Genomic DNA, 72,089 nt, shown 5'->3' on the forward strand with positions numbered 1-72,089 from the left:
TTCACTCAGCACCCACCACGAGCCTGGAGATGGCTGATTTTGTGGGACAAATTGAAAGGGAACCCAAAAACCCAAATTCTTTTCTCAACCCTCTGCCTGCCTCCCCCAGGGCAGAGACTGAACAGGGCATAGCAGCCGTGGGCTGTGGGCAGGGGCTGACCGAGCTCTCCCTGTGCTGCTGCAGCACTCGCACAAAGAGCTGTCGATGGCAGCGTGTCCCTTCCATGCACTACCTTGTACTCACATCCCTGGTTTGCTCATGGGAGGGGGCAGAATCCCTACTTGCCACTTGAAATCTCACTTGAAACGTGAAGGGATGAGTGGGAGAGAGAGAGAGAGAGAGAGAGACAGTAAAACAAGTTGGCATTTAAATTTGTCAATTAAATCTGCAAAGATTCACTACCTTGGATTTTTGCTGCATCACTCCCTAGTTATCCTTTTTGAATGCTTCTGCCCTCTTTCCTTCTGCAGGTTTTGCAACAGCCTTCTGTGCACATGCTGCCTTACAGAGCACCACAGATCATTTTCTGGTTTTTATTAGCTTTCCAAAAGCACATGTAGCTGGGCTCCTTCACTTCAGCCCCCCTAATAGGGTGTCTATTGTAAAGCTAACTTCTTCATTCATTTGCTCGTATGGGGAATATTTCCTTTGAACAGCAGGCATGTTCTGCTAGAAAAGTCCCTCTGGGAAAATATGAAGCTTTGAGAAATGTTCTGTCCTCCCTCAAAGAGGTCCCATCTGAACACAGACAACTTCTGCTGCAATTTAACTATCAATAACCACCCCCTGCTGTACCAGTGTCTGCTGAATCTCCGAGCTCTGCAGCCATCCATAACTTCCAGTGAAATGTAAGCAATTAACCTGATTTTAATGTTACGCAGGTATGTTACCAACAGTCATCTGTAATCCTTTAACATTCTTGTCAGTGCAAATCACCTCGGAGGCAGGGCAGCCCCTTTCCTAAGGAATTTCAACAAATGCTGAGTTACTAGCTGAGGAGCAGAGAAATGACTTTGAAAAGGAAAACATACCTCAAAATTTTTCACTAAAAAACCCAAACAAACTAACCACAAACAAGCCAAGACAAAAGCCTTCATTTAAAATGAATTCAAAATGTAAAAAGGCTTGGTAATACGGCTGCCCAAGAGAATTATTCCAAAGAAAACCTTATGGGAATTTTTTTAAGGTAACTAAATTTCATATGATTGCACATGATTAACCAAATATTTCTGGAGATTTGGAGTCTGAAACACATTTCTACATTTGAACCCAAATATTTCAGTTGCTCAGAGACCACATAGGTGCATGGGATCCAAGTAGGTGCTGGATGAGGGAAGGACAAAAGCTTTTCTTTCATTTACTTTACAAATCTAAAATTCAGACTTCTGCATTTAGGATTGAAACCCCAAAAAGCATTGTCCTACATGTTTGGGCTCTCCCACTTGATGCCACCAGTGCACAAGAGTGCACCACCAGCACACGAATTCCTGGTGCATGCACAGTTCCTCTCCCACTGAACCCATCCCGGGGAGCTGCTCCTGCACAGGGAAGGGATCAGGCCCAGCTCTGTTTTCAGTATCACCCTGGCAACTGCTTTCCCCTCCATCTGCATGTCACATCAAAGAGATCCTGCCACCTCTCAGGTTTAACACAAGCCTTACAACTTCTGGGGAGGTCTCACAGCCCCAGCCCCAGAAACTGAAGAATATCTTCCTGCACACCTCCCTTCTGAAACTTTGGAGTATTTAGCTTTCACACAAAGAAAACCAAGAAAATAGGGCATAGTTATACTTTAAAAATTGGAAATCAGGAGGATTAATTCAGGGGGGTTTGTGATTCTAAGTTTCCTCTGGATAGTGGAATACCTGAGGTTAGTAGTACTGTCCCAATTTAGCCCAGAAATTTGAATTTGTATTTATGCAGCTAATAAGAGAAATGGATTTTTTGTATGTTTTACTGGAGTTCCTAAGAGGGAGCCATATTATTTAGCCAGCACAAATATCCAGGTTTGTGGGGTGGTAGTTTAACCTTTCTGGCTGGACAAGTCCCCCAGAGCAGTGTCTGCTCACTCCCTTTGCCCAGCCAGCCCCAGCACTTCTGCTCCTGCAGCCCAGCCACACCAGAGCCTGGTGCTGACCACCCTCAGCCCTCCCTTCTCCTGCTCCAGTGGCAGTGGCAGCAACAATGCCTCTGCAGGCAGGTGAGAAGAGAAGGATTTCCCCTGGCATTTTATTCTACATTTATTTTTGCTTTATTGCTGTGTTGCTGATGCTCCGTAAGTCCCAGTCCTTCAGAGCATCCCTTGCTTTTAGAGTCACATAGGCTGCAACACCTCATGAGGCCATTCAAGATACAAGGACTGATCCTGAGGCAATCAAAATCAGAAAAAAAGATCTTCACTTGTAATTATTTTCCATGGCCAGAGCTGCACAGTGCAGAGCAGAGAGGACAACATATGGCCTCTTTCTGAGGCAAATGTTGCAGCTGTCCATTGCACAGCCTTAAAGTGCTTTCCACCCAAGCTACTCAGGGTGTTTTGGCCTTGTTAAGTATTATGATGTCTATTTTAGAAACAGGCAACCTGTGGCCCATGGGGCCACACAAATTGTCTAAGATACACTTCAAACTGCAGGAAAATACCATATGCCTTCAGTTCTGTCTTTTCCTCCCATTGGCTGTTCTTTCGTGCATATCTGAAAGAAAAAAAAATAGAAAAAAAAATTTACAAAAACAACCATAACTCCGTAACTTTGGGAAAGCAATTATTCTCCCACGATATCAATGAAACACTCCCACAGTCCATCACTGGGTCCACAGCCTCCCATCTGCCACTGCTGGCAGAGGAAATCAGTAATTACTGGAAACTCTAAGGAACTGTGCAATACCAGAGGTGAGAAAGCAGCATGTGTGTCTCTTGCTGCCTGTTAAGGATGGGGACAGGAGAAAAAAGTTCTTTGCTTTTAATCCACCATGATCTCTGGCTGAGTTGCCAGTGGCCAGGAAAGGAAAACTGACATTCAACTTCCACAAAATCACCACAGTCACTCCAGGTCTCTGGAGCTGCTTTTGCCCATCCTCAGAGACACAGGGAAGTGGCACAAAAGCAGGGTGAGTGGGAGGAGGATGTCTCAGACACCTGAGTGTAGCTGGGAGGTGCCCAGCTGGCAGTGACTGGTGCTAACAGCAGGTGAAGGAGCCTGTGCTGTGAAGTTCTACTTCTGTGTCACCTGTCAGGGGCAATATTTTGGGCCAATGTAACAAATAAACCTCATTATAGGTGGATCTAGAAGCCTGATCCACATCTAAGCTTTCCATGACCATGGAGGAGTCTCATCTCCCATTCAATCCTTTTGTTTGAATGTGGGTAGCCACTGGATCAGATACAAGTGCTGTTCTAGACCAAAACTTTACCTCTATCTCACATCTTGGAAAAAAAAAAGGAGAAGAAAAAAAGACAAAATCACCTTTTAGAGAATTAACTTACAGACAGATTATTACTAGTGAAGCCAATAGAATCTGAGTGGAATAGGAGATTAAAAAAACCCAGAATTCTCTTGGAAGTATTGAAAAAACATCCTAAATATAGAAAGAAATTTCCATTTAAGATGACATTTGAGATTCACAGGAAGAAAGAAAACAAAGCCAAATCAATCTTCCCTGTAAGATCATCAATACAGTTGCTCCAGATTAATGCTGATAGAACTGAAATCTGCCTTCCACCCATGTAAGAAATCTGTGATTAGCAGGTGGGAGATCACACACAGTTCTGCAGAAAATTTATGTATTTAGAAAAGAAAAAAAAAAAAAATCAGGAATGGAACAGAGCTGGTTGGTTTCCCATTCTGGGTTTGTTCCCAGTAGCACTTATGCAAAGTTGTGGGTTTTTTCCTCCTTCAGGCAGATTTTGAAGCATCACAACTTGCCCTGGAGTGTGCAGCAGCTGCCTGCCACGAGCTGCTCTTCTGCAGGTCCCTGCTCCCTGTGAGCATTGCCACAGCCAGGTCAGGAGTGAGCAGCATTCAGAGGGAGATGTGCCACCCCTTTTCATGGCTCTGGTGCTGAAGGTGGAGAACATGTGGAGGAACATTTTCTTTCCAGCAGAGGCAGATGGAAGCAGGCACTGAACGGAGAGAACGTTTCTGATGTGTTGTGCTCCCACCAAACACACTGAATGTCTCAATGCCAGGACTGCACTGAATTTAAAGGAGAGGAAAATAAGTGGAAAAGCAGAATGCCTGAAGGGTCTATCAGATCTGACACTCCAAAAATATGGGAGACAAGTGGGAGAAATGTAAGCCACACTTCACTCCATGTCTGTAAGCAATGAGTGCTGGTGAAAAAGGACACAGATCTTGCTCCTGACAGTAACTGGGTCTGATACATTTGATGTATTCAAGTTTCCAGTTTCTCAAGCAGAGCAGAATAGTATAAATTTAACAATCCCATACTCCCAACACAATGAAATATGTAAGACATTTCTAACAGGTTTATAACTTGAAGGTAGAAAAATGAAGGAGTAAAGGCTACTGATGTAATGATTAATCTTGTCACATGAGATGTCACATGGGATGGAGAGGGGATTGTGATTTAAACACGAGGTAAAAACCCAAATTTGGGGATGGCCAGGAGAGTCAAAATCATCTTCAGGAAAGGAAGTGCAAATGGGAGAGCACAGTGCTTTGCTGCCAGGTGTCTGCTCAAGGAGCCACACCACCAGCATGGCTGTGTAGCTCACAGGCACTCAGGTGATCCCCAGCACAGCACAGGGGCTGTGACACCTTTCAGCAGGTGTAGGAACTGGGCTGGTCAGAAGGGCCTCTAACTGCCTGAATCAAAATAAATTTTATATATTGTTATTGTTGTTGTTGCTACTGCTGTTGTTGCTATGTGTTTGGTTTTAGATAGAGGATGAAAATGAATGGTTTGGAATTTTTCCTGTGAGGGCCTTGATTTCAGAGACAGGGAGCCTGAATTAGGTTGCAAAATGAATGAGTCAAGTACTCACAGACTTCTTGGGTCTCTCATTCTCTCTCTGGGCTCTGCTCCCCCATCCTCTCCTGGAGGGGGTGCATCTTACAGTTTGGGAAACAAAATTATGCCACCAGTGCACAGGAGTGCACCAGCACTTTAATGCTGTAGGATAGAACCTGGAAGATAGGCGAGGAGCTGGAGGCTATTACAGGGAGTGTTTGACAAGGTAGGAAAATAATGGAGCAATCTGCAGTAATGGCAAGACAAAGTTTTGTTTTGTTTTGTTTGTTTAGTGTTCTACTCTCTGCAACTCTTTTGCTATTTCAATGAATTCCCAACCTCTCCCTCTCTGGTATTGCTCCATCCCTCCTCAGCCATCCCCTTAAGCCTCCCACTCACACGTTCATTAAGGATTAATTATTTCCTTTGCACTCATCCTTGCCAGCTTTGGCCTTCCCCACAGGTTCAGAGCTTTACCAAGCTCCTTCAGCTCTGCACCATCCAGCTTCTGTTCTCTTAGAAATCCCCTCTTTGAGAGACAAAAAATCTATCCAGCTAGCCAGGACCATTCCTTCTTTCCTTCCCCCAGGGCAATTCCCCACTCCAGCCTCAAAGCGAGGCCTTGCCTTGACACTGAGGATGTACTGCCCCATCACCCAGGAAGCCTCTCATCCCTGCCATCTGTTCCATAATAGGGCTCAGAAACCCCTTTATTCTTGTTCTGGTACTAGAAAACTGAAGGAGGCAGCAGGAAATCCTACAAATGGCCTTTATCAGGTCACTCTGGTCTAGGCAGAAGCTGATGCACTCTGCTTGGGCAGCCCAAGGGCTCACAGGGATGCTCATCCTGAGGGGATGCAGCCAAACTGCTCCAAGGCACTGTGGCCACCCTGGCTGGCATTCATGTATTCACCAGCATTGACCACGTTGCATATTTCAGGATAAACACCCCCTTAGCCTCCATAAACCCAACCCAGCCCACCCCAACAGCCAGAGTTTGAATAGCTGCAGTTCTGGCTTAGTTGATGGGGCTTGGTCCATCACCTGTATGACCAAAGTGCAATATAACTACATAAAATAAAGCTTGTGTCTAGGGGAAGGCTGGAGGCAGGAGAGAGGAAGGCACAAATCACCCAGGCACAGAGAGGAAGAGATAATGAGGAAAGCAGGTATTTATAATTTTTTTTCCCCTGCAAGGACACCTACACCTTACCCACAATGGGAATGTGTCAAACACTCAGATCAGTTAGAATTGGAGGGTTGGGAGGTGGAATTTTTGCCTGGATCTTTCCCTTTTAACGGAGGTGTTACTCCATCTCACCAGCTGAACCTCAAGGAGCCTCCTGAGAAAGAGGTAGCCCCTGCACTGCCACTCAGGATGAATACATTCATTTAAAGACAAAACAAATGTGTTTGTCCTTGAAACAACTGTGACGCTGCTGGCTGGAAGAGCTGTTTGCATTTAAAACGGTATGAGAGTGTGAAGTGTGAAAGTTATATATACAACATAGACTAGAGAAGAGCAGCCTTTCCTCCTTGTTAGGAGGATTTTTTTCCCTTTTTTTTTTTTTTTTTTCCCCATTTGGATCCACGCATCACCAGGATAGCAGGTACTGATCATGTTCTTCCTTTGTGTCCTGAAACGCAGGAGGGTGTTTGCCTAAACATGCAAGCACAGAGGCAAGACTTGTGTATTTTATATAGGAAACTGCTTTTGTTTGCTGCCAGTAGGATACACAATGTGCTCTCTACAGGGGATCAAGATGTAGGGTTGTACAAACACCAAGCAGCAATACCTTACATAACCAGCCCTAGGGGAGAGCTATGTGTCATGAGGAGAAACAGTTTTGCCAGGAAAGGTAAAACATAAGAGGCGATGTAGAATTCATGGAAGAAAACAGGAGGCTGGTGGAAAACACAAACCCAAAGAAAACAAGCTCTCTGTGCAGATTATCAGCAGGGAGAGGCTCAGTCGGAGCAGGTTCACAGTCAATTCACTGCTTATTGCAGCCGCTGCATCCGTAACTCTGCCCTCCTGGGATTTGCCTTGTTTGCCAGCAGCAGGCAGGTGGGGAGGCACTGGGCACCAGCCTCTCCCACATGGGATTAAAGGATAGGGATGCTGCAGTGGTGCTGGAGATGGGACCAGCTCTGGGGTGGGAGTAAAGGTCCACTGGCTGCGTGGTTTGGGGAAAAGGGTTGCTCCTAGGCTGGTGGGGAACCCAGGGAAGGACAGAGTCCCCTGAGTAAAGTGCTGGGCTTGGAAGGATCAGGGATCTTGGGGACCTGTTAATCCACCTTTGCTCCCCATCAGGGGACTGCCTGGGTGTAGGATGAGAACAAAGCACGTTGGGCTTCCCCTAAGAGGGCTGTTCAGAAACTCTCTGTTCCCATAAAAACCACTGTGGACCTACACGATGAAAATAACCCGGTAATGGCATGACATGGTGGAAGTTTTGCTCATGAATGGATAGAGAGGCTCCCCCATGGGTGAATTGGAAAGACCCTCTGGGAAGAGAGGGAGACTGGACTGAAAGAGTGAAATGGGCTTGGAATTTATTGACAGCCTGAAACTCTGCATGCAAGAAGGTCACTCACGGCTGGGACTGGCAAGAAATACGGCCAGCTGTGACCAGCAGGAGTTTTTACAAACCTGAGTCAAGGGAGCACAGTGAGAATATCACTGACCCTCCCAGGGAGTACCCTGAAACTGCAGATGCTCCCTGATGCACCAACAACAGCTTCTTGCATTTTAAGCCACCCCATTAACACTTATTTGTCTTTGGGACACTCCAGGACATCAAGTGACCTCTTGAAAGCCTTGCAGGCCACATGGAGAACAGGTACAGGAAATCAGCCTCACCAGTACTGTCCATCCAAAAGGAAGAAATTAGGGCCTAGGAAATGAAGAGCATTCCTTCTCCAGCTTCCCACTAGCACTGCCTTCAAGGATGATCTCTCTGTATACAGACGTCTTGGAAATGCAGGACACTGTAAGGAGCTGAATGTCTTAACCAAGACATGAGCAAACATCCAAGCCAAGCTCAGTGCTCTCTCTGATGATGTGCATTATTCCTGCCACTTCACTGAGGGTCCTTCACCTGACAGCAAGCGTTTGACCATGATCACTGCAGAATTCTGAAGAAAAGATGGAAAACCTAACGTAAGCTGGAAGCAGCAGCGAGCTGCTGCACTGTGTCTGATGCAAAGCAGGGAAATGGGTTTCATTTTTATAGATGTCTTTTGCACTTCAGAAAAGTACTGTAATTGCAGATACCAGACTGAGTAAGAAATAGCAGTTCTGCTGCCAGTGCAGATGAAACACTCCCCAAAGCCTGTTATTAATAGAAAGGCAGGGGCATTGCCAGCAAGATAAAAAGGTCAGGGAGAACTTTTAGCCATTTTCCAATTAAAAAGGGAAAAAAAAAAAAAAAAAAAGGAAAGGAAAGTCACTCCAGACATATTCTGAGGTGAAGCAGAAGTCAGACGTGCAGGCAGTGAATCAAAATGTCCTGAACACCAAATCTGCAGAGAGCAGGGACACCCTGGCTGGCTCCCACCCGCTCCCATCCCAAGCCCTGCAGCTGGGAACAGGGAGTGCCACTTTCCTGAGCAGGAGGTCTGTGACCTGGGCTGAAAGCACTGAAAGAGCAGGGGAATTTTGGTGGTGCTGCTGTTGAAAGCAGAAGAGCTTTGCTGAGGGCTTGAGAACAAGTTAGGAGATACTCCAGATCTGCTCCTACGCCTTCTCTGTCTGTGAAAAATGTTCACAAGACTCAAAGCCTCAGAGCTGGCAGAATTTTTCTGGTAAAAAAGTCAACAATTGTGTTCTAAAGTTCCCAACCCAAAAATCTGAAGGAGTTTTGGGGAAATAAAAGAACATCCTTGCTCAAGAGATGCATAACAAACTGTATTTAAAATATCAAAATCACAGAGAAGGATCATACAACAAGCCCTGTGGAGAACAGATGCCTAAAGAGAATTTCAGGAAGAATTTCTATAAGAGGATGGTTTTGTAAGAAGTGATTTTGTTATTCCCTTACAGTATTTTTTCTTATGTATAGGGTTCCTAAAAAATGAAAATATGGAACCAACATACCCTCCACCTTTTTCCCAAAACTGCTTTCTTTTTATAATAGCATTAGCTGAACCAAATAACACTGCTTAATAAACAAGTAACACATACTTTTAATGAACTCTATGGAATCTGAATTCAATTTGCAATCACAGAAATATTTGATCCTGGATTTGGCAACTTCAATTTATGCTTGCAGGTCAGACACAACCATTAAATCTTTTCCAGAAGTATTTCAAGCACCGAGTTTTGTGGTATTGGTTTAAGTGCTTGCAGAAATGGATCATAATATACTTTTTAAAAAGGATTAATTGTTAATCTGTTAGAAAAAGTTGTTTGAACTACAATTGCAGAATAATTTTCAAGTGTGTAACAAGTGTGTGTGGCCAACAAGAGAAAATTCTGAAAATATTTTTCAGAATTTTATCTCAAAACCTTGACACTTTGATATTTTGTCAGGACCTTGATAAAAGAGAAGTTAATGATTTTAAATATTTTAGAATGAAACCTTAAGAAATTATAACTTCAGCTATATTCCTTGATTCTTTACTAGCTTGTAAAACTCAAATTGAACCCATGCAAACTGAAATAGTGACTGAGAAAACTGCAAAATGTAAAATACACTTTAACCTCCCAATAAAAATCTATAATTATTCATCCATTTTTAAAGCACTGCAAGTGGATTAATAACTTTTCAGAATTACAGCTTTATTTCTATCTCCATCAAAGCAGTAGAGTATGACTGATAAGATGAAAAAAGTGTTTCCTACATTGGAAAACTTTGCTCTTAACATAAAAATGTGATAAGATGGAAAGATAATTTATGTAGTTCTATGATTTAGTTAAATAATTTATCTCTTTCAAGATATATTTTGATATATAATATCATATGAATATGATATTTTAAGAGGCTTTATTCCAGTCTAAACAATTTTTGATGACATATTACATGAGATGCCAACATATCGTTAATGGTCAGTTTTCCTTTTGATATAAATCACTACAATTCTATCATGGAGACCACTGAGTGTGAGATATAAAAAGTATTTGTATAGTTCTTTGAAAAAGAAGTGTTTAATGAGTATGTTTTAATCTGGCACAATTGAGAAAGTATAAACATAATCATTTAAAAAAGAAGTAAAATGTCAGATGCTCAGTAAATGCTTTTTAATTTATAATAATGTACTTCATAATATACATTATACAGCATAATATTTCATCATGGAATAATTTTCTCAAAGGATATTTTATATTCAAATTCAAAACAACTAAACAAAATGAAATTTAAAATCCTACTTTGGGGGGAAAAACCCAATCAAATTCTGTAACAATAAACATGGATGTTTTTTCATACTTTTTCCTTTCAAAATTAACACTGTATTTGTTTGGGCTTTTTTTGTTTTTGTTTTTGTTTTTGTTTTTTTTTTTGTTCCTCCCCTCCATGCTCAATAACAGCCTCTTTTTAATTCATAGAATCTCAGATCATCAGATGAAAAAAAGCTAACATAAAGACAGGCAAATTTCCAACAATCTTAGCTGGTTTTCACTGTTAAAAATCCTGAATTGTGAACACTCTTAAAACCCATAAATTACTGGTTTGGGAAATGTTCCATGTAGGCTGTAAAGAAGAGACATGCAAGGGAAATGTAAGGCTTTTTTTCCCTAGAGTGAATGGATGTCCATTTTCAGATCTGTTCTTTGATCTGCTCTTTCCTTTATGTCTTATACAGTACAAAAACAAAAAAAAAAAAAAATCCAAATGTGATCTGAAATTGGTTGAAATCCAAACAGGTCACCTGTGCAAAGTTGCTTGCACCTTGACAAGGTCCTCCCCCTGTCTCAGCTATGTGGGAGCAGTTCCCAGCCTCTCATGCAAGTCAGGGCAATTCTGCATTCCCTGAGCTAAACAAATACTGCACGAGGTACGGCTTGATGGGGACTTAGGGATGGTTTAAAAACGACAGGAAATCCCATTCTACCAGTACACCAGGCTAAGCAAAGCATTACCTGCCTACGTGCACGGTGCTGCTGTGTGAAAGCTGGGGACAGGCTGCTCTGTTAGCTTTGTGTTCACACACAGGAGGGAGAGGCTAATGGAAAGGATTTCCTATGCACATATCAGGCACAAAAAAAAAAAAAAAAAAAAAAAAAAAAAAGTCTTCAGCTAGTAATCTGATTTTGGAGTACAATTAAAGAAAAAATTACACAAGGTATAGGGAATTAGCAGGTTCCATATCTTCGTATCAGTCCTAACATTAATTTTAGGTACCATATGTCTATGCCATAACAAAGGGCAAACGCTGCAGCTCAGGTAACCAAACACCTCCATGTGTTGCAGGAAAGTCTGTTCCTATTAGCTGAGGAGCATAGATAAATTCCTCATAGCTCATGTGCTCCCTGAGGCAGTATTAATTCATACAAATGATTATTATGGAATGACTATAATAAAAAATGACTAATCATTCATTAATGATTATATTGAGTGTTTTATTTTGCATGGATGACAGCCTTGTGCCAGGCAGTGGGAAATATCTGCTTCCCCTAGCGTTGCCTAATTGTCAGTGTATCAATCTTCATCATGCTCAAGGAAGTGGCCAACATGAACAATTTACTACGACAGATAATACCAGCAGCTATTCCTTTATTTCAATGAAAGGTGCTCATCCCTTAGCCCTGAAGGTATTGGTTTAAAATCCCATTAATCCTGGTTGGGAAATACTATATAATGGACCAACACTTTCCACATAGATTTTGTTAGAATGTCCAGTTAAAATACAGAAAAAGAAGCCCCCTGGTTTCCACATGCTCTTAAAAGATTTTAAGCAAATTATTTTAACATAAGTATTTCTGTCTTCTTTGACTTATTAATTTTAAATTTCAGCCAATTATCAACCACAATAAAGATGGAGAAAGGTACAAAAAATGTCCTTTTTTCTCTATACAGAAATCAAATATTTTTTTTTTTTTTACTGTATAAAAATTTCCAAGCAGCAAATCCCATTCTCCAGTAGCTCTGCCATTATAGATTTTTCTGGTCCCCTCACATCTGCACTACTCCTGTCCAGCATCAGTTTTTGCAAGCCATGCTTCCTCTGGTTCAGGGGGTAGCTGATGAGAAAATGACATTGATTTCCTTCACCCCTCCATGTTCTTGGCTCACCTTCTCCCTCCACATCCAGCTTCCTTCAATTACTTCAGCAAGGCTTTGCTGTCCAGCTCTGACTGTGTTACCCAGACAGGACCCCAGCAGCAGGGTAATTCCTCCCTCCCCTCCCACCCCTGAGCCTGATCCCAGCACTTGTGCAATTCCCTCTGCTGATCCTTGCAAACTGGGAAGGCAAGGCTGCCAAAGTCTGTGAAAGCATCAGCTCTTCCTCCCCTGAGCCACCTGCCAGGGTGCTCTTCACCTGGGGCTGGGCTGTTATGTGGCTTCCTCTGCTCAGATGCCTCTGGGTCTCATCCATCCACATATTTCTGCCTCCAAGTATTTCTCCTGTGGATTTCACCACGTTGTGCCTGGCAGACAGACTGTCACCAAAAGGAAGGGCCAAATTAGGGAGCTGAATGCTCAGAAATGGCCACTCACAAGAGCAGCAGCAAGAGCTGCCTAAAAAATGTATCAGCCTGGAGATCTCCAGCTTCCTTACTTTGGTTTGTCTTTTTCCTGATGCTCTTTGCCACAAAATGGAAATGAGGAAGGAGTCATAGGCACTTTTACTTTCCAGATTAACCAAAGTACTTAAGGATACTTTGTTTGTTTCTTTTTTTGTGGGGAGGGTTTCTTTTGTTTTTGTGGGGAGTTTTTGATTGTTTGTTGTTGTCGTTATGTTTGTTTGAGGTAGTTTTTGGCTGGTTGGTTGCTTGGGTTTTTTTTGGTTTTTGTTTTTTTTTTTTTTTTTTTTTTTTTGTTATCAGTTTTGGGTAGTGTCTCTCAGTTTCTGTGAAGATTTGGTGTGTGGCATAAGATATGTGTGTCTCACACACAGTGGTGTTGCCTTTCCTTTGCTACTATCCCTGGGATCAAAGCTGCCCCTGAGCATGGGATTGGTGGCAGGAATGGCTTTGCTCTCTTTCTTTGCTGTTGAGAAGCAGGTTTGGGTTTGCACTTTCCTCTTGCTTCTTTTTTGGCATCTGGTGCTACTGCACAGAAAGCCTCAGCAGCATAGAAATCAGGCAGTTTCTCCCAAATTTACATTTCTCATGAAGCTTTATTCCAACAAGATCCCTTATTGATGCAGAAGAAGGATGCTCCTGTAGTTAGGGCTGCAGTCCAGGCTTTCAGAGATGTGCTCTGGGCTTCTCATGTGGCTGGGGGATTGTGGTTTCCTAATGTTGCACATGAGCATTGTGGCTGGATGCACTTTAAATGACCTGGAGAACAGATTTTTGACAAAAATGTGCCTTTTGAATAGTTCTGTAGCATGGGTACCATGCTTTACATCCTCACACTATTTCTTTCCTGTGGAGGACAGCAGGGATCCCACAACACTTGCTCTCCAACTCAAAGACTGCATGAATATAATACATATTCCAAACTCCCCAACTGTGGTCATACAACCAGAGTCTAAATCATTGGTAGACATGAATTGAAAAGCTGCATTCCTGTCATAAATGCTTACATTTATACAAATATACCTATATATGTGCCCATATATATGTAAGCACCTTTAGGAACTGAGTTATGAAAATATATTTTAATCATCATCCTATAAGACTTGACAGTCAGCAGCTGCCTGGGTGCAAGAACCTTTTTGTAAAGCTTCAGCAGGAGGAAACAATTCAAACACATCTCAGCTTATGGGAAATAAATATAATTTTGATTCAACATAGCAAAAAGCTTGACAAAGCTGAAATCTTTATCTCCCAAACTCCAAATGCAAGTGAGTCTTCCAAAAGTTTACTGAAGGAATGCCTGACCACTGCTTTACCTCCCAATCCTCAGTTTTCTACTCCTTTCAGATAATAAACTGACTTTCTTGTTCAGGTTAGAAACTGTAAAGCTGGTCTTTCAACATCACCAGCCTGTATGCTGAATCCTAAGCTTATACTTACTGACCTGGAAAAAAAAAAATCCCTGTTGCCTTCTGAATCAGCAGTCATTTCAATGCTGTGCAGAACTCACAGAAGTAGACATACAAAATTTAACACCAGTGCAAAGCAAATGAGGAGCAATCAGAGCGATGGAGGGCTGGAACAAACAGTGTGATGAACCTGAAAGCTTATTTGGAAGAATACTGATAGTCCATTTGAAAGTGAGAATACTGCTTGAAACTACAGAGATTTCTTTTTGGAGGGAGTGGGGGTTTATGTGGAGGCTTTTGTTTGTTTTGGACTTTGCTGCAGAAAAATATTGTGTTGGTTTATGTGTTTGAGAGTCACTTGTGCAAAAATAAGGAATATAAAGCAGTAAACAAAAAGCAGTAAATGCAGCTCTCCATAAGAGTGTAAGTGCCTTGAGACAGTGAATATGGAAAGAAAACTGGCAAACTCTAAACATCTCATATTTTGAGCCAAAGCACTGTGCAGTGCCCAGCATGTGCTCTAGAAGTACCTGTATTCCTCACTGGAGGGAGAAGCCCATTCCCACGCAGAAATTTTATGCTTGAAACGAGGTGATCTGTGGGGTATAAATGAGTCTGGGTATAGAAGCTGCTCTCAGTAAGATCCAGAGCAGGGACTTCAGCTCCAGGACACCGAGGGTAAACAAATCAATAAGGTGAAAAGTGAATGCAGACTTAATAACATTCAAACCCTAAATTTTGTAAACCTTGTAGACTCTGATTAGAACATCCTGTCTCTGAAGTTTTGCTGAGATTGTGTCTTAGAAGGAATTCGCTCTAACTTTCTATTTTGTGAACATCCTCAGGGAAAAAGGGTGAACAGCTGAGAACTGTGGAAGTCAGTAAGGTACCACATTAAGACACAGCAGGTCAGAAAGATGCAATTTTGTGCTAGGCTGCTACAGCATGTAATCATCCTTGAAATGTCTCATTTCTGTCAGGAACAAGTCTACTGTATGAGTGAGTAAAAGAAAGAAGAAACACATCATTCTGAAAATTCAATGTGGTTGATGAGGCACCATAAAAACCCCTCATGTTTGGTATAAACAAACAGACATGACATTATGCCAACAGAAGGATGAGGAAATGCTCCATCAGGAGAAAAGGACATGGAAAGTCCACCTGAAAGAAACAGATTAAAGGAATGGAAACACCAAGAAATGGGGAACAGAGGCAAATGGACCTGAATGTTCTGTTAGAGGGCTGGTAAGGGGCAGCCAGACTCTGGCAATTCTGTCACCCAGAAAAACTGAATAGAATTGATTCCAGTTTTGCATCCCATGAAAAATGGACCTCCAATTTCCTTCTGAAAGGAGCTTATAGTGAGGTGGGTATGAGCCTCTTCTCCCAGCTAACAAGTGATAGTACAAGAGGAAACTGTCTCATGTTGTACCAGGGGTGTTTAGATTGGATATTAGGAAAAATTTAGTCACTAGAAGGTTTGTCAAGCGTTAGAACAGGCTGCCCAGGGAAGTGGTGAAATTGCCATCCCTGAAGAGACGTGCAGATGTGGTGCTTGAGGACATGGTTTGGTGGTGAACTTGGCAGTGCTGGGTTAATGGTTGAACTCAATGATCTCCAATCTAGATGATTCTATAAGAAAAATTCAGCATGGGATAATGAAAATGGGGGACCAAGTCCACCCTGGCTGCCTTTTCTTTTACCTCCTCCCCATGCCCTTCTCTTTGCCTTTTTTTATCAAAACCTTTGGATTACCTTCTGAGATATCATGTAACAAGTGAATTTGAACATGGGGATAAAAGCAACCCATGCTTTGGAAACAGCAGTGTAGGCATGCTGTAAAAATCAGGTTTTTCCTCCAAAATGAGAGCCTAGGTAGACCCTGCCCATTCCTCTGAGGGGCTCAGAAGCCTGGCTGAGCACCCTGGTTGGTGGCTGACAGGGGTGGGTGGCAGATCTGGGGTGACCCTGGTCACAGCCCTCCCTCCCTGTCACACTACCCTGGCCTTATCCATGCTCAGGGCTGCTGTCCTGGTGTTCTCTTCCTGCTGCTGTGGGATCAAACAGGGCCAGTGAGTCAGCCCTCAGAGCCAGGGGAGCTCCATCTCCTGCCAGCCCCACATGGGCACTCACTGAAGTGGGTCAGTCCAGGCCTGCCTGCTTCCCTGGGTGGCTTCTTGGCTTCTGGAGGATGGCTCCCTCTTCCGTGCTGCAATGCTCCAACTGTTAGAAGCATCTGTCCTTTGCTGGCACTCAACACTGGGACCTTGGGGATGTGAACTCATTTTTGAGAGTTAACATATTCTGGCCTCTTCCCCTCCACAGCTCTCCATTTTTCCCTTCAGCCCACCTCCCCCAAAAAAACCCCACCCCAAACCACAATTTTCAAACCTCCCTTCTCTGAAAGAATTGCTATTACTGAACTGTGAAAAGGAGGGGAAAGGAAAAAAAAAATTGTTTCCATGGCAAATTTGCAGGATTTAATCTCAACACAAAAAGAAGAATTTTAACATTCTTTCCCTGTTTTAGAACAGGCTGGATAGCAAATGAAATTGTCTGTTGTGTGTTGGCTTTCAAGTGTATCGCACTGATTTATGTCCACAGAGACTTTGTCCCAGTATTTTCTTATTTTGTTCTTGTAATCAGAAAGTTGCTTATCCCTGCCCTGTGAAGAAGATTAACATAATTTAAACCAAGAGCTTTGTCCAAAAGCTAGTCAGAAGCCTGCAGAGCTTGCTAGGAAATAACCAGGTTTCTAGAAGTTTCTCCCTTCTGAAACCCCCTGTTGCAAGCGCTGATAGCAATGATATTATTTCCTCTTTGGTTCTTCCACATGGTATTGGATGCCATGGTGGAAATCACCCTTTCTTGAAATGCTCCAAAGACTGGCTGCAAATATCTGATTTGTTTGCCTTGTGACCCAAGACATGTTCACTGTATGGCTATAGAGGAGCCTTCAGCTCCCCCTGGCACATCAGAGGTGTCACACTGATTTTGGCTCCAAACACTTATTTTTCCCCTCATGTGAATTCAATCAAATTGATCTTGGAGGAGAGTGCCTTTCTGATTGGCATCATCTGCACACTCTTCATTTTTCCAAGATACAAACACATCCAAACAAAGCCTGCAAATGATCAAAGATGATTAAATTAATGGATCTTTTGTCTTCTGTTTCTTTCACAGTGGTAACCATTCTCAAATGTTCCTGATAAATAATTTCTCTTCCACCCCTCAGCTCCACTTTCTTCTGCAAATCACACAAGTTCTGAGCAGAATATTTACCAGGAAGTGAATCTTCTAGATATGTTTCCAAAAAAGCAGCATGCACACTGTTGATAACTGTGCTTTGCTGACACATTTTCTAGCTTGGCACCCTTTTTATTGAGAAATAATAAAAAAATTGAAATTGTAGGAAAAATATCAGTCTATGTTTAGTTTATGTAAGTGAAACAAGATTCTTGACTTCTGGTTTTCAGCTGGATTGCTCCTCTTACCTGGAGGGATTTTAATGTAAAAGCAAAATCAGTATATGTTTATTTGTAGATAACTCATTGCACAAAAACTTATACATTGAAAAATGTTTAAATGTACAGGTAAAATTGAGTTATATGAGACCAGATTTGTTCTCCAGCTGAAAGACTCTTACTTGGTCTTTCCTTGTATAAGAATATACATGTTTATATATTATGCTAACTTCAAATGTTTTCCTTGAGACCTCTACCATGTTTAGTTAATTATTAGGTCTTAGTACATAGGTATGTCTAAATATCAGCTTTAGGGATTTTTGAGGATCCCAGCCCAGCTTGTCCCCACAGAACAACTACTACTGCAGGCATTATGATCTTTGTAAAAATGCATAGAAATTTGGATTATTTTTTCTCTCCATCAAAATTTCTACACACTGTTCCAAGAAGAAGTAGACCCAACATTCAAACTCAGACCAAAGTTATTGAACCACCTTGCATTTATTAAAAAAAAAAAAAAACAAAAAAACCACACACACACAAAACCAAAACTATTTGTTTGGGCTCTCCTATTTATCCTAAGACACACTGTGCAGGAAGTAAAAGGATCTGTCAATCTTTATTCTGAGATCAGTGTCTGCACTCCAGGGCTGTTTGTTATTTGTGCAGCTCCTATAGATTTTGGTGGAGGTCTGAGTGCTTTATACCTGTGGAAATTCTGTGCCATTATAGGATTTCAAAGACCAAAACATAAGAATCTTCTTGGCATCACCAGAACATAAATAGTGACAGAAATGGCAGTTTCTGCTCTAAAGTACTCACAGTTAAAGTTTGGGGGTTGTTACCATTTTTATTTTTCAAAAAGAAACAATACAACAATCCTAGATATCTAGGTATTACCCTGTTTTACACATAAAAATAGGATTTGCTGCTTCTTATGAATAGTGAATACAAATAAGTATAGCATAAGCACATGCTTGTTTTATTGTATAGACTTCTAAAATGCTTGTGAAATTATATATACATATACTTTTAACTTCTCTGTTGTATTTTTTCTGAAGTTTTAATAAAAGGCTTAATCAACAGGATATAAACATTCAATAGTGTTAAAATATCAGATGCACAGGTAAAGTTCATGTTAAGATAAAATTTTTCAATGACAGTTTATAACAGAGGCACCTCAATTCCGTTGGGTTGGCTCAAGAGCTGCTCAGTCTTTTGAAGAGTTTATTCCAAATCTAACAAGTTATACCTAAACAGAACAGATTCTGAGAAAGATCTTAGGCTAAGAAAGTGAAGTGTTTACAACCCATCTTAATGGGAATATAGTGAAAATGGAATCCATCTGTAAATCATTTGTCATTACACTTCTACCACTGAACTCTTTTTCCTCACTAGCGGCTGGTGAAAAGAAAAAGAAAATAATTTCATATCAACAAAACATGTTGTTACAACCGTTTTGGGCTTTTTCAATACATTCCCAATATAAAGAAGCTTTTCTTTGGCTCTGCTGCTTGCAAGTCACAGAGGATGAAGTGGAAGATGTAAAACTCCATCAGACACAGTTCTCTGGGGATCCCTCATGTTCATCGGCACATCAGCTAATTGTTTTTGCAGATTAATCAAATCTGTATTTGTCCTGAGCTCAATGCAAAGCCAAGTCCTTCTTACAGAGATCTTGATGATTTCATTTCTTTCAGCACACCCAAATTCACACGGTAGCTCTAGAAGGAATTTTTAATTGATGGTAATTGCATATAAACCTCCTAATGAGTCAGATGAGCTCTTGCTTTCCTACTGCATTCCAATGAATTCATCTGGGTGTGGGAGCTGGGGAAAGCTTGTTAAATATAGAGCCCTGGCACTGAGAGACAAATGCAATGCTGCAGGACTGCTGCTATTTCTTAAGAGTTTGGGCTTGGTGAGGGCTGTCCTCGTTAGCACTTCATAGTCTTTCATAACTTTTTTTCTAAATCAAATAGCAGAACTAGAGAGTGCTAAATATACACTAACATGATTTACTTGCTGCCTTCATTGTCATATTTAGAAATACAAACACTTGTGTATTTGTAAGTCTCTTTCTCAGACAGATGTCACTAGCTGTGTTCTAGGCATGTCCATTAAAGGTTAATCTCATTTAAAAGTCTATGAAATACAAAAATTACAAGAAAATCTGGGAAAAATCCCACCAAATAATTACTGAGCTGGCTTTGATTAATTTTTTGCAACAGAGTGCTTCAGAGCAATTGCAATGCTTTTTCTTGGTGCATTAAATACAGTCAATATTAACTGAGTAAACAAAAAATCAGACCTTGAAAGTCTTCTCAGGAAGTATCATTGTCTGTCATCTTTGCCAAAAATACAGCTGCACAGCATATATGGATCTTTACTTTACATGTACTGCTCATCTACAAACGCTGCTCAGTGCACATATTTCTGGAGGTGATATACACTGATTTAATTCAAAGATTTTCTGGCCAATCTCTGTCCACACACACACACACAGAGTACAGTCCATACCTCAGTGTAGCTGTGCTTAATTCATTATAAAAATGCAAGTAGGGCTAATTCAAAAAAACAGAATATTTTCACCTCTATCTGAAAGCTCTGTAGGAGCTCTCTGGGCGACCTGGGATCACACCCAAGTCACTGGACTTCCATTCTGACATCCACCCAGCTGGAAGGCTGCTTTTGCAAGTGCCATTTGCTGACAACACTTTCTATTATGTAGCAGTGAATAAAGTCTGGAGATTGCTTTTTTTTTTTTTAGAAAGAAATTTCAAAGAGCAGAGAGCACTGCAACAAAGGAACAGCCACTCAGGAGTGAGGTCCATGTTCTATACTTCAGAAATCTCTTTATGATAGGAAATCTATCAATTTGATGTGAAAAATACGTCAAAGTCACAAAGTCATGTTCTGTACTCCAGCAGTAAGGCCTGGCTGCAGAATACCCTCAGTCACGCTATGATAAAGAACATTTCTAGTTCTCTTCAAACAACATGCTCTGGGTAAATTGTCAGGATATAGATAAAATTTACCCAAAGATTAATACATGCTGTACAGTTTGGCAATATTTCAGACCACTCTGTACTAAATAACAAATCCTTTAGACTTCTTTGCAACAATTAAAAAGGGGCCACAGAAATTTAATTATGGCCACCATCAGATTATTACTGGTTAAACAGGCTAGATTCCTGGGCTAAATTTTGTTACTTGCCCAAAAAACACTGAAGAAAGTAGTACAGGATGTAAATGGAGAGGGCAAGAAGGCATTTGAAAGGAAAAAGAGTTCAGAATATTTCCTGAGTTTTCAGCTGTAATCCTTTCTTTTCCATAGCACAGCTGAGGTGGCAGGTGATCTATAATGGCTTCTCAGAGGTGTATGGGTATTTGCTGACAGCAGAGGAGTAGGATGATGTGAGCATCCTTCAGGCTCTGTCAGGCAGCACCTTCTTTCCACTCTCCTCAAGCTTGGGTTTATCTTCACCAAATTGTCCCTGTCTCCTCTCCTTGTTCGTGTCACTTTCTTCCCACACGCATTGGTGCTGACTGTTCAGTCAATCCTACAGTTCAGGATTTCCAGACCCAGTCTCCTCATTCAGCCCCTTCTTTCTCTCTTCCTTTTCCTTCTTCCATCCCTGCTCTCATGCACAATTCACTCAAACACACACTCTACACCCACGGTCCATCTCTCTGGTTCCCCATCTGACCTGCCTCTTTCCTTCCCCATCATATCCTGACTTCTTCTCTTTTCATCTGGTCAGGCAAGATGTGATCTGTCCATCTCCACTGGGCTATTCTCTCCTCTGACAGAAAATGGAATTTGGGATTCATGCCCCATAAAGCAGTTGTATAAACTACACTCTTGCAACAGCATTTCTTGGGATCAGGCCCTGCAGTAGTAGAAGTTCTTGAACCTTGCTCATGATTATCCATTTTTCTTCCCCCATCTCTTGAAATAATGTGCCTTTCAACTTGATGTAGCTTTACATTCTCCTGAATGCTTATTATTTGGCTATATTTTAAGTGCTCTTCCAGTTTTCCCTCTGCATGTGACCACCCACTTCTCCACCTACAGTCTCTATAATGTGATTTCTATCTGCTGTAGCTTATAACAGTTTAAATTATGCTAATTGTATTCAGAGATTAAAGTAAAAATCAGTTTGACTATTATTCTGCCCATATACTGTACCAGGGCTGGTAGTTATTCACTTCAGAAATGAACATGGCTAATAAGATAAGAAAATTACACTTGCATACCGTTAGTCAGTTTCATATTTAATTAGCAAGAAAAAAAAATTATTTCCATGTCTTCTTCTTGAAGGAAAATTAACCCTTTTTCTTCTGGCTATGCTCACTGTTGACACTCCATATCATGCTAAGTGCCCTCTCTAACACCTTGAGATTTGATTTCCTAAATCTCTTAGGCCAGTTCAGTAAATAGTTTTCCTTGAAATGCCATGGGCAAACACATCCACACACATCACTGTGGGCCATGGAGGCCATGCCTTGGCAGCACACACAGCAGGGAGCACACTCCCAACAACCTCACTCCTTATAAAAGCACGAGAGTTCGTTCAGCAAAACATTTCCTGGTCTAATTTTGTTAATGTGTCATGAACAGACTGGTCTCCAAATCACTCACAAATTCAAGATTAAACTTCTTAAACATTTACTGTGGCAACAACAACAGAAAAAAAAGTGCTTTCAGGATTTAAGATGGCCATGATATGCTGTCAGAAGGGGCCAACACACTCCCACACTTGCTATAAATAACGAACCCGAACACAAGTACAGGCTGGATTTAACTGAATTTCTTCAATCGCTGCAAAGTACACTTTGCTACATGGTGAAGAGATAATGTGTCACAACACATTTTGCGTAAAGTGAAGAATCTATCCTTGAGAAACGCTTCTGCTTTGGATTTCCCTCCAGCCAGCACCACGGCAGGGTCCCTCTCGCTAAAATTGTCTAAATCTCCATCTGAAGGAAGTGGACACCACCTTACAAAGGGAAACAGAGGCTCAACATCCATATGCAGGTGGGGTTTGCCATGTGGAGCTTCACTCCTGTTGTGAGCAGATGGGCAGAGTGCTCCAAGAGCTCTTGAACTCATCTCATTTCTCTGACACAAGTTCAAAATATGTTTTAAACCCCCTGGTTAGTTTTTGATAAAACCACAGATGAGGGCAGAGAACCAATTCTGCTGAAGGGGATTAATTTGGTTTGTGCATCACCTTTCAGACTATTATGCCCAGGTCCTCGAAAAGCACTTGTCAGCAGTGGTGAAAGCCCTGCTGCCAAGCCAGCCTCCTGTCCTGTGAAAGACAGTTCAGGTGCAGACTGTGAATAAATATAAAATTCTGGACATCATGTGTCCTATGATGTGTTTGGGATGTTGGTAATAAAAGTCAATTTGCTCGTGTTGATTCACTAAAATCTGAATGCTCTCGGTTGCAAATTGCAAATTTATCCCTCTGTGACTGCAGAGCTTAATCCACCATGAGCAGCTCAAACGTTCAGCCAAGTCAGTGCAGACCAGCTATTCCATTTAGTCTTTTAACAGCTTTTTATGGCCACACCTAATTGCTACCAAGGATGTAGGGCAATGGAAAATCAGTCATAACTAATACAGATGCTCTGCCTTTCCTGTTATTGGACTTTCTTTATTTTGTTTGTCTCTGATCCTGCAAAATTAATTTCTTGATCTAATACTTCACACGTGAATACAGTCCCCATACTTTGATGAGCCACAAGCTACATGTCCATATTCATACTAAATACTACAGTTTAAGTTACTTAAAGATTAGGTATATTTTTTATGGCAATTCAGTATATTTGTCTCAAAAAAAAAAAATCTGGAGAAGTCATACCCTTTTACACTCCCTTTTCCAGCAGATTTTAATTTTTAAAATTTTTAAGCACACACATACATACATACATACACACACACACACACACACACACACACAAAGGTAGATTGTTATCCTCCCTGTCAAAAAAAAAGACTTAGAGATGAAGTTTGTATTTTATCACCATTGGAAAAGCTACAGTGCCCTTGTGTAGAACATCAGGAACATTTAATCCCTTAGCACATGCAGGAGAACCATTTTTCGCAATAGCAAAACCTGGCTCTCTGCCTGGGAGGTTGAATGTCTTTCAAGTTAGCATGGTTGTGGAGATTTAAACACCTGTTTTTGAGTTTTTATGATTCTTCTAGTGCATTGAAAGTGTTTCTGGGCACATGACCGACAAAACCAGCAAGAATTTGGAATGGTGTGCGTTTAAGAGATGCAGATGCAATACAGATTAATATTAGTTTTACAATAGCTGCAATTTATTATTCTGGACCATTGCAATTATTGGGAAAATTTTGGGGAAGAATGTGTAGTTGTGGTTATGTAGCACACTCAAGGATGCATGGCTGGGGAAGTACCTTGGCATGGAACTACTCAGGTGAAGGGAAATCTGCTGCAACGCCTTCATCTGCTTAAGTGAGTATTTGTCCCACCCTTTTTTCCCTTGGATCTTCCCATTTCTGTGACTTCCTGTGCTTCCAGGACTGCTCAGCACCACCTTGCCTGTCACACTGTACCACACCTGCCTTCCCACAGGGGTTCTTTTCTCTACCCCCTCTCCTGCCTGCTTTAGTGGGAGGTGTCCATGCCCATGGCAGGGATTCAGATCTTTAGGGTCCCTTCCAATCCAAACCTTCCTGTGACTCTATGAATGGCACTAAAGCAACCACATTTAAAAACAGTAATCTCACAGCAGTGACACTGTATCTCCTTTCTGACATGACCTGTTCAATGCTGCTCTTCAGGAAAGAAGATTTGTTCTCTCCTGGTTCATCAATTAGCAGCTTTGTATAAACCATTCCCATTAATGATTATATCTTCCTGATTCAGGAACCTTAAAATTAAGCATATGACTATTTTTCTGTTGTGTAGCAGCATCAATGGAAGCCTAAATAAGTGTCAGCCCAGCCACTATTCAGTAAGAAGGTGAGTGGGATTAGGCAGAAGGTGTAGGATCCCAATCCAGTTTGATCCCATGGGCACTGTGGCAGTGGCCATATTCTAAATTGGCTTTACCTACTAAAAATCAGCCAGTCTCTTTAAGTCCTGGACTGCATTTTTAAATTTATCCATTTAAGCTTCCTTGGATCTCTGACACTCAATAAACCATCTGCACTCACTTTGAAGAAAAGCATTAAACCCTTCACTCTGGAGGGAAAGTCAAATTCTGCATCAAAATTAGCAATGATCTGCTGTGGTCCAGACATGAATAACACTCAGCTTTACAAGAAATCAAGACTGGGGTTCTGAAATGAAAAAAAAAACTATTTATTGCTTTGCAAAACGAAACACCTCAGAAGATCATTTAATGTTACAGTGGAATGGACTGTCCCTGGGCTCCAGCCCACCACAAAAACCTCAGCTGGGCACTGGGATCTCTGCTCTTCTGTCACCTTCATTCTGGTCTCTTCCACAGTGCTGCCACAGACCCTCCATATGCACAGAAGGAAAGAGAAGGCTCGGGCTTGGCAGAAGATGGAGCTGGATTGGGCTTTTTTTCTGCCGATGAAGCAACAAAATGATTTGTTTTTGCCTGAAGTAATGATTGCAGTGTGACAGAAAAGCAACTGGTGCCAGAAAGTTAATCATCAGACCCTTTGCACACTTGCTTCCCACACCCTGAAAATTCAGCTCTGTGTGTTAGTGCAACCTCCTCATATTGCCATTGCAACCGTGAAACCAATTAACCTGATGTGACCATTCTGGATTTTACCATCATTTTTTTCTGGGATATGTCTTAACTGCAGTCAAGGTATTGCCAGGAAAATGAAATCCATGTTGCTGGATTGCCACTGAACTGCTCAAATTAAAATACACTTCAATATTTTATTTTGTTATCACACCAAAGTATTGATTACCAAATTTATCTACAGATGCTCAAATGGAGATCAACACGGCCACTTAGACATAAAAAAATTACTTGTAAGGATTATATAGTTTAATGGTACAGAAATCCTGTCTACCACTTATTAAAGGTGTATCTGGAAAGGACTGGAACACAGGAGAACCTACAAATCTTGTATGTTGAAAGTTCAAATCCTAATTATTCTTACTTAAAGATATCTCATAGCATGACTCCATGCAGCTGAGGAAATAAATTCCTTACCTCCTTATGAGTCCAATAATAGCTCTTCCTGCACAGAGCAATTGATGAGAGCCTTGCCCAGAGTGCTTTCTAGAGCCCTCTGCTTGGAGGATCTCATCTTTTCAGTATTTGTTATGCTTATCTGAACTTTTGTTTAACTCCTTTGCTCTTCTGCATTTCCCTCTGAAATATTGATTTTGATCAGAGGCCAGAAAGAGGGTGGGGTTTTCCAAAACTTGAGCCATGGCAGCTGGGACTGCAATCATTAAAGACATCAAGGAAGAGGGCGTCCACTTCTCTAGGATCAGCACTCCACTGCCACTGCTGGGAGATTTCATAAATATTCACAGCCATTAGCTAATTACAGACACTTGGATCAGCTCCCATTTTGCTCCTCTTTCGAAAGCTCTTTCTTCACTCATTTCCCTTATCACCATTTGGATTTCTTATTAGAAAACATCAATAGTAAAGAAGTTAAGGAAGAAGTTATAAGCCACATCGATCCCCATCACTTTGTCTTTTGAGATAATTTGGGGAGCCCTGTGTGGTCTGTGCAGTCAGAGCCCATGGGGCTAACAAGAACACTCATGGGGTTAAGGTTCAAGCCCAACCTCCACCCCTCCTACCCCTCGCAGGCTTCAGGTTTATTTCAGAGCACGTCTACACCAAATAAAACAAATTTGGAAAAAAACCTCCAGATACGTTCCTCCTACACAGCTTTAGATGACATTTGCAGCAAGGCAAATATACAAATTAACAATAAAAGAGTATCTCATATCCCTTGAGACCACAGGCTTAGTTTTCCTTAGCAAAACTACGGTTCTCTCTTTTGGAGATCGAGAAGAGCTGGATTCAATTTCAAGGGGCTATTTCACATCCAGTAGTGGATGCTGAGTTCATCTGTAATGCTGGTCCCACAGAATTACACTCCTTCCTCCCACAGGACTTCCCAGCAGGAGATCTGCCATGCAGCAGGACCAGAAGCTCTCCCTCATCTGCCCTCGAGGACATACACATTCTTACAGGCTGGACCCAGAATATAACTTGAAGTAGGTCTGAAAGCTCATCTGGGATGGTCTCAGGACATTTGGATAGGAACAGCTTGTACTTCAAAGTAGGTCAACCAGTATCACCAGAAAAATAAACATCTGGGTGGAGCAATCTTCTTCAGGTGTATGGAATCACTTTCAGTGACATGACTGGGCAAAATGTAGAGATTCAGCAGTACTTGCAGCCTAGGACACATGTGGTGTCAGTCATGATTAATCATTTTCATTGTTGTACAAACTTCTCCCTTGCTTGAGGCTAAGATAGGTCTGGAAATCCAGAAATGCAATGTTGTTTCTGGGTAAGATTTGCCATTCTATTGTGTTTTCTTTACCTGAGATACACAAAGCATGCATTAAACATGAAACAGTTGATCTTGGCAAGGTCTTTTTGAAATAGCTGAATACACTCATGATTTTATGCTGGAAGCTGGGGCATGGATAATGTGTAGGGTCTGGATATTGTCATATATTAGTACAATCAGGCCATCTGTCTGTTTCATTATAGTTATTTAGCAGCAAGTTTTGAAGTTTTTCTTTACTATTTTATCCATAGGCTTATCTGGTTTCTATGAGGAGTTTCCATGGTTCTCCTTGAGTTAGCTTTAAACTAAGTAACTTAGAAGCAAGATAGCTCTGTTGGGTTTGCATCTGGGTTTCTGCCCTTTCCCAAATACCATAGAACCACAGAATGGCCTGGGTTGGAAGGGACCTTAAATATCATCTTCTTCCAAACCTCCTACCTTATGAAAATCCAACACTGAGATGATGGATTTTCCAGTGGCTGCTCATTTTTCACTTTCCCAGGTATCTTATTTAAAGTCTCACTGTCAGTTGCAATATACATCTGAGAGCTTCCTGTTTACCCAAAGCACCTCCAATGGAGATGCAGCTCTTTTTTTGCTGCATGAAAAATGAATTATATTTTGTATTCATCCCAGTGAACCCAAAAATAATGAGAAACTTGCCCAGTACAAGCCAACTTCAGCTCAGAGGTGAAACCTCACAGAAGCTGGCTGGCTTCATAGCATCTAAATTTCACAGCTGTGATTCTCCATCTCCAATAGCAAGAAAGAAGACACAGGTGAGAGCTTTTACCACTTCATCTTCCTTAGTTATGGTTTTACCTAGGATTTTCAGGTCCAGATCCCAGACATTTTAGAAACCAAGGAATGTCAAGCCTGTGTGAGCTCACTATGCCACTCCTTTCTATTCACAACTTCTATTGAATTAATTTTCCTCCTGCAGACTTCACACTTGGGCCTCCCATGGACCTTTTCAAACATTCCTTTTTGTCTCCTTCCCCTCTGTGAGTATGGGGTCACTAAAGCTGGTGAAGCAACAGTAATCAGGGGCGAGCAGTGCATGTTGTTAGCGAGGAAAACCCACCAGGCTAAAGCTGACTAGCTGTGGTGCCCATGTTTTGAAAGCCCATGGCCTGCTCCCCATCTATGTAGTTATCTGCTGAGGCCCCAGGGGAGACTCTTAGGTGGTGAATGAGGCTGCCCAAGAGGGCAACCAGCCAGGGCTGTGGGGTTTTGACAGCAAAAAGAGAACAGCACTGACCTGAAGCAGATGGATCTGACTGGAGCAAAAGCCAAGCTCAAGGTGCATCAAACATAGGTAACCTGCACCTTGCCAGAGCACCTGGGACAACATCTATCCCTGGGACTCTGCACTGACATGGAGCACACCAGCCCTCTCCTCCTGCATGCCTCGCTGCGGGGGGATAATGTATCAGGATATGTCATTGCCAGCACCCACGGGAAATCCCAAGCCTAAAAACCCCACAAAAGTATTTTATATCCCCACCTACAGCAATATTGTAGGCTATAAATTTTGTATGTGGTCACTGTGTTCTTCCAGAACATGTAGGCGGCTGTCAGCTTCCTAATCCTGGATTTATTGGCAGCAATGAGATGAGAGAGGAGGCTCATTTCAGGGACCAAGAGGACAAACCTATTCTTGGCACTTTGGAGGGCTTTCCTGATGCTGGTTAGATGCACTGGAGTCCCCATGGGGCCCCATGAATGTCACTCCTCCCAAACCTGAAGACAATCCACCTCTGCTAGCAACGCCCTCATGTTTCCATTACAACCAGCCCTCAATTCCCCTTCCTCTCTCATTCCCACATTTTGGACAATAACTCAGCACCTTCACTGCTACTGATGAGGAGCTCAGACAGAGGAGACAGCTCAAACTCTGTCTCCTTGCAGGGAGGCAATTCCCAGGGCAGCATCTGACCTCTGAAACAGAAGACTTTGGAAGAAATGTCAGTGATGGACTGTGGCTGTGCCATGGTGCTTACAGGTTGGTTACAGCTCCAGGATCTCCAAATCAGAGCTCCTGGTGCCAGGTTTGGATTTATTACCAGGTTAACATGAGTTTCCTCACTGTCCTCCACAGATTTTAGCATTTATTTCAGAAGCAAGAGGAGTGTTTCTCTGTTCTTACCTATGAAGAGTGCCTTTATCTGGAGTGCTCTTCTATGAAAACCAGGCAAGAAAACATTCCAGAAGAAACTGAAAAGCAAGGAAACCCAGCACTTTCTTTACATTATTCACATGGACTCTGCTACCTACAGAATGTCAAGCACAATTTGTGTGTCTCACATTGTGAAAACATGTGAGCATCTGGCAGGAGGTCACAACTTGCCTATGGCTGGTATGAGCGAGTGGAACTCTTGCATCCAGCAAAGAGCAACAAGTATTATGCCATATAAATAAGTGACAGCTTTGGAAATGAATTCATTTTAAAAGAGCCTGTCAACCTGAAACCTGTCCACTTTGCAAAAAAACATTTCAAAACATTTTCAGGTTGATATCTTCCCTGAATTTTCCCCATCACTCTTAGTATGTAATTTCTGTATAATTTAAACTTGCTCCCTCTTGCTCTGCTGTGAAGAATACACACACACACAGACACAAATCTAGAGGAAAACCAATCATGCAGATTTACATGGCAAGACAAAACCAGGAATGTGTCATAACTGAGGAAAAGCTATCAAGAGAAATCAACTCAAACCAGAGAGGGAAGGCAGGAAAGTGTTAGATCTTGTAAAACAAATTTTTAACATACCTGTAATAAAATCGAGCCTTATCTGTTTTATGAGGACAAGCAACTCCAATTCTGTAAGCTCTGCACAGACCTCTAAACCAATGCAGAGTTGCACTATTTTAATTTATTTTTGTTTTGTTTTATTACTGACTAAGAGCACAACTCAGAGCAGATGACAAATTCACATGCCTTAATGCAGGGAACTGGGTTTTCACAGCAACACTACTCTGCAGCAGCACTGATTCCAGGCAAAAGGGTCTCACCAGGCTCTTTTGCATTTCCCACTTTGGCTTCATCCACAGCTAAAAAATGAGTCTGTTTAAGCATAACTCACAGTTATCTCTTTCAGCTCGTCTGTAAAATGTTAATGCAATGTGTTCCCATTTAAAGATCCCTTTGCACTGCAAGAGCCACGTGAAGCAGTCTCTATAGACAGGAGTGCACCCGGATTAATCTGCCGTGGAAGCAGGAGGGATGAGGAACCTTTCCAAAAGGCACGGTGAGATCCACCCAGTGCCAGGGAGCCCACTGGCTGTGTGGGCAGGCGGCACGATCAGGATGGGCCACTCTGTCCACCCTGGTGCCAGAGAGCCTCGGCTCGATCCTACAAACCAGGCAAGATGTGACTCACGCAGTTTGCTTGCAAAGAAGGAGGACCATCTGCTAGTCATGAGCAGATGACAAATTCACTGCATTGCGTCTTGTCGCTACTTCCAAATTTGTAAGTAAACACATTTTGTAACCTCTCTCGGAATATTTGAGATCTTCGATAATGGGGGAGAAAAAAAAAAGAGAGAGAGAGAGAAAAGGGGAAAAAAGTTTAACTTTATGTAACGCACGGAAGGGGGGAAGTATTTTATTCTGGATGGGGCTCGCAAGCGCCCGCTCCAGCTCAGTGCGGCTCCCGCGGAGCCCCGCGGGCGGAGCGCGGCGCGGTGCGGGCCGCGGGCGGCGGTGCCTGCGCTCCCCCGGGCGGCCGCGGCTCCGCGCTGCAGCCGCCGCATCCCCTCCCTGAGCGCGCCCCAAAGCCGGCAGCGTGGAAAGGGAACTCTGTGATCCCTCCCCGCCCCGCGGGATGAGCCCCCCGCCCGCCCCCAGCGTCTGCGTGGAGCCAGCAGCGCACCCGCCTTGAGTGGCGCTGTCTGTCACAGCCGCATCCATCCGCCACCAGATCCTGAAGCAGCTCAGGGCACGAGTTACTTACTGCCTTCTGGCAAAGAAGTGAGGCAGCAAGGGCTTTCAGCAGCAGCACCTGCACTGACAACCTCTGCGCCTCAAAGAGATGAGCCCAAAACTCAAGCAGGTACCTGTGCACTGAATTTAAGCGAGCACCTCCAAAGCAAGCCCTAGGAATTGCACCAGGGGGTAATTTGACTGGATATCAGAGAACATTTCCTCACTGAAAGGGTGATCAGGCATTGGAGCAGGCTCCCCAGGGAAGTGGTGGAATCACCATCCCTGGAAATGTTCAGAAGTCGTCAAGATACGGCAGGTGGGGGCATGGTTTAGTGTTGGACATAGAGGTGCTGGGTTGGACTCAATGAGCTCACAGGTCTTTTCCAATCTTAATGATTCTAGAAATTTAAGCATCCCTATCTTTCTGTGCCTCAGTAAAGACTGAGAGAATTAATGGAAAGAGCAACCAGGAAACATTTATCTGGCCAGACAACGTATTCCCATGATTTTTGAAGGACAAGAGCCTATGATAAACAAAAATTTGTAATATTCAGTTATAGAAGCTATAAATAAAATGCAAACATAAGAATGACCAAAGTGACAAGACCACCTTCATTTTACATCAGTCCAGCCCTTACTGCTCTTAGGCATAGAGCAGTCTTCACTGAATGCAACTTTACTGCTTTTAGAGACAGACTGTCCTTTTCCAATCCCTCTCTTGGTGAATAACTGCTTTGCTCTGAGACTCTGCCATCTGGACCAGACTGACAGGATGATGAAGGACTAAAACCATGCTGTCTCTGAAAACTGAAATCGGGGGAGTAGGGTGATGATGAAGCCTGTAGCTGTGCAACCCAAGTGTTTGCTAGCCCAAGGAAAGCCTCTTGCTGTTCTGCCCCTTCTTTCCCAGCTCTCTCTACTCCTCAGTGCACCTGTCTGACTGATTGCCTGACTCTGACAGCCTTCAGCACCTCTTCTTCTTCTTCTGGGTTTCAGTAATGCTGAACTTTCAAGTGCTGGAAGAGAATGCAGGATGTCCCAGCCTGTCCTCTGTCTCCTTGGTGCTTGTTCACACCTGAGCAAGGAGAGCAGAGCAGCTGAAGACAGAGGAAGAAAGTCAGAGACCAGCAAGAGACCCCTGCAGAGCAGCCTGTGAAACCACAAGGAGCAGTGCACAGCCCTGAGGACACCATCTGAATCTTTCACTGGCCAGGCACCCATGGAGCCACCATCCTCTAAGTGACCCACTGGCTTCTCTTCCTTGCTCAAGTCTCCTTCTGCAGATGCTCCTCTTCACTGCCCCACTCTCCAGGGACTTCTGCATCTGCTCCTCTCTTCTGCTCCTCTCTGTGTCCTCATGTTGTCTCTGTGCAACCTCACCTACAGCCCCAAACTCAAATTCCCTTTCCCAGTCCCTTGTGATTTACAGATCTGCTTCCCTTCTCCATCTCTCCCAGTTGAGGCCTCTCCCTCTAACACCACCCAAAAGACAACTCCCCCCCAGCTGCAGCCCAGCGTGGTGGGAGCAGAGCTGCTCAGCTGACAGCTCTGGGAGGTACCCCATAGCCTCAGGAGCATGCTGCCTGTCACACAGGCATCCTAGGAGACATCTTTGGCTCAGACTTCTCACATCTTCAGTGATTTTTTTTTTTTTCCCCTCAATACCATCTTTACTCTGTGGCCTTTTGTCTCCTTTCAATTAAAATTCCTGTGCAGACTTCTGGCATTTTGAATCTCAGCTACTCCCACCTCTTTTTCTTTCTGGCCTTGAAAAGCACTGTCTCATCCAACTTGTGCCCAGCTCAAACACTGCTATGAGCATCCTTTCCTCAGGGGTGGCTTTTGCTCTGCTGCTGCTGCCCCTGGCCCCCTTCCTCTGCCCTGCTGTGCTAGGAGATGCTCCTTCCTCCTGCTTTCAAGGTTCAAGTGCATCATTCACTAACCAGATAATATTTCTGCCCTCATCTAGCCCATAATATAAGCTTTATTTGCCCACTTGACAGATTTTCAGGCAGGCACCTTTGCCCATCACTCCCACCACTCAGGTGTGAGACGGGCCTACCACAAACTCCCACGCAGCCACTCTCTTGTCTTCCATCAAAATCACAGTTACAAGCTCTCAGAAAATCTTTACTGTGGACTGCACCTGTGCTGGGCTCATTTCTGGTGTTGCTGTTCCATCATTTTGTTCTGCTATCCCTTCAGTTTGCCTACTTTGTCATTCCCCTTGGCCTCTGCTTCAGTGCTAAGCTCTCTAGCACAGGGCCCATCTTTTTTCCTTAACCATTCAATACACAATCTGGAGATGTCCTGGTCCTTGATTAAGATTCCTATGGTGATATGAATCATTAGGATTGATTCCCTGGTGTTATACTGTCATTTGGTGCATTTGCTACAGGCCTTGGTAGTAATTTGAATTTAACTTTGCTTCAGCACCTCAGTTCTGAAGGTAGGAAATGTGTGATATTAATTACCTCTAATCACAACTGACATTAGAAGTTCTGGTAGAAAACCCATAGAAATAAGTACCACAATTCCTCGTTTCAGGATGGAGATACAAGTTTCTCTAGCATTAGATTTTTAACCCATTTTGCTGAAATTTAATGTAGTTATTTAACTTTCATTTTCTTCCAGCTGCTAACCCCTCACCTAGTTCAAATGATTCATCCCTGCTGCATTCACTGCCCAGGAATGTTGGCTTTCAACAAACTACAGCAAATAATGTAAAATAAACACGAGTGTGCTTTCATCTCACAACAATCTGGGTTAAGTACATATTTCACACACTGCACCACAGGATATGTTAAATTAAAATCAGAACCACCAGTTTTAAAAATCCAATGCCAATTCAAACCATTGATGACTTATTTCTGTATTCTTATATCCAACAGTGGCCACTTTGTTAACCCTGGAATGTGCCACTTGATAACTTTTTGCTGCATTACTTGAAGAAAACCAAGAATTTTGATTTGAAACTACACTTGGTGGAAATTACTCTAATATATACACAAGTATCCTGATCTTCTTGAAAAAAATTGAGAGCATACCAGTAGTTGTGTCTCCATCTTCCTCTTATTTCAGTGTTCTACATTTCCTAAACTACTTTCAATCACTCTCTGAAAAAGCAACCTGGAATGGCTTCCTTGAAATGATAAATGTGTTTTTAAATGTGCTGCTCCCTCATGCTGCTGGAATCATGAGGTCTGGGGTCTTGCATGTATTCATTTCCTAGCCAAAAGATATAGGGGAGCTACATTTGAAATGAACAGTGTAAAAAAGAGGTTGGGATGGGAATCTGACAGAAAAGTGACAGTGTACTGGGTAAGACTCAGATTTAATGCACTCTTTCTCTAGATTTCCATAGTGTAACATTTTGTGAATCTAGCTTCTCATTCCAACAACATTAGGATAGGAATCGTGCTTAGTTGTTGATTTACTTTGAAGATATTCAGAATAGGCATTCTATTTCCTTTAGGCTTTAAATACAAGAATAGAGATTCCCTAAGATTTAGGAAGCCTTCTGTTCAGTGCCATGTTGCTATGTTTAGACTCTAAAAGTCAAAAATTAAATGCTGGGGCTAGCAAAAGGAAAAGATAATTAATTTAGTTCATTTCCTTTCTTGACATCATGGCTTGATGAGCTGTTGCTTTCTATCTGCAATTTCTGCTTGAAGAGATGAGCAGGGACCTTTTGGGGAGCTTCGCTTCCTCCGAGTTGCTTGGAAGGATCTGAGCTTATGGGAATGACTGAAGTGTCCTGGGGACAGAAAAAGAAATAGTTTCATTTTAATAGGTTAATGGTTCCTGGACACTGAAGGATCCACCACTTGCCAAAACTACTTCTTACTTTTCTTCTTTTAGCTTTCATGCTGTTGTAAATCTAGACATCATCTTTCCCTGACCAAGGAAAAACATTGACCTTTACTGGTGTTGACAAAAACAGCAGAAGACAAATCCAGATACAAATATTTTCATCCATTGCCACAGAAACTCCTTGAGAGCCATATAGCCCTGCCTAGTCAGCTGAAATGTGAACTTGAAATGTGTCTCCCTTGGCTGAGAATGGATGGAAAACCTTTCTCTAACAAAGCAGTGCTATGTATTCTTCCACCCACCTTGGGAGGAGAAACATCTCTGTACCCACAACCCTGCTTTGGTTCTTTTAGGTCAGGTTTTGTATAAGGAAAGTGATGAAACTTATTTCTAGACCTAGAGGCTGAAGGTGGTGATAAGAAGAGCAGGGCAGTTGGCTTTCAAAGATAAGTACCTTTTAAAAGACATTTTATTCTAGCTGAGACTTTTGACAGACAACGGAATGTTTGTATTCCCAGAATTAGAATGGCTTTTTGCAGTGCTGCTACAGTAATTAAGGTTTAGAGCTCAGTTCAAAACCTAACACTGCCACAGCTAGCAAAGAAGAGAGCATAAATAAGCTAGCAGTTCTTCCTCCTACAAAATTAAAAACAAAACCAAAATTAAAACAAAAACAAAACCAAAAAACCCACAAAACAAAACAGCAACAAAAGAAAAACCCAACCCATAAATGTCAGGATTTTCAAAATTACGGGAAAATTCATTATAAGGGATTTTCTTAGCTGGCTTCAACAATCTTTGGATGCAGTCTTTGGAGACAACACTCCTCAGAAAAAATGGAATATCAAAGGAGAGGAGCACTGAATCTCAGCCACTGTAGAGCAGAATTAGATTTTCCCACATTTCTGTGAAGATCTATATACTTGATTAGAGTATCTTTCCAGCTTCTTTCAGTGTCTGAAGCCCTTTTTCTCTAATCTTCAGTTGTGCCTATATTGTAGGTTAGGAGAGTGGTTGGTTTGTGCAAGAATACAGGGAAGAGGAGCAGGTACATCACTGGGGAGGAGAAGTTGAGGAGACCCTAGGTCAAGTTTTGTTCCAAATGTTTCTCTTCTCTAGCACTGATTGGTAAAATCATTCACAGTATCTCCATGGGCCAGCTCACTACAGAGGTGCATGGAAATCTTCCATGGCAACACCTTTCCCACCAGAAAAAAAAACAAAAAACAACACCAAACCAACCAACCAACCAACCAACCAAAAAGCTAAGAATGCTAATTTGTTAAAAATAAAGGGGTTTATCTAAAATTAAAAGAAAAATTAAAAAAAAATCATTTGGAAAACAAAATATCTTAGAGAAAGTCATCAAAGGTCTAGCCTGAGCTTCTTGAAAGTGAATGTTTTAGTTTTTCAGCTTGAAAATATGGGTTACAAGGGTTTGACTTTCATTTTATAGTATATGAAAAAAAATATTTTTCAAGGTGGAGTAAGAATGAGATGAATTTTTTATCAAAATGAAACTTTGAGAGCACTTCAAAAAGAGGGTTTTAAGAGTGTTTGTTGGGGGGGGGATTTGATTTGGCCTCATAGGAAATTTGAGAAAAAAAAATATCAGCGCTTTATTTCCATTCTGAGAAAGAAGAATGCATTCCCTGTGGACCAAAAAAAAATCCATCTCTCACCCATCCTTAATACTCAGGAGCCTGCATCTTTTGCAATGGCAGGGCTGGAGTCATGCTGTGGGTGCTTGGTGGGAGCACAGCCAAAGAAAAGCACTTTGCTGTCAGGGACATTGAAACTGCAGCTCGTGGGCAGGAGTGGGTGAGCCTGAGAATTACCCAGGCTGGTCTGAAAATTGGCAGCCTTGTTGGAAAGAATCCATGAGCTCCAAGTGCCCAGAGTCTCCAGGCCAGCCCAGGAAACAGCCTGATTTAACAACCCTGGGACACCCGGGAGGCCTTTTTTGGTGAAGTGCAAACCTTTAGTCACACGCACACGCCCCACCTCAAGCAGCAAGCCCAGTCATTCTCAAAGAATGTCTTGAAAATAATTAAATGGCTTTACGTCATGTTCCAGGAGATTAAATTTTTCTGCCTTGCATTTCTTAAAGCTACCAGATTTTAAGGTAGCATGTCAAAAAAAACAAAAGGTCACACGTGGCACTACTTGCTGCTTCCAACAAGGAGCAGCCTGGTACATTACAACCCCTTTGCTTTGCTGAGGAGAGAAAAGAAGGAAAATGCAACAGTCTTGGCTTAGGCTAAGTAGTGTCAATAGACTTTCTGCATCTACAAGTTCTCTCTAGTCATGAAATGCTCACAGAAAATAGGTACTATATTTAAGCAGAGTTGTTACACCCTTTTCCTGCAAAATTTGTTGTTTTGTACATATCGGACTGCTAAAACACATATAGTGTCCCTAAAACACATATAGTGTCTGCACTTAATACAAGTGCAGAGTGGTGCTTTTGGAATTGCTGTACCTCCTGTGAAGTCATGGGCGTCTTCCATATATGAAGAATAATATGAAAATTATATATTGAACAGAAAAAGTATCTGTCCTCAGGTGAAATTTGCATATTCCCTTCATTTCTCCAGTACTTATAAAAACAAACAAAGAACCCCAGATTAAAAATGAGGAAAAACTCTAAATAATGCCAGTGTGGAATCACCTGCTGAGCTTGGAGGGCTCTTTTGCTTTCCTTTTCTTTCTTTTTTTCACTGCCATGAGACTTAAATACTCATATTTTAAGACTATCAGTGATGAAGAAAAAATGAAGTGTCATCAGCAACAGGCAGAAGCAGCCCTTGGAGTAATGCACTGCAAACAAACGCCTCAACCTCGCAGAGGAACCTTTCTGTCACACCACCTTTGCAATCTCCTTTTTCACAAGGCTTTTCAAATCATCTTAACTGTGATTCTTAGGGGAATCTCAGCTTCCTCTTTATATCAGGGTAATGAAAAATTTAGGTGCTATTTCTGACCGCTATTCTACATCGCAACCCCGTGTTTTGTTCCAGGTCCTGGCACCCTAAAGCACAGTACAGATGTGGCTCTAACAACCTCTCCTGGGTGAGCTGCTAGTTTCCTCACATGGAGAAAGGGCATAGAGAAGACTAGAGAGATCAGGATAAATGAAAAAGCTTCTCAAAATTTTTCTCTCTCTTCTCAAGTTTGATGAAAACATCATGGAGGACAAAACAGGGAAAAGCAAAAATGACAGTCTACGGTCTTTGTGTCACACAGAATATGAAAGATGGGAAAGGAAAAAGAGACAAAAGAAAAGGAAGAAATAATATAAAAATGAATGAAAGAAAGGAAATGGTTGTGGTATGGAAAGAAAGTGAGAGACAAAGTGGCTGAGAAAAGAGGGAGATGAAAATTTAAAGGAAACATGTGAGGCAGCAAAATAGTAGCTGTACATGTCTCTAGTGGAAAATAATTATGGGGCACATATAAGCAAATATGACATTAAAAATTACACAATAGCAGATAAGTAAAGGCTGTGGGTAGGTCTGGATAATTCTCCTCCAAATAAGGCGGCTGAAAGTCAGCATTCCCTTATTGCAGCTATTGTGAAGCTAAAGTTCACTTGTACTGAAATGTTTCCTTACTTTGTATCATAGCCTGATAAGTGATTTGTTCCACTGGGAGAAAATGTTTTATCACCACGGCCCATGTGTGTTTTGTTGGCATAGTATCTGAAGTGCAATTATTCAATATAATTTTTCAGCTGGTGGGTATTTGTTTTAATTTTTAACAAAGGCGGGGTAAAAGAAGTGTTTTCCAAAAATTCTGGTTTGTACTTTCTCGTCTCTTCTTTTGCTACTTTTCCTCTCTGCCTGCAGCCAGATCCACTCCCTAAAGCACCAAGGCACTGCAGCCCTTAAATCAAAGACCCTTTGAGTGTTTTTAACACGCTGCTCACCCACAGGCACTCACACCACTTGTTCCAGGGGCTGTTCCCACTGTCCCTGTGCTGATGGGCTCGAGGACACCAAGCACTGTCACTTCTGATTTTATCAAGGGGCACTGCAGGGACTGCACACGAAGCAAGCCAAGTGCCAAAGCTGCACCAAGCCTACTGGTTCTCCCAGCACAACCACTGCTTGGTGACAGCTTTTACAACACTCACACTTGTTAAATTCCTCCTCTCCTTGATTTCATATGCTGAACAGTAGCCAAAGCCATAATCTGTGATCTTTATAACTCCCAAGAATCTTCAAGCCATACAGTTTAACAAACAGGTGCCCTCTTACAATTAAAATTACCTGGAAATGAGAAAGAACTTTTTCTAAATGTGCCATGTAAATGTCACATTTCTTTCAAGAATTTTTTTTTTTCCCTCTCAGCTCTATTTACATAATAACCTTTATTTTGCTGGACTTCTTTTTCTTCAGTTCTTGAATTATACAGGCTTTACATTAAAATGAAAGTTATCCCTTTCCTTTGCCTGTGCAGACACATGAACTTCTGTCTAAACTGAAAAAAAAAATCACAACTTTCTAGCATAAAGCATGTGATGTTTTATGGTAATGGTACCTTTGACCATTTTAACCAATAATCTTTGAAATGTACATAGAAATTAGGCAAGGTTGGGCAATATGTAAACATTACCTGCCAAGAAAGGCTGTTATACTGTACAACTGCTATGAATCACAGACTTTGTAAAGGCTGATGCTGGGCAAAGTATCCAACATTCAATAATGAAACAATTTTCTTTCTTTGATGATGGGTGACCATCCCCAAGCCACCGACCACATGTCATGAGATGTGTCCCGTGGGATTTCCTTGGAGATAAGTTGCAGATCAAGACATTGAAGTGCTGCTTGACTGCAGGTCTATTAAAAATCAGACAGTGAAAACAAGGAGAAAGCATTCATACAGAAAAAAAAATAATGTGGTACTGGGTAAAAACCAGAGCCCAAAATTTCTTTTGGTTAGAGAGCTTACTGACAAGTCCAGCCATCATTTCCCAACAAGGAAATGAACTTGTTGATTGTTCCCACTGGTCCAGGAAGAAAAACAAAGAAGGACAAATAAACAGGGTCACCCCAAATAAATATTTATCTCTTAAGTATCAGTGTCAAAACAGCATCCTCCTGGATACAAACTGGCATGATCCTAAATGTTGTCTCTTTTGCTGGGATGAGGGAAAAGCTGCATGCAGCCACTGAACAGCTCATGGACTTACGGATACAGAACTGTGGAACTGGGACATTGCAGGGAAGACTTGTCCCTCCTTCACCTGCAAAAATCCTCAGGTCTGAGGAAGAAAGTACCAGTAAGTGAGAGAAGTAGCATAAAGTCAGTCTCAGTTCTCAAGGTGACCTATCTTCCCCTTTCTCTGAGCCAGTGCTGTTGCCTTATTGAGCTGGCTGAAAACCAAAGGGAATTTTGCCACTTGAAACCATTCACATTTAAAACAAAAAGACTTCCAGAATTCCTACAAGGCAGAAATTTAATAATAGTCTGGCAGCTGTGGAAAATACTTAGTGCAGAGACTTCACTTAAATGTTATATCTTAATGCATGGGGTTTCATCTGTGGATTGGTTAAAGGCCTGGCAGCAGGAGTACTGGGCATGATCATGGACCACTAACAATTCTGAAACACTGTCCCTCACAGCCCAAACTGTTCTGTGATATTTCAGTGGCAGCAGGTTACAATGATCTCTGGGCAGTGATAAGGATCAAAGTGATCACAGAATCAATTAGGTTGGAAAAGATCTCTGAGATCATCAAGTCCAACCTATGACTGAACACCACTGTGTCACCCAGCCCATGGCCCGGAGTGCCATGTCCAGTTTTACTTAAACACCTCCAGGAATGGTGACTCCACCTCCTCCCTGGGCAGCTCACTCCAAAGTCTAATCACCCTTTCTGTGAAAAAAGTCCTCGTAATGTCCGACCTAAACTTCCCCTGGCACAGCTTAAGACCACGTCCTCTTGTCCTGACACTTGGGAGAAGAGACCAACCCCCACCTGGCCATGACCTCCTTTCAGGGAGCTGAGAGAGTGACAAGGTCTCTCCTGAGCCTCCTTTTCTCCAGGCTAAACACCACCAGCTCCCCCAGGACTTTGCCAGTTTCGCTGCTTTTCTCTGGCCTCACTCCAGCACCAAAATGTCCTTCTTGAAATCGGGAACCCAGAGCTGGACACAGCACTCGAGGTCCTCAATGCTTTGGGGCAGCCAGTGCACAGCAGGGTGGTGGCACTGCCCCATTCATGGGCCCAACCTTCTGAGCTCCTTCCAGCTGGGAAGCACTGTGAAATCAGTGCTGCTCTGTGTACATGTTGTAACTCCAGTTTGCACAGACATGGAGAAGACATAGTAACACAGATTAGCTCCAAGTCTTGTAAAAGCTTGGGTTTTGGCATGTCTTTCCATCAGCTTGCTGCCCCTTTGCACAACAATCCTCTTTATTTAATTATTACATTTTAGAGGTATGGAATGGGAAAAGACTTCCTGAATCACCATTTCCCCTCCTCAGGTGACTCCACAGGTGACTACATCCCAGAATGATCTTCAGAAACCTGCTCCAACTCCACCTTAAAAATGTTTTAAGGTTTTTTAACATCATGGCTTAACACAAATATTGAAACGTGAGATCCTGATAACATTCTGCCTGCAAGCTTTGAAGTAACCTCTGAAAGCCCTACAAGCAGGTTATTTTGTGCCGTCAGATGACTTGTTGTTCTGCAATGACATTTGCCTTTCCTCTGAGCGTCGCACACTATGATTAAGAAGTGAGTTGTTTATCTCCTGCTCACTATCACTTGTAAGGATCTGAAATACCCTTTACACATCACCAGCCACCCCTCCTGTGCTCTTTTACTTTGTCATTTAGCTTTATGACCAGTTTGACGTTCTTAAGCCAGATCTGAATGCATGGGACAGCACAGTGTTTGTTCCAGACACACGGAGAGAATGCTGAGGTAGGATTTTATACACATCTCTGAAATCCTGTGGTGCATTCACTTATGATCCCTCCACCCAGAAGTTTTATAGAACAGTCAAGCTTCAAGGCCAGGAGTTACCATCACCATCATCTGCAGTTTTTCACCCGCTCAATCCCTTAATACCCCTAAGGGAATTGCTGCTCCCTCTTAAGTGAATGAACTCTCCTGAGCCAAGTAACTTCTGTTTAAAGTAAAATCTGCTCCTCAAGAAAAACAAAACAAAAAAAAATCCAGCCTTGCTTACATCACCTTTCACTATCAAATACCTTCTCTTAACATAAGAGCTAATAAACTATGAGCAAGCCATCTGCTGACTTCATCAGTAAGTTAAACACACAGAGCTTCAACTCTTCCTCTGTGAAGCAAATTTTTCCACATATCTAAGGCTTTTTGAACTCTCTGGTTGGTCACATTCATTTTGAAGAGGATGCCAAAGCAGACACAGCACTGCAGAAGAGGTCTTGGAGTCTGCCTTAGTCCAGATATCCAAAATAGAGGTGTCTGCTCCTGAGGCTCTCCCATGGGCCACACCTCTTCTCTGGAAATCTGTAGCACAACTTCCCTGTGCTGCCCACAAGGAGCTGCTTTTTAGGGCCTGGAAAATGGGGACCATTTCTTTGCACCTCCATGAGGAATCCAGGTAAAATTTGTGGGTCACTGATTCTCTCTGGGGATGGGAACAAGGGAGAGAGTCTACTTTTGAGGACATTTATTTCTCACCAACCAGCCCTGATTCAGTTACTTGTTTAGGAGACGGGTTTTTATATCTACATTGTCACAGCATTAAACAGATGCAGAGTCAGGGTCAGACCCCCACTGTCCTGGACATTTCTGATCCAAGACCTAAAGCTGCTCCCTGCTCTGGGAACAACAATATCTATTTTTTTTTTCCTCAGAGTGCTCACAGGGCTTTTTTTTTTACTGTTTGTCTCACTATGTTTTAAAGTAAAAAAAATGTAGTAATGATCAGCCTTCTTCTGTATTTTTTTCAATCAGTGCCTTATTTTCATTCTTCCAACTCTCCAGCAGTGTTTACAGTTATTCAAAGGGCTTGAAAGCTAGGACATCAGAAAACACATTGTCAAATCCAGCAGACTAATATGTAGTACAAAATAATAGTAGTCTCCTCTTTTTTTTTTAATCTTTTAATTCCTGACCTGTAAAAAAAATTATAAAATTATTGACATTTTAAGGGAAACAGGGAGGATAATGAGATTTCTACAGGCAATAAAAATAATGATTTTCACTTCATTAGAATTTACTGTCTAATTCTCAGTGATAGCTCTGCTTGTTGTACCTGGCTAGTAAAGGTGTTCAGTAAAGAAACTGGGGCTAAACTCAGTAGGAAGCAATTGTGGAACACTTTCACCACAGAGAATCTTGATGAAAGCAGAGATTGTATTCAATGCTTTCACTTGGAAAACAGTGCGGGGATGTGGATGAGGAAAATTTAATTGATACATGCTGTTACTCTTCATTTTGTTCTCTGAATAATAACTGATATAAATTCAAGCCAAGTCATTCAACTCTAGATTTGTTTAGAAAGAGGGCAAGAAGTAAAGGAGATTGCATCCCATCTAAGGTCTGACTTGTATTTCATAAAGAGATGGGGAAGATGTAACTGAACTTAATTCCTATTTAACATTGTGGATTTTGCCAAAAATCTTCTCTAAAAATAAAAATGTAGTATATCCACATTTAGGAAAGAAAGGCTGGGATGAAAATGATGAAGCAAAAGGTAATGGGAAGGTTCTGGATCCTGGTGGTCCTTCTGCTTTAGCTGCTCTCATCACTATCATTTTTATGGGCACAGGGCTGGACTGGCATGTGGCTGCTGTTTGTGCAGCAGATGGATGATGCTGTGACCAAAGGAATTGGGTTTTTTCCAAGCTTTGACACAGACTTTCTCCATAGTGTTGAACAAATTACCTATGCAAAGAAAAAGCAAAAAGGTAGTGAGGCAAATGCATTCAGGACAGTGCTTAAACACTGGAGTTTATAGCATTTCAGCTTTAGAAACAATATGGGTTTTATAAACTATATAATTTCTAAAAGAAACAGAACATCAAGATTTACCCTGTTATCTTGTGAAGTGAGTTTTCCCTACATAACAATTTGGATGATTTTGTTCTTAGTAAAAACAGAATTAAATCCTTTAAGAGCAAAAATAGCTACTTAGAAAAAACAATAATAACCAAGCAACAATAAATGTCTGTCATTACTGCACTCCAGAAATGAAGCCCATCTGAAATCTGCTCTCTAAATCTTACTCCACTGAGCTCCTGTGGGCACCCTCAGTGAAGGAAGAAGAGATGGCAGAGGACAAATGGATGAAAAGTTCAGCCAATAAAACATAACAGAAGTGCTTGATAAAACAGGTGGAAAACAGTAAGTGCAAACGTCAAACATGAGTTAAGGAAAGCTGCTCATTTTGTTTTCCTCAGCCTCAGAGGGAATGGTTGGTTAAGTTAGTTTGTGTCCCCAGAACGTGTGGTCTCCCCAGAAATTGCTCTCTGCACAAGAAGTTGGAAAGTCACCTCTGCCAACCATTGAACCATTGAACCATTTCATCACATTGCAGAGATGCACAGAAGTATCTGCCATCCTCCCAGGCACCATATGGACCTGAGCCTGAGGACGTTCTTATGAGATTCAATAATTATATTTTCATTTCCCCTCTATTTTCTGGAGGGAAACATGCTATCAAATTAAAAAAACCAAGTGGAAATTCCATGGAATAAAAGGAAATGGAAGGACTAAGTGCTGAATTACTGAAGAGTGGAACAACCCACCTTCCAAACCTGTAATGTTTCCAGCAAGAGAAGAGAGATACCCAAATGCAAAAAGGACAGAGGAAACAGCAGTGACTTCGAAGATCTAAATCTTCTCCTCTGTGCTGTACAATGTGTGCAGTTTTGACTTGTATACACACATGGAGAAAGTGAAATATCATCTCTTCTCTGAAAAGTTAAATTACTTGAGAACTTTAGAACATTACAGGACATGTTCTCTAACATTTTCAATGAGTTAAGCAAGTCAGAGGAGATGCAGCAACTCCACCTTTCTTCTGTAAGACAATATTGGCACTTCAAAGGACATGGTGGCCATGGAGAACTTGCTTTTCATGGTCACTAAGTACACCTGAGGAGTGCCAGCACCATTCCTGGTGCTCTGCCAAATACAAAATATACAGAGCTCTCATTGAGATGAATTCCATGTAAAGGTTCAAGCCAGACACTCCAGGAACCAGTGGCAGGGTTGCAAAGTCAGTCACAAGAATACAGGACTCTGTTTTCCAAAAATGCCTTCCTAATGTAGAAATGCCATCATCAAAACTGACCTGGACTCTCAAGATTGTAAATTCCACTGACAGACACCTTAAAAATGCCTCTCTAGTTTCTGCTTTTGAAAATGCTGTGCCCAAGAACAACTAAAAGCAACTCACCCCGTGGAAAGCATACTGAGGGAACCGCAGACTCCTTGAATGTCACTGGATTTGGAAAGCAGATCTTGTAGCCACACAGTGTCCCCAACTTCCTGCTTACAAACTGCTTTAGCATTGACTCAGTAGGAATAACACCATCCACTGAATCACCCACCCATCTGCAACACCTGCTTCTTCCTCAGCCATTACGCCTTCCCTGGGATGACTCAGTTGAGCTGCTCTGAGCCTGGGAGATGGGAGAAGACCATACCTAGAGACACATGGGAAATTCAAGGCCCCCTACTAATTCCTGGTTTTCTGCAATCTGGGATGAAATAATCCCTTGTCCACTCCCTGTGACTCCACACAGTTGGGGGGTGTTTTGTAACTTGTCCAGCCCTGCCTATCTGGAACACTTTTCCTGCCGAGACAGTGACTCACTTCCTCTTTAGGAAGCTCACCCAAAATCCTTTTCATTTTAGCTTATAAACTATTATTAACTCCATCTGTAAAGCAAAACTTTTTACTCATCAGTAGTGCTAAATGGGAATTTTCCAGCGATACACACTTTTTTTTTTTTAATTGGAAGATGTTGATTTGTTAGGACATAAATCTTTTTTAGAAACAAATCAGTTTTGCTTAGGCTTTCATCAGAAAAAGTGTTTGCATCCAAAGAAGGAGAACAGCTCAGCTTAGCCAAGACACCAGTGGTTAGGTCACTGACATAGCAAAACTGAGCTTTTTGGCTACACAGGGATCTGAACCTGGCCACACTATCCTCCACAGTGCCATAACAGCAATCATCTCTTAGGACGGAGCAAGTTCATGATCTCCCACTGATGACGTTTTATTGAGTGACCAGTCAGTGTTATCAGAACTTGGTCGTGATATCTTCTCCATTTCACATCAGTGCTTAATCCTTAGGTGACTGGCAGTTCAGGAAAACCACAATTTTTTTTTTAGTCTTTCTCATTTTCCAGTGAAGCTTCAAAAAATTTCAAGTTGTTCTCACCGAGGAGCAGGCTGTTTTCAAAACCTTAAAGGCTGTCACAAAAGAGAAGAAATACAGACGATTCCAGATGAATTGCACTCACTGTTTTTCTCAGAAGTAGTCCCAAGCAGGAGGTCACTCCAGTCACCTCACAAACACACAGGCTGTAGCATTGGGTTTTTTTAGTACTGGTGGCAAATTTCTTTGTGATGTACCTTCATCATAAAAGACACCACATGAGTCAAAGTGTTTCCTCTGAAGTCCTTTATATTTATTAAATTTCTGATGAGTAAGGTGATGGGTTTCTATGGCTGATGGACACTCCAAATTTGTTAGAACCTAGGCATAACTGCACATTTGGATTTTATTCAGACAGTAGATTGTCCCTTATCCATATGTCTATGTGTTTCCATGGGCTGTAAAAGCAGGACTCAATTAGCAAGTGTGTCTTTTTTCTCCCTCTCTTTTCACCCATAGCTCAGGATGTCTTTCAGATGCAGTTTCAGAAATAAACTTAAGTTCTGATCTTTAAATATATATTCAGTAGTTTAGTCTTTGAAAATGGTCCTTTTTGCAGCCAGAAGGATGCCATTATCATCTGAACCATTTCCCTGTTTTGTTTTCCTATGGTATTGCTCAGTAGGAATAATGGAGCTAATGGAACTATTCCCGCTCATTTTGGTTTTTGTAATCTGTTATTCATCAAGTGTTGAGCTTCTGGGGATTTTACAAACTATATCAACTATCTTGCACCTCTAGATTGCTCCCCATCTAACAGCCAAGAAGTCCTGGAACTGCTGACCACCACGGTCCTGCAAAAGCAATCATGTGCTGTTCAGCACCTATTTGATCCACACACCCAAAGAGGATGGTGGTAGATCTTTCTGAAAAGCAGAGGCTTTTGTTGCTATTTAGGCTGGAACACCCTCCTGTATGAGGACACACTGTCTTTTAGTACTGGTTACTTAACTGCAAGGCTCCATGGTGAGAAAGGGCTTCTTTCTGCTAAGAGAACTTCATCATTGGAGATATCTCATTTCTGGGGAAAATGTTTGTCATCTGTTTCTAGGAAAGATATTATTTCAGGGAGACTTAGTCTTGGCTGTGCCTGCTTTCCATGTACATGCTGTGGACCCATATTTACTGCTAGAACAAAAGGACAAGGGAGGGAAATGTCTGTGCAAAGGAAATTTTCAGCCTCAAAGTGAAGAGTCTCAAAGGGTTTTGACTGCAAAGGAAAAGGAAAGAAAAAAATCCAAGCCAATCTGCCTTTTCCACCCCCTCTATTTGTCAGTTGCTCCCCCTCCTTTAGACTGTCAGATTTCACTCCCATTCTACTGTATGGGCACATAAATCTTGCCAGAAATGCTTCACTCACTTAACACCTACCTGCTGGAGCTTAGATTCAGAGAGAGGGGAGAAAAAGCAACCTCAAATCCTGGCAATTCTTATAAATCACAGTGTTGCTAATCTCTTTTCAAGAGAGTCGAATGTAAAGTCATGTTCCTTCTTGTGAAAACATTACTAGCCTGTGGGTGTCAACACAACCTTCTTTTCCAAGAAATCTGTTGCATCCCACAGCGACTCTAGAGAAATTGCACTCTGATGACAGTGAAGAGAGTCTGCTAGAAAAACAGCACACGCCAATTCCATACAACAGCAACCTCAACAAGCACTTGTTTTTGTAAGATCAGCTCTCTCTAATTTCACAAAAAGCAGAACTGAACTTGACCAAGATATATTTTATGGGAGTTGTTTTTACAACCTCATTGTTGCGAGCTCTTTCCCCACCCCAAAATCACATTTTCAGCTTCTTTATTCATTCCGTGCCAAGACACACTATCCCATTTCTTTACAGCTCCCATATAGAATAAACAAGGACATAAACCATCTGGCTGCTACCTTTACACATCCTTCTACACCCTGTCTTCTAACAGTCTCCTCCTCTGGGAGCTCCTCAGCACCACATTGGTCAGCCTTTGCAGTTACCCCGTTTTGTTAAAAGTCTTGTCTCTTCCCGAGGAAAAGATCATCCCCAATCCCTCAGATCACTGCAGAAATCCATCTAATCATGAGATTTGAGGAAATCCCAAGATATTTCCCGGATTATTATCTGGAAAGTGTCCATAGACAACTTGCAGGGAAAGAGCCTTTAACAGGAAACATTTTTTCAACTAAGTGAAGGAAACAAGAGATGTTTTATGAAGAAAGGACAGAAGAATCTCAATTAGTCAGAATGCAGTTCATTACTGAAAGGCAGCAGCCATTAAGTATTTTGTTCCAGTATTTAAGGGACGGCTACAAAGAGGATGAGAACTCCATTTTCCACATGGAAGAGACAAGGGGTAATGGGTACAAGTTGCTCCTGGAGACATTTTGATTACAAACAAGAGAAAATTTTTTACAATGTGAGCAGTCAGACATTGGAATGATCTGCCCAGGGAAGTGGTGAATTGGACACTTTCAAGATGCAGCTGGGGAGGCTGTTGGGCTATTTTGTCTGGACTGTGCTTTTACCCAGAGAGGTTAGCCCAGAGATCCTTGAGGTCCTTTCCAACCTGCTATTTTATGATTCTAATTGCATTTGAAGTCACATTTGGAGTGTGGGTTCTCCTCTATGTTAGAAGTTACCAGAACAGGAAAATAATTTGAATTTGTGTGCATGATGAGGAGCACCATAAAATGACCAGAGATCCTTCTAGTTAATCCCTGAATTACCCAGTCTGAATCATTGGGGTTTACAGCCTGTGCATGTGTGTTTTGGGTTTATGTATTTATTTATTTGGGTAGAAAGGAAAGTCCATATACCCATTTGTGTGTGTTGCAGTAGTGTCTAGAGCTCAGACCACCACTTTGCCTGGGCTGTGTTCCTGTCCAAAATAATGACTCGGCGTGTGACAACTTCATATGAAGTCATGGGGCTGTCTGAGAAGACTCCACTCTAAACAAGACTTATCCTTTCCAGCCCTCCCACTTCCCTTTTTGTAGTTACCACACTGCCAGGGTGAAGTCAAGCCCCCACCTTTTCAGACTTCCCTGAGAAAGCACATACCAGGCTGTGTCTGTCAGCCTTGCATGCACACCTTAGGCATGAACAGGCAAAGCTTGGTGCCTCACATCCCTTGAGGGGTGCACTTGCTGGCTGATGTGCTGTCACCATGGGATACTTCATAATGGGAGGGTTTGTTAAAAAATAAACAAACTCCAAGCCACCAAAAAAAAAAAAAAAAAAAAAAAAAAAGAAAAAAAAAAAAAAAGAAAAAAGAAAAAGTTCAAATGCAACTGTTCACATGGAAATAAGTGCCTGCTCAAGACAAACAAGGAGCTGGTTCCACCTCACACATGGTTCTTCACCTTTATTTTCCAAAGAGCAGGAGGAAGAAGTCACCTTCACCACCCTCTCACTTCATCATGCAGTGGGAAGGCCTGGGGAACTCTGCTGTTTGTGATTCCCTGTCTCTCCCTCCCAGGCTGCAGCCTGGGCTGCGCAGACCCAGGAGAAATCAGCCTAAGAGCTGGCTGTGCAAAGGGGTTTGGAATAATGACCCCACCAGGGATCCCAGCAGTCCCCACCTCACAGCATCAATCAACCCTGCTCTCAACCTCCCTGTGACCACCTCTATGGGGCATCTGTCTTCTCCCAAATCTACAAGTCTGGGAAAGTCTGACAAAACCTTCCAAAATCCATCACCAATAAGGCAGGAAAAGTGATGCCTTGAGAGGCTGCCTAGAACAGAGGCTGGACAGTGTTAAAGGAATAAAGTAGGGATTTATTTAAAAGGCTTTCAAAGGATACACCTTGGGCAGTACAAGAGCCTGGCCAAAGCTACACCCAAGATGGTCACACCTTTTCACACTTCTATGAGTTTTGGTCCATTTCCATATTGGGGTTAATTGTCCAATTGCAGCTTCAGCTTATGAGGTCCCATCCTCCCAGATTGCTCTCCTCAATTTGCTGTTTGCACTTTTTTGGGGCTGAAGCTGTAACGGTGTCCTTGGTTCTGGGCTGGAAAAGGATTGTTTTGTCTGACTAAACTGTGAAGAGAACTTGCTAACATTTTATATGAAGTTCAGAGTTATACACTAATGCAGTACAGAACCTGGAAAATATGAAAGCTAAAATTTAAGGCATCAAAAAGAACAGAAGAAAAAGTCACTGAAAACAAATGAACTAAAAGACAAAAGGAAACACACACATGTTTTTGAATTACTGTCTGAGAGATTTGGAAGAAAACAAAATAATTTTTTTATGAATTGTTTCCTATTAAAATTTTGTAGCAAATTATGACCCCAATAAGAACATTGGCAAGCTGGCATCTATTTAGTTCTGGTTCATTAATCCATTCTGAGAGGTGACAGACCATATAATGATTTCTTGGCAAGGCAAAGAGGCAGTTCTTTGGGTAAATCATAACTCCACTGGCATCACATGGTACCACAATAATTTATACCACACAAGGGCCTATTCCACCATCTGAATTCCCTTGCCCATCACATTGCAGCTTGTACCCAGGCCAGCTTGACTTTTATGGTTAACATCCCCATCGTTTGTTATTCACACTGTGGCAGAAACTTGAAGCCACAACCAGGATGCCTCTTGCACAGGGTTAGATGCTGTGACAACATATGCAACACCATTCCAAAGAGCTTTCACTCTTCCCCTGCTGTTATCTCTCACGTTCCTACCCCCCAGTCCATCCAAATAGATTTTCACCAAGTGCTTAAATGGCTGAACTTTGGCCAAGAAGGCACTATGGAATTACTCACAGTGGCAGGCCAGATGAAATGTAAGCATCACCAATTCATCCAATTATTTTTCAATAGAAGCTGGGGCCAGAAGGGACTTTGTACATCATTACTCTTGATATTCCAGACATTCTTGTTTGCAGTTTGGTTCTGCAGAAAGAAATAATAGTTTGTTTCATTGACAAGAGAGGACAAGTAAAAATTAGCAGATTTTATGGGACATAAAAAGCCCATTAGAAAATGATGTTTAGAGAGAGACGTTTTTTATTGTGCAACACAACTCTTTAACATGTTTCAAAATAAAATATTGATGAGAAGAATATGACTGTGCTTACCAAATATTATTTTTGAGTCATATATAAGTTTAAAGAGGCTATATGAGAATAACATAGGAATGTGATGGGTAAGAGGACGGGGAAAGTGATTTTAGTTTAAAATACATCTCTTTCTTTTGCCTCTGTTCACAGAAGAAGCTAATAGTGGCTTCCTGAAAGTTGATTTTGGTAACACTTCCCTTCCATGCTTTAGTTCATTTACTATTCCTCTAAAACTGAATTTCATCATAAATCCAAACCATAAATATGGGCACCTCAGGACTTCTGGATTGCTTGAGATTTGAGCCCAGGTCTCTGTTCTGCGTATGTGTAGGAACCCAAAGTATGAGCCAGGACAGAAGTCTAGGTCTGAATGTCCTCAAATACTATGGCTCTACTTGTGGGTCCACAGTATCCTCAGCTGGGTCTTCTCTCCACTGGAAAGGCAATTATTAACCAGGAAACAAGCAGGGAGAATCTCTTTAAAAATACTTGCAAAATGAGAGGTGAACAACTTGAGCTGGAATCTGCTTGGAAGTGACTCTATAAACAGAACTTCCCATGAATCAAAAACCTCTTTAAATTTTTGTTGCAACTTGATTTAAATTTCTGGGTTATTCAAATTTATGTGAAATTGAGATAAACCTCCAAGATTCAGTCACTTTTAATAGCATGAGATACAGACTTCCCAAACTTGCTGTGAAAGCTGGAACCTGGGCCAGCTTTTCATCCACAAGCCAAACTTAACATCAGTAAAAAAGACATCACACTCTTCTCTCTTTCCTATACAGTTTAAGAGGAAAAGAAAAAGCCACAAAAAAAAAACCCAAAGAAAAAAAAACAACCCCCCACAAAAAAACAACAAAACAAACAAACAAAAAAAAACAACAAAAAACACACACACACAAAAAAAAAAACAAAACAAAAAAAACAAAAAAAAAACAAAACAAAACAAAAACACACAAAAAAACAAAAAAAAACCACCAAAAAAAACACCAAAAAAGAAAAACAACCCAAGAATATACAGGACAGAGAAAAAAATTATTTCTGAAAAACACAGTCCTTTGTCATTCTGGCACTTCCACTTCAATCAGATGCTTTGTTTCATACATTTAGCAGCTTGCATGCATCCCCACTTCTTCCTGGGAGACACAGTCTCTTTGCAAGCAGGGCACACCTCAGAGGTGACCCAGAAACCCTCTCAGCCAAGCACTTGCCTGCACCCGTCAGAGGCTGAGCACAGCTGAATTGGCACCTTAACCCATACCAAGCCAACTCTGCCAACTCCAGGCAGGAATTTTCTAACTCCTTGTTCCAAAATATAAAAAAAAAAAAAAAAAAAAAAAAAAAAAAATCTCTCCAGCCAAAATCCCCTCCTGGCCTGCAAATATGTTCAGGCATACACCTCTGTGTTGTAAATGAAATATCTGGCTTGCTGCAAAGCCATGCTGAAGGAGCCAACTGGAAGCGAGCAGAGCGAGCACTGGGAGAAGGTGTTTGAGCTATTGAATTTAGTGAATTCATGTATGTCTCATCCAAAGCAGCATTGCACATTTCCCTTCAAGAGTCATGTTGGTGGGGATGAATTTACCACCTGGTCTTTTCATGCCCAATATTGGGTGTTTTGAGGAGGACTTCTTGGATTGCCTCATGTGGAAGATGCTCATCTTTCGTCCTGCTTGCAAAGCCCTTATGCCATCCACTGACTTCAACAGGAAGAGTTACAAGGGACTCAAGGTGTCCCGTTTAGTCCCAATAATGTGATTATTGTGCCCAGACTGTATCTTTTCAAGGCCAGGACAAAGAAAGTGGGGCCTTTGAAACCATTAATGAACACCAGTCTGAAAACTGCAACTTCTACATGTCTTTGGATACACAAAACATTTCTAACAGGGTTGGTATGAACGGCTTAAAATTTGATATTATGATTTTTCTGCTTTCTAGATTTCAGCACTTTTTAAAGGGTCACATTAGCAAGAGGGGGAAAAAAAGAATATTCAGTGAAAGGGATTTTGCACGTTTCTTAATGAACTAGGAGGGTGACTGATCACAATTCCATCTGGGGCAATGAAAAGACCAAAGCATGAAACCATAAACTTTCATTCTAAGAGTAAATTGGTACTGAAAACTGTCTGAGTCAGTGCCAACAGTCTGATTTCTGATCTTTGGTATACATGCATTCAGGTTTATTCCAACGTAATACGTGAAGTAATATGAAGTAATAATGAAGTAATGAGGTAATACTGAAATAATGAAGAAAACCTGTGTTTTCCCAGATAGCAGTAGTAGAGTACTTAGCAGTCTTGCAAAGCTGTGCAAGGTTTGCAAAACACCATATCAAACATTTATTAGGCAGAGTTTATATATCACCATAATTTTCCTCCAGATTTTACTCTCTTCAGAAGTCAACAAAGAGAAGCAGAAACAAAGGCTGGATGATTCCTCAGGAATCATTGGTCTGTTATTTTCCTGAGGGCTTGATTGTCCACACCCAACAGACATCTGACTGATCTAGTATCAAAAATCCCCAGCAATAAAGAATCTATTAAGCTCTTGTTGAACTTGGCACATGGTAATTCAAATTAAATTCATAAAGGTAAAGAGCAACTGTCAGGCCCCTCATGTGTAGGAGGACACAATTGTGCAGCAAATTGTGGGAGGCAGCACCTGACCATGTCAAACATGAGGGTTCTTCTAAGAAGAATCCACCCAGTCTCCACAAGCTGAGCCTTGCAGGCAGCTGCTCTTTCTGCTGTGTCCTGAATAAGCAGCTCTTCCCCTCTCACAAGGAAACAGCTTTTAACAGGGGAGAAAAGGGGAAGAAGCACCAGCTTGGGAAAGCATAGCCACTCTGTACAAATGAATACCAGGAACACCTTTAGCAGCAGTATGAGTTAACTTAATTTCACACTTCCCATGTGTGGATGCCCAACAGGTGAATGCAACTTCTACACATCATCCATGTTCATGTCCCCATCTTCCACACACTAAAGCACAGCAGATCCTTTGCCACTCATGTCCACCTTCCCAGAGGCCAGCTCTTCCAGTGTTTAGTGTGTGTAGAAAGCTTGCATGGGCTTTCCACTGCTTAGAAAGAAGCTCTTCCATCCCAGGAGGTTTCTGTTCCCTGCTGCCATCCTTTGGGAGCTGTGATGTTTCCCCAATGCTCCCAGCCTGCCACACTTTGCCTGTGTGAGATCTCTGCATTTAGGCTTTTCCTTCATTCACCAGCAAGGGGAGCAAAGGACACTGTTCTCCTTGGAGCTCCTGGCTGCAAGATTTACAGTCTGGGATCTGTCTGGGATTTTTTCCTCATTTGGCAGCCAGGTCCTTTGACACCTCAGGTACTGTGCTGTCATAGGAGTCCCCAGGGCCAAGCCTGCTGAGATGCATTTCTTGATACCCAGTATGGAGAGACTTTGGTGGGGTAGCATCCTCAGGAGAAACTAGCAGTGCTTTTCTAAATTCCTCAGGGAACTATTGCCATATCCTCCATCAGATTGCAGGCTCAGCAGGCATTGCCCTGTCACTCTGTGGATTTTTGGACTGCAGTGTTGAGGGGCAGTGAGAGATGGCTGCTTCCTAGGAAAGGGGATCCAGGAGCCCAGACTCATAACAAGGCATCAATGCATCAGCTCCAGGGCTGTTGGACTCATTGTGCAGTTCCCTGGCCAGGCAGAAAAATAACTTGTTAAAAAGAAAGAAAAGTGTAGCTGTTTCCTGACCAAAGGAGCTGAGTTAACTGAAAAGAAGAAATGAAGGGTCAGGACCATGCAGGCAGGAATGGGGCAGGGTATGGCATGAGTAGAGGAGGAGGAAGGGTGCAAGGTGGTGTTCTTGGAGGTGGCAAACCGTAACACTGGTTCACCTGCTGTGGGTGAGCACAAATTGATCACCTCTGTGCTGTGCAGCAGGAGAAGCCCTGGAGAGCAGCTCTCTGGAAATGGGAGCTGCATGTCCTCCCCTGGTTACCACTACTTGACAGCAGGAGACATCTCCTCTCTGAAGCATTTTTGTGCTTACAATTAGTTAAAAAGCAGTGCTGTGCTTGTTCTTTCCTTTTTTTACCTATGGATGGGAGTAAAGAGCTTTTTACCTCTGAAGTGCCAAATCACTGGGCTTACAATAAATATATCCACTTTAACAAAATGCAAGACATAGGAAGCGTTCACAACAGTTAAGAAGAACAGATTATCACATCAATCTTGGCAATTTTTATAGTTTTCCATGCATTTATACATTTCATGTGGTGCAGCTGACGTAAAATACAGCCCAGAAAAAACAAGTTGGCCCAGCTTGGAAAAATCTCATATGCTTCAAGGTATTTGCCTAGGCTCACCAAGCTCATTTTTTGTTTTGCATTAAAATTCTACAAGGACACAGAATTAACCGCACACCAGCTATTTCAGACCTGGCAATGTGGTATTTAAAAGTTTAATATTGTAATCTTAAACCTGTAACTTGGTCCAAATCACCCTAATATACTTTCCTTGGAGCAGCTTTTTATTATAATCTTTAGGAACTGTATATATGCTGTGCATGAATCTTGTCCTTAATTTTGTGCTTTCTATACAACTTTTAAAAGCTAAATATAAGTATTAATTTTACCCGTTTAAGCATATAAAACTCAAATATGTATTAAAAAACTGCACCTACTTAAAAATACCCAAGCAGATATAGAAAATATAGAAATGAGATAGTGTTTTCAACTTAATATTTTTTTTAATGAAACTATTTTGGTATGAGGACACAGATAGAGGTTTGATACTCTTCCATATATGTTTTATGTTATAGGTTTTATCCCGGAGAAGTTGTGAGTGTCCTGTCCTTGGAGTGTTCCAGGCTGGGTTGGACAGGGCTTTGAGCAACCTGGTCTAGAGAAAGGTGTCCCTGCCCATGGCAGGGGGTTGGAACTGGATGATTTTTATGGTCTCAAACCCAAACCCCTCTATGATACATGACTGCCAAAATATCCCTTCCAAAAGAATGAAATAAAAGCTATTTTATTTTTCTCCCTAGCACGGTCTCTTTATTGTAGCTAAAGCAGATTATGATGAAGACTAAATGCTTTTGTCTCATCACTTGGTCATGTTGCAGAGAAACCTGAATCCTGTCCCTGCCAGGTGAGTTTCAGGACTCGTTAGGGTCCAAGCCAGGCTGATGCAGACAGCTAAAGGCTGGGCAATGGTCCTCAGCACTTTTCCAGAATAGCAGATAAGAAACTGCAGAGCTGTGGCACACCTGGGGTCATTCCTGATGATTTCTGTGCAGCTTGCCTGGCAATGTCTGTCTCCTGCCCTGCCTAACCTCCTCTCCCTCCTCTTTTTCCTCCTCTTCCAAGCCCCAGTGAAGCACAATGTTTCTGTGCCAAACACGCTCCCATTGTTTCCCCTGTAGGACACTGAGTGCAGCATAATTCATTTACCTGATCTGGTTCAGGGAGAGCACCAAGCAGGAGACTTGAAGAGCTCCATATGTTTAGCTTGTCAAAGAAAAGATCGAATACTCTTTTATTATAAGTACCTTTAATCAAGCAGAAGCCAAACATGAATCAATATCTGGGGGTTAAATCTGGGAAAATTCAAATGAGAAATAAGGCACAGTGTTCTAAGATAATGATTAATTATTTTCCCAAACTACCACATGAAGAGGTGAATCCTTTATCTCAAGCCCAGGTGCCTTTCTGGAGGAGATGCTTTAGGCAAATACAAGATGTTGAACCTAGGTAAAGATAATTGGGTGAAATATTCTGGAAGTCAGACCACTATCTTTCTTGGCCTTGAAGTGCTGATATCTAATAAGCACCTGATTATAAATTGTATTTAACTTGAACACAAAGGATTCAAGGCAAAAAAACCCCAAAACATTTTAGAAGATTAAAAAGCCTATCCATAATTTATGCCATTCAAATCTGCAAAGCCACAAGAAAAGATGATCATATTCCCTTCACCATGGAAACACAAGTACACTGAAGAAATCAAAATGTTGGTTGGTTGTGTGATAGAAGAGAAAATGGACACAAGGAGCTGTGAAGTGGAATGGTTAAAAATTAATTAAAAAAAAAAAGGCAACTTGTTACAGACAGAACTTTTTTAAAGGACTGAAGGACTCAGTCTCTAAGATGCATCCTGTGATTGCACTGGGAGGAAGGCAGCAAAAACCACATTTCTTGGGAATGGCACTGGTAAAACCAAAGACCACACTCAGAAAGCCCAACATGCAACAGCAAGTTGAGCTGGAGGGTTGTAAGGTAGCATGGCAAGATAGAAGATAATGAAAAATAAAAATCAAGCTATCCTAAAAGTTAGGCCAGTAAGTATTATATGAAAAAATTCATGCCATTTTCCAAATCTGAACTGATTTTAATATCATTCACTTCTTTTGTGACAATGGAAGGACAGCAGTGTGAGGTTGTTGCTGGCCATTTTTCAGTTTAGTAATGCTTTCTGTTGCTAAGACACAGAAGTGATTTTTCAGGACTGCCTGAACATGACTACCAGTGAGTTTTCTATTAGAAATAAATGTGTAAAGTGACTATTTCACTGTTGATACAGAAATAAATGTCATAAACATGAGGAAGTACATACAGAGTAGGACAGCTGTAAATTCAGAACCTCTTGGATATTGTTTCTTTTTTACCTGGAGTAAATCAGGAATAAGTTGAAGTAAGGGCTGAGGTTTCTTTAGCTCTCAGCAGCTTCTGGGAGGACTTCCCAAAGTCATGGGACGTGGCAGCCTGTCACTGAGGGATAACATGGATTAGGTAAGTACATTTAGCTTCACCTCTCTTTTTCTTCTGAAAAAGCACCTTTCTTTTTTTCTTCCCTCAAAGCAACCACAGCAGTTAGCAATATTGAATACCTTGAGGGTTGTTTCTATTGGGAAAAGAAGCCAGTGCTGGAGCTGGGTGCTTTGTGCAAGGCTTATTATTGAAAAAGGATGTCAGGAGCCCAATTTCCCCTGAACTCAGCATGGACGGACAATAGGACGCAGTTTCTATTTCAAGACTCTTTTCAGCCAACACAGTCTATAACAGAACTTCTTTTTTCCCCTGGTGTCTCTCTCTCCGCAGCTTTATCTGAACAGCAGATGACAAGTAATTTTCTGGGTGTGTCCTCATTTTCCATCTCTCTCTATTTCTTTTCCTGCAGACAGGGCATGCACACTCAGCTGGTATTAATTCAGTCCTATGTCTTTTTGTTCTCTGTGTTCCCATTCAGGCTACCATTTAGATGGGTTTCTCCCATGAGGAACAAAGAGGCCATTAATTTCTCCACTGTTTCACTGATTCAAAGGTATTAATGCTCATCAGATTCAGAGCAGAGGTGTGACTGCATATGGATCAAAGACAAGATTTGCTGAGGGCCATCACTCAAGACAGCAGCACCTCAGCTGTAGCTCCCTCAGCCTCTCCACTTGACTTGTTGGCACGTGCAGTGACAAACCACTGAGGGACAAGCTTCTCTCCTAACACAATTCACTTGCAAGCCCAAAACTTCATTTGCTGAAAGCTGTGCCATGCCAGTTTATGTCTACTCAAGATGTAACTGTCTAAGCTGCAAAGTCAAAAAAGGAGAAATAGTACCTCTAAATATGAAAGGGTAGCTGTGTTTCTATACCAAAAAGATTATTTTATTTCATTGTCCACATTTCTTGTTCTTTTTTGTGGCATGGTCTGTACTTGATTTCAATCTAAACCACGGCCTGGCTTACTGTGCTGGAATGCTGTGCATAATGGACAGGTGGGCAGTGAGTAAACCCTGGACAACCCAAAAGATGATATGAGACACAGAACACAAGAAAGCAAATGCAAAAAAGCTTCAGTTCAGTTCCTATCTGAGCAGAAATCACTGCTTGTTTATTACTTGTTTTCCAGGTTTTTTTTTTTCTTTTTTTGCAAGTAGGTGTTTTTCTGTCAAGCTGAGCTGCTGTATTTCGAAGAGCCCTGTGATAGAAGAGCATATAAAACTCAAATGTCCAAATGCAATTTTTAAAAAATCAGGTCAGATAAATCGAATGAAGAGGGTCAAACAGTAGAAAGAACAGAGAACAGAAAGGGGGGAAAAAATGTATGGCTGTCTTCCTGTTCTCATTTAACCTGAATAAGAAATTAAGAGGAGAAGAGGGGAAGAAGAGGAAAGACAAAACTAGAACAAAATTATTTCAGGATCTCTTACAGATTACAATCTTTATATTTACATATGAAACCAGACTGGACAAAGCACTAAAAATACACCGTATCTCATTTGGAACAATCCTATATAGCAGCAGGGAAATACAGCAGTTGACATAAATGGCCTTTTTCTATCATAGCCTCTGTGATTCCATACCCATTTCATTCACAGCATGTATCCTTCTTACAAGTCTCTCTGTAATAATAGTTCCAGAAATACAATCCACCCAGCCCTCATTCTCTGCACTGCTGAGGAACTGGTGCTTTTTAGTGCTTGTCATATTGGTATGGACATTGATGACAGACATCTCGATGTTCCTCTCTATTCCATTAGTTTTATACCATTATAATTCATGCAGGGAGAAATGTACAAGCTGAATGTCTCACACAGGTTTTGGGGTGATTTCTGCAGAAAGAACAGAGGATGCAGCGTGCTGCAAAAGTCAGAAAATGAGCACTGTTATCTGTCTTTGATGTACACAGAAATTACTTTCAGCCATTAAACTGCCTTGACTTTTTACACTTTCTCCCAGTTGTCCAGGCCTAGAGTTACCTGTCTTGATTACACTAAAGGTGTTTTGTCAGCCTTGTAGCAAAAGATATTTTTACAGGGCAAATTCCCCTGACCTGATAATAACAGGGGATTTGTCATTACCAAAAATATTGGGCATATGAAGAGTTCCTGTTAACAACGGAATAAAAGTATGAGGCATATGAGGGGTTTCGGTTAACACCAGAATAGCCCTTAAAGCACTCTCTGGGAAGGTAAAAGGCCATATAGGGCATCTACTGTAGGTTTTGAAACCTACCCAGCACTCAAATGTCATATTTTGTCCTTCTTTTTTAAGGTTACCACTTGGCAGGAGACTCCAACTTGTTTAAGTATGTGGATACTCTGACTGAAGCCAAAGTGATCAGGAACTTTGGTCAATCAGTGTTTTTGTTTCAGGCTTTCCCCCAGAGGTTATCTGAGGGTCACCTTTGATGTGACATTCTGGTTTCTCTGTATTGTTACAGAACCCACCTGGCATGGCATGCAGGTCTATACTAGGCAAATACTATGGAGGCTGATATTCTTCTCCACAAATTCAGCTTCTCATTGCAGGCTTGTGGATTTGTGGGGGACCTTTGGGCTTGGCTGGCTCAGATTTCTTGTATGAGGTGCTCTTGCAGCAGGTTGTGAAGGCCTAAGGTCAATCCAAATTCAATTGATGGCTTTAGAAATATTTCTAAAGAGAGGAGAGGAGAGGAGAGGAGAGGAGAGGAGAGGAGAGGAGAGGAGAGGAGAGGAGAGGAGAGGAGAGGAGAGGAGAGGAGAGGAGAGGAGAGGAGAGGAGAGGAGAGGAGAGGAGAGGAGAGGAGAGGAGAGGAGAGGAGAGGAGAGGAGAGGAGAGGAGAGGAGAGGAGAGGAGAGGAGAGGAGAGGAGAGGAGAGGAGAGGAGAGGAGAGGAGAGGAGAGGAGAGGAGAGGAGAGGAGAGGAGAGGAGAGGAGAGGAGAGGAGAGGAGAGGAGAGGAGAGGAGAGGAGAGAAAAGAGGAGAGAAAAGAGGAGAGAAAAGAGGAGAGAAAAGAGGAGAGAAAAGAAGAGAAGAGAAGAGAAGAGAAGAGAAGAGAAGAGAAGAGAAGAGAAGAGAAGAGAAGAGAAGAGAAGAGAAGAGAAGAGAAGAGAAGAGAAGAGAAGAGAAGAGATGTTCTATGCACAGATTACTCAAGAGCCTAATCAGCCCTTTCCCTGACGTGGAGAAAGGTAACTCTGTCAGAGCTAGAGTAGGCAGCCCTTCACACATTGATCATGAAGTGACTTTGGCTGTTTCTGACCCAGTTGCATCATTTTAACAAGGGAACGAAGAGCACTCCTCATGAAACCACAGGCTTCCCACTCAAGCTGTCTCGCCTGCAATGTTTAATATTCCACTCCGCTGACGATCATTGCAGCGCTACGTGCAAAGACAGGAGGATCAAATGCCTGACACTTCCTCCACTTGAATTTTGCATTCCGGACACCAGTCATGTCCTGGCCCCACAGCAGGAGCAGCAGCCAAGGCAACTTGTGCAAAAGGCCTGAAATGCCATGTTTTACAAGCTGAAATACGAAGTGATAACTTCAGGAAGTTTGTTCATGCTTTGGATTGGTGACTGAGGGAGGAAGCAAGTGCATGGTTTCAGAATGAGTGAATTATTTAAGCCAGCAGTCCAGAAATGCAAAGGAGGGATGTCAGGCCTCTGGAAGAAGCTAAACTGGACTGTATTCCCTTGTCATCAACAACAACAGTGTGGGTGTTCTGAATGCTACCAAGTTCTGGGTTTTGACATGAAATTGTGCATCACCAGAAAAAAACATCTGTTCAAATTTTCTTCACCAACACTTTTGTAATTTAGCAACTTGCCAGTTGCATAATAAAATCAAACTGGGCATGTTGCCTTATGTTTGGCACTTCGGTTTATTTACATTTTGCAAAGGTGCCCAAGGATCATTGGGCAATGACTGATGAGAAATTCACACTATTACTGCAGGTTCTTAGATTATTAGTCATTCTTGGACAACTGAGATAATGTCACACAAAAGCTGAGAGAGCCAGAGGGCTTTCTTAAGCCTACTTTTCTAAGCTAATGAGGTTTGTCTGTTTCCAGTGTACGTGTATTTTAATTACGTGCAACTATGAGACCTGGCAATACTTTTTGAACCTGATCACCAATTTAAAAGGAAAAAAAATCTAACATGAAGAGGGGAAAAGTTGTCAAGGATACAAATTGCAGCCAAATTCATTGAAACAGAGAGAGAAAAAGCTAATTAAAATCTATATGGGAGAAAGGAAAGGTCAAGAAGGAGAGAAAGAGTAAGAGACTATAACTGGAGAGACTATAAATGGCTATCTGTAAGGGAAAACTTGAGTTACAGTTCATATCTTAGCAAAACTGAAGTTGATCAAACTCAAACAAAACCCACAGTAAACCAGACTTCCTTTATTCCAATGCTTGGGGAGATAGTTGGGGTTTGGGTTTCTTTATGCAATTGCATTTTCCTGCATAATATTCTTCACACATATTACTCAGCTATGTATAAAGGTGTTTTAAACAATGAGGGGTGGCTGGAATATTTAATGGACAAATTTAGAAGAGAGGGAGGCATTCCATTGTACCAACTGGACTTCACCATCTCCCTTTCCTTGGCATCTAGAGAAAACTCCATTAGAAAAGCAAGAAAGCATGACAAAGTAAACCACAATTTTTTCCCTACTGAGAGCTTCAGACATACAAATGAGTTCTTGCCAGATAGCAAGTGAGATTGTATCATTTCCAAACAACTGACTCAAAGAAAAAAGTAAAATGCAGTCACCTTGAGAATTCTCTCAGACTCAAAACTGCAGAGATTGTTTTGCAGAACTGAGCTTTGCTCTTGGATTACGAATGTTTGTGCCAAATTTCAGTTTCCGATGCTTTTGCCTGTGCGTGAGTAAGTGTGAAATTAATAATCCTTGAAAGCAGGGATTCATAATAACAGAGTTATTGACATTTTTTTGGCTCTAGCATTGCAGATGTGATGCTAAAGACAAGAAACATTCCCGCTGTTTGATGAAGAGGGTACCCAGGAAACACCAGCAGTAATCATTCTCCAGGCAGAAGATGTTTTCTGTCATCTGGTTCTTGACAACTATAAATAAAGGGCTCAATCTGATTTTTATACACTATTTCTACACTGTAAGAGACAGAATGATCTATCCCACAGTTTGCAATGGAAGCCATATACGAAGAGATGAGATTATAAACCAAGTATGTGTGCACCACAAACGTTTGTATTTTTAGCAGTGTTGTGAAGCAGAGTCTCACAGCTGCACTTGTGGGCCTTGGTTAATGCAGAAACACCATTTCTGGTGCTGTAGCTGAAGTGTTTCAGAGACAAATGTTGGAGGACAGGCAGAGGATGAAATCAGTACTTGCTTGCCTGCATAAAAAAATTGCTATTAAAAGCTACCAAAGTGAAATGCTACCACTATTTTCTTTTCTCAGCTATGTCAAACTAATTTATTTGAAAGCAGAAATACAGAAAATACAGTGTGGTGCCCAGCCCCAGGCCTGGAAGATCTCTGAAAGAAGCATCAGCACTCCCTGGGAGAGCAGGGGAGTTTAAGAACTCTGGCAGAACACAGTCCTCCTCCTGGGGCTCACAGCTGAGCTCTGCTCTCCTGTTCCTCTGCAACAAGGTGGGAGCCCACCAGGAAAGGCTCAGAAGAGGTAACCAGTGAAACCTTCATTGTTAGAGGAAACAAAAACCATGGAATTGTCTTTACTTTGCTACTCAGTGTGATTCAGAGGGTCCTGAGCTCACAGTGGTGCACGTCAAACAGCTTTAACAGCTTAACCCACCTGGGCAAGCCACCAAACTCAAGCTATTAGATTTTCACCAGCAGGACAGCAATGATGCAGCTGTGCTGCTTCCCAGCCAGAGTCAGCAGGACTGCCAGCACCTCTACAGTGAGCTCCAAGCAGTCCCTTCCCTTCCCTTCCCTTCCCTTCCCTTCCCTTCCCTTCCCTTCCCTTCCCTTCCCTTCCCTTCCCTTCCCTTCCCTTCCCTTCCCTTCCCTTCCCTTCCCTTCCCTTCCCTTCCCTTCCCTTCCCTTCCCTTCCCTTCCCTTCCCTTCCCTTCCCTTCCCTTCCCTTCCCTTCCCTTCCCTTCCCTTCCCTTCCCTTCCCTTCCCTTCCCTTCCCTTCTTCCCTTGTCACACAAAACACAGAACTACTGAGCAAAAAGGTGAAAGAAGTACCAATCCAACACTCTGCATTTGAACATTTAATTTCATTTTCTTTTGATTAAAACTCTCTTTATATTCTGTTGCCTGAATCAGCATGGGCTCCCTTGTCACCATGCTGAGTTCCCAGGAAAATGTGTTCCTCTTCCCTCCTTACTTCTTCCTGCAGGATTGTGGCCATTCAGCCACATGGAATCTGTCACCTGCCCAGTTGCAGCCAAAAAGTGAAAAATAAAAAGCCGAGAAAGCTCTAATTGCCAATGTTCACATCATGAAATCTGTAATGAGAATAAAGTTTCACAACCATTCCCCAGCTCTGGGGGGTTGTGCACATCTTTGGGAAGCAGATCTCCCCCTCTGGCCATTCTCTGCTGACAATCTGCCCTGCAGATCGGCCACAGCTTTTCCGGGAGCTCAGCCCTTCCCTGCGTGGCAGCGGTGTCAGTTTGCAGGCAAATGACCATGCCGGCAAGGGCGAGTTCCCAGGCTATCCAATGACTGTACCAGCACGGATGTCGCATTGCTGTTCCCTCAAGGCACCACCGAGCCTTGCACCGAGCCATGCGAGTGAGAAATCAGCTGAACCTAATGAGAAGGAATGGCATAATTAACACGAATTCTGTGAGGAGCTGTTTGTTAAGTGATATGCAGCTCTCTGTTTAGTGACTCATTATTCAAGCAAGCCCGGGTAAAGCTTTGCTGTCTCCACGGAGCACAGTGTAAATAGCAAAAAACAGCTTCACTTTCCCCATCCTGTCACTGTAGACCACAATTTAAACTGATCATACTTTTCCATTTTTCACAGAATTTTCCCACAGTGTGGACAGGGGCATCTAAAGTGCTATTAAAACATGTTAGAGAGGCAAGCTGGCCAGGGCTGCTTGGAGAGGGCAGCCCCACTGCTTTCTGGCTGCTCCTGAGTCTGCTAAAAGTGTGAGGAAACAAGGATATGATCACAGATTTCTGGTGAGACAAGCAAAGTATCAGTGAGGCAAGTTCTGCAAAGCATTTCAAGATCACATGGTGAGGTTTTCTTGGAAAGCAGCTTTCTCTTTGGGAAATAACCAGATATTGTCAGGAAAAGTGGAATCTCACCTGTTCCACAGCGCTGCATTGTATGCAAAGAGAAATTTCAGTCAGTAGAAGGCAGGGAGGAACAAGAGGCATCTAAGTGGCTGTTGCTGAAGGAGTAGCTCCAACATGACACCACATACTGCCACTGCCTCAAGCCAACCAGCATTGCTTCTGCCTAACCATCCACCTCAAAGCCTGGTAAAAGCTCTTCTTCTCCCTACTGCCAAGGACTTGTGTGCTAATGGACCGCTAACAGATGGATGAGAACATTTGTTTTATTTTTTTTTTTCCTTTTTCTTAATGTCTAAGAAAAAAACCCAGCCCGTTGGGAAAAAAAAAAAAAAAAAAAAAAAAAAAAAAAAAAAAAAAAAGCCATTTCTCTGCAGTCTTAAGGAAATATAGGCACGCCCTGTTGATTTATATAACTTTTTAAAAAAGAAAAAAAAAATCAAAACCCTACCATGTCCCTGGGCATTATACTTTCTTCCATTTTGTGCAGGAAATGCACTCATGTAACAGCTGTTGGCACATCCAAGTTGTGCTCCACAGCTGCTGCTGACCAAGAGCAAACAGGAGGCCACCACTGTGGCAGGACAAGGCAGTGTGCCCCAGGTTTCAGTGTAAAATCAAGGCCAACACATGACCAAAGACATAATTTAGCTGGAGAGCAGTACAGTGAATGCTCTCTCATCTTTATTTCACCCTTTTTTAGTGCCCACAGTCTCAACAATGTCTCTTCCTAGGACTTCCACAAGTCTGCCAGAGATGTCCTGAGCAGAAATGAGTATGTCCATGCATGTTCATGGGCCTTTATCCATCTTCAGTGTCTTGGATTCACTGTGCTTGGGCAGAACATCTGCCTAGGATTCAGATTTACCAGCTGTGCCTTCTTTCTCTGCCCAGAAACTCTGTCCAGACAGAGTTTCAAAATCTGAAAAATGCATGCCTACTTGGCCTGAATTTCTCAATGTCCAGCAGTCCAGAAGGAGTGATATTTCCAGTCAGAAAATGAAAAAAGATCAAGAAAACCCAGACACATGGCAGTTGTATTTCCTATGACATAGATGGACTGGAGGCATCCTCTCTTGGAAAACACGTTCATCCTGACACATCCATTTCAATAACTTCTATTAAAAAACTGGACCCCATTGCATCAATTCACCCTTGCTTCTGCAAATCCCAGCTCAGCCTTGCTCCTGAGCTCCTGTTAGTGAGCCCTGACTGGCAGCAAAGGAAATAAGAGTGTGTTTGTAACTGTGGGGGTTTGGAGAACCAAAAGTAACCCTAAACCCCAGCCAGCCATTAGAAGGGAAACATAAGGAGGTTGGTCATACATGGAAGGGGTGTCTCAGTGGAAAGAGAAATAGAGACCAGGCTGAAATCCCTTGCTGTGATGACTCAGAAATGAAGGGGCAGGAAGCAAACCATCCCACAATTGAGAGACATGATTTCCAAATAAGCTGCAGTTTGGCCAAGCTATCCCAAGAGCAGCAGGTATGTTGGTGGTAGAAAAGATGTTTTTTGGGAACATGAAGCTGTGCCTTAACTTGAGCAGAAAGGCAGCCACACCTATAAGGTAAGAAAACTCCCTCCTAAAATAATAGCTCAAAACAAAAATAGAATAGCTGAATGTCCCCCATTTTCTTCTTTCTTTTTCTCTCATTAGACACATTAGATCTGCTGAAGGGAATTTTTTTTTCCCATTCATGTTTCATGAATGCAAAAACATGTGCAACATGTGCAAATTAAGGATATAATTGACAGACAAATGGCAGCTGCCAAAACCAGGAGAGAAAAGTTTCTAAAAGCTAAAGGTTTCACAGATCCTTTCTGTTGCATCATGGTTTTGTGTTTCTTGTTGTCTGGTATGTAGTAGATTCTGGTAAGAATCCCCCAAACTGATGTTTTTTATGATTTGAAGTACTCTGTCCATTATTTATGTCGGAATCAATAGAACAGTTTATATAAAAAAGATGCGTTGCAACAGTCAATTCAAAACGAGCAATTTGTATGCAAGTGGAACTGATCAATCCAATAAAAATGATTGCCAAGTCTCCTGAGACTTATAGAAATACTTTCAATAAACGCATTTTTAATAAAAACAACAATGCAATATATCACAGCATAGGAGTCGAATGGAAAGCAAACGTTTTCTGAACAACTGAGGAAAAGAATTTACACTTTTCTTACAGTCTGTTTTCATTCAATTATTGATGCAATATGGGTATTTTAGTATGGAATATTATTTGTTTTTAAATCCTGGATTGCTCACTCAGGTCCCATTTGTCCATGCAGTTATTTCAGTGGAAGTGCCTAACTCCAGGATAACTTCTGTTCCCAGGCTTAAGGAAATAAGGTGCATCTTTAAGCCTGTATGGTGGTACCTCCACAATAAGATATAGATATATTTGCTCAGAGATGGTGCTCAGAGTCTGACTCAGGCCATGTTCAGCCTAACTCAGCTATGACTGTAAGAAATTTTATTTCTTATGTGTCAGAAAAGTTCTGAAATACCAGTATAAGAAGGTGACACTTTTGTTAAGAAAAAAACAGATTTTCTGGGGAAGACATTACATTTTGTGGGGAAGTTTGTGCTGTTCAGAGTGTCTTTCGCTGGAAAGCAAAGCACAGCTATTTGGAGTTCAGCTGAGTCAGCAATCACAGCAAAGAAACAGCTTCCAAGGCAGGAAGGAGAGGATTCTTCAGATTTGGGTGATATAAGTCTTCCTTCCTTCTGACTGTGGCAGGCACAATTCTGTAACAGGACTCTCCCACCCAAATTTCTTAAATCATGGTTGGTTTCATTCCAGCCTCAGAGGCTGGGTTATGACCTGACTGGGTGTGTGGTGGCACAGCAGAGTGACCTGCAGCTCTGGCTCTGCTGTGTCCATGCCTGCAGGTGACCCAAGGCAGTGACACTGCTGCTTGCTGTGCTGTCTCCCAGGGCATGAGGAGCTGCTCTCACATCATCTCTGGGTGGGCTGCCAGAGGGCTCTTCATTACAAGATGAAATAGTCACTTTTATGCTGTTATTTCTTTACACTGCAGATAGATTCAAACAGGTATCTGCTGGTTTGCCAGACAGAAGGAAACCTAACTTGTTAATAAACCTACTTGTTTATAAGTTCTACACTCAGATTTCTTAGATATTAACACTGGGGTTTTGTAAGTCTTTTTCTGGCCATGGTCTGTCTGTCTGGACTCAGACTATCTCTATGGGATTCTTTTTTGAAATTACAATTTCAGTGAATTTGTTGCCTTAAGATTTTTGCTTTTAATACATTTTTCATGCATTTGTAGCTTTGTAGACTGTTAATACATCATTATATAGCTCTCGGTATTTTTCCTACCCTTTCTCTTAGATTTTGGAATAATAAGCTAACCTTCTAACATATTCCTGAAACACTGTTCAGTCTTATTGTCAAGAAGAGAACCTCCAAAAGGACATTTTGTTTTCCAACCAGAATCTGAGAGGACACAACAAGAAATGGGGCAAAGAAGCCCCTGTACCAATTCCAGTAGGGCTGAGCCTGGGGGAAAATTACCTAACCAACTGCTCTTCTAATTGAACAATATTTGTTAAATATGCTAATTTGTTAAACTTATAAAAAATTATAGAAATCTGATGCCAGGTGTGCCCATGACCATGGCAGCACCTGGAAGCTTCCAATAAAGACCTGCTTTTTATTTTACTTTTTTAACACTGTTGCAAGAGTTTGGGTTGGGTTTTGGTTTTTTTGTTTTGCTTTGTTTTGTTTTAGGTGACATATGAACTCACCTTTTGCTGTCTTTCCTTAAATCTGTGGGGGTCTTTATGAACCCAGACACAACATCCTCCCACTCCTTCACCAGAAATGTGCTCACCCATACCCTGCTGCCTGTTGGTGAGGAAGGCAGAGGGGTTACAGAGCTGGCTGTTCTAGAAGCCACTTCTCCCATCTGCTGCAATTTCTTCAGGCCCTGGGGAACCATGACTATTAGCTGTGCAATAATTACATCAGCAGCTATAAAATCATAGAGCCCAGGCCTTCTCACTACAGTCACAAGCTCAGATGATGGAGACAAACAAGAAGTGTCACCACTAGTCACCACCAGGCAGACTTAGGCTTGCATAGTTGTGGGGTACATGAAATGAATGACCTTTGGCGTGATGCACACTTAGTCATTAATATAAAAAACCCCAGTCATTCAGCCTACTGCTTCTCCTACACTACCAATGTGTTTTCATATTCCAGAAAATAAGTATTCCTGTGAAGTCACCCAGTCATCCTCCCAGGCTGCTCTCTTTTTCTAGATTATATTTCTTTCAGCTTGGGACCAAAACCCTGGGTAGCAGCATGAAAAAAGCAGCCATTAGAGACACATTTGATGAACCTCTAACATTTGGACTCAGGTACAAGAGCAGTCATCTCTGACGTCAAGGTTTCCAGAGACATATGGCAGCAAAATATAGGTCTGTGAAACAGAAATAAATGGATGTCTGAAATGAGTAACCAAGCTCACAGTGAGAAATAGGTGAGGCAGTTTGGAGGATGAGATCAACCAGTTATCTCTTGACACTGCAGTATCATTTTTGTCAGCTAATTCTTTGTCAAGGAGAGCCAGGACAAATTCAAAAGTCTGACAGTGAACATCACCAAAGAGGAATATGTCTTTACCAATAGTATTTATTTCCTCCTCTGATGCTTAGTGATGTGCTCCACCAGATTCAAGTCCATTGAGGGGTCAAGGAGGCTGAATCAGATGTCAGCTTCAAAAACCAGCCTGGAGAAACACCCTCTGATTTTATCTTCTGAAACACAGAACTCACAAGCCCTCAAACTTACACTCATATGTGCAGCAACTTTTCCTTATTTTCTTATTATGAACATCCTCAAGTTCCTAGATTTGTCCTAATAATTAATGATAGTCACACATCTTCCCATGGAATTTGTCCATCAGAAAATGGTGCCTTAAAAACCCTCAAATCCCTATTTTGTAGCATGTTAAAACAGAGCATAAAACCTTTAAAGTTTCATTCCAACAATGTTAATTTCTTCATTTTGACCTGCAGGTATATTGCAGATTACTATTCTCATGCTAGCAATAAATTTAAAGATCAAAACAAAATGCTGCAACTTTATTGAAACTGATAGCTGGTATTTCTGAAATAACCTGAAAAGGTATTATGCCAATGATTTAAAATTGTAAAGTTTTACAGTTCTTTGGAACAAGAAGAATCATTGGCACAGTACCACGTTGTTCCCTCAGGCAATCATGCACATTAACCACAAATGCAGATAAAAATTTCTCAAGAGCAAACTCTTTATGTTTTCCTGACCACAGAACACATGGAAGTAAAATATCACACATTAGACCTTTTAATAAACAGTCTCAAATTATTGAAAATACTGGAATAGGAATTTCAGACCCAACATCCTGGATTTTGAGGAGCTGCAGATGGGAAAGCTGGGACTCAGCAGCTACTTTATGTTGCACAGACAGCGCTGACATTACGATGCAGTCATTTGCTGTGACAGGGATCATATGCATTCCCAAAAGCAGCTCCTCAGGCTTACAGTCCTTGAGCAGTCATAAAAATAAGATGTCTCTTGAGACATTTCAAAGATAAGGCTGGAGAGAGAAGGGCCATGTGGTTTACAACACTCTTGGATAAATCCCATGACGCACCAAGGCCGTTTGCAAAGTATCCGGTTCTTTTCATGACAGCGGGCAGAAGTGCTGTGCTGGGAGAGCAGAATAGGAAGGAAGTATTTGGAGTTTTGCCACTTTTCAAGAAAAAAATATGACTTCATGAAAATGCACTCTCAAGAGCATCTTTGTCATAAAATTTGATTTTGGTGCTGGGTTTTATAACACACAGCCTCAACACCTCCATCCCCACCCCATCCTTCTGATCCCCAGGGGGATGTCTTCTGGGGAGGCTGCCCTGTGACATCTTCTCCCTTTCTGAAGGATCAGAGACACTTTATTGAAGATTTCCACAGCTTTGTCAGTTTGTGCCTTTAGGGCATCTGGTGTTTAGTCACACAATCACACGAAGGAGGCCTATTAGGCTTAATTCTGCCAAGTTTGCCGCAATTAGTAAAGATGCTCCTGGGTTTTAACATCTGTGCAAAGCATGTCCTGGTATGGTGTTTTCTGTCCTTCTTCCCTGCCTTTCCCACCTCTTCCTACTCCTCCTCCTTCTCCTATTCTTCCTCCTCCTCCTCCTCCTCCTCCTCGACCCACAGCAGGTGTCAGCTGGCAGTGTCCTGCGAGAGCTGGGTCCCTGTGGTGGCCCTGCCATCTGGGTGCCCCTGGCATCGCCCTCCTGCAGGAGTAGGGTGTGGCAGGCAGGGCAGGAGCTTTTGATCTGAGATCAGAGGTGGGGAAGGAGGCTTCACTTCAAATCCCTTGCCAGCTGGTGTGGTTAATCTCTTCCCGTGCCCACAGCAATAAAAATCAGCATTTGCATAACACCTGGGGTCACCTGGGAAGCATTCTGCTGTCAGGAAAAGATTATGTCCCAGCCTCAGATGCTCCTGTCCCTGGAAGGGGAGCTTCTGACTGCCAGGCACAATGAAAAAGCCTCCTGCTCCTTTTGGGATGATGGCTCACCCCGCAGTGAAGTATTTGAGTGGATTTGTACTTAGGATAGCATGGGGGGGTCAGCATCCACCTGCCTGGGTCCTCATCACAAGCAAAGACTGCTCTGGCCACACAGGACTAAAAAATTTCTTTAAAGTGATCCCAAAGCAAATCTTTATGCATATAAAAGAAAAAAGCTTGAAGTATTATTTCTTAAGCTTGGAAAAAAAGTCTGAATATTAAATTCTGCCTTTCTTATTTGTGCTGTTGGGTTCCTTGGAGGGCTGGCAAACATGGGGAGT

General features: G+C 42.0%; 1 long non-coding RNA gene across 1 annotated transcript; it reads left to right on the forward strand.

Annotated features, from left to right (window-relative positions):
• The first annotated feature begins 30,331 nt into the window (after window positions 1-30,331).
• Window positions 30,332-56,241, forward strand: LOC128803755 (uncharacterized). Its single transcript, XR_008435822.1, has 2 exons — window positions 30,332-30,519; window positions 56,018-56,241. It is a non-coding gene; the product is annotated as an uncharacterized LOC128803755 (long non-coding RNA).
• Window positions 56,242-72,089: the final 15,848 nt, after the last annotated feature.

The sequence above is a fragment of the Vidua macroura genome, chromosome 2 (genome assembly GCF_024509145.1).
Source record: "Vidua macroura isolate BioBank_ID:100142 chromosome 2, ASM2450914v1, whole genome shotgun sequence".
NCBI classification, from domain to species: Eukaryota; Metazoa; Chordata; class Aves; order Passeriformes; family Viduidae; genus Vidua; species Vidua macroura.